At 43.0% G+C, this 71,813-nt stretch overlaps 5 protein-coding genes across 5 annotated transcripts; 3 read left to right on the top strand and 2 right to left on the bottom strand.

The window, feature by feature from the left end:
* Positions 1-23,973: 23,973 nt before the first annotated feature.
* On the bottom strand, positions 23,974-47,676 carry LOC306743378 (phosphatidylinositol 4,5-bisphosphate 3-kinase catalytic subunit gamma isoform; the record flags this gene model as incomplete). The annotated part of the gene is made up of 18 exons (XM_079225882.1): positions 23,974-24,403; positions 26,390-26,547; positions 26,750-26,861; positions 27,243-27,373; positions 27,832-27,922; positions 28,048-28,191; positions 28,669-28,763; positions 29,995-30,214; positions 31,024-31,089; positions 31,903-32,530; positions 33,071-34,278; positions 34,705-34,863; positions 36,087-36,170; positions 40,668-40,852; positions 40,980-41,102; positions 41,373-41,475; positions 41,947-42,124; positions 47,618-47,676. The coding sequence occupies 18 exons, from the start codon at positions 47,674-47,676 to the stop codon at positions 24,146-24,148; spliced, it is 4,002 nt and encodes a 1,333-aa protein (XP_079082008.1). The 3' UTR covers positions 23,974-24,145.
* Positions 47,677-49,169: 1,493 nt separating this feature from the next.
* LOC306743478 (troponin C, skeletal muscle) lies at positions 49,170-55,247 on the top strand. Its single transcript, XM_079225991.1, has 6 exons — positions 49,170-49,224; positions 50,924-50,978; positions 51,224-51,367; positions 51,707-51,821; positions 53,548-53,684; positions 54,797-55,247. The coding sequence occupies exons 1-6, from the start codon at positions 49,222-49,224 to the stop codon at positions 54,826-54,828; spliced, it is 486 nt and encodes a 161-aa protein (XP_079082117.1). The 5' UTR covers positions 49,170-49,221; the 3' UTR covers positions 54,829-55,247.
* A 1,488-nt stretch (positions 55,248-56,735) lies between these two features.
* tnnc2.2 (troponin C2, fast skeletal type, tandem duplicate 2) lies at positions 56,736-59,691 on the top strand. The gene is made up of 6 exons (XM_079225993.1): positions 56,736-56,850; positions 57,613-57,664; positions 57,775-57,918; positions 58,348-58,462; positions 58,620-58,756; positions 59,198-59,691. The coding sequence occupies exons 1-6, from the start codon at positions 56,848-56,850 to the stop codon at positions 59,227-59,229; spliced, it is 483 nt and encodes a 160-aa protein (XP_079082119.1). The 5' UTR covers positions 56,736-56,847; the 3' UTR covers positions 59,230-59,691.
* Positions 59,692-60,249: 558 nt separating this feature from the next.
* On the bottom strand, positions 60,250-60,919 carry taf13 (TATA-box binding protein associated factor 13). Its single transcript, XM_079226873.1, has 2 exons — positions 60,859-60,919; positions 60,250-60,788 (listed from the first exon to the last, which is right to left on the bottom strand). Exon 2 carries the CDS (start codon positions 60,785-60,787, stop codon positions 60,410-60,412), a length of 378 nt encoding a protein of 125 aa, XP_079082999.1. The 5' UTR covers position 60,788; positions 60,859-60,919; the 3' UTR covers positions 60,250-60,409.
* A 1,232-nt stretch (positions 60,920-62,151) lies between these two features.
* LOC306744174 (solute carrier family 35 member C2-like) lies at positions 62,152-68,618 on the top strand (the record flags this gene model as incomplete). The annotated part of the gene is made up of 9 exons (XM_079226760.1): positions 62,152-62,262; positions 62,500-62,650; positions 62,988-63,051; positions 63,185-63,257; positions 64,289-64,457; positions 64,712-64,795; positions 66,045-66,220; positions 66,586-66,715; positions 67,027-68,618. 9 exons carry the CDS (start codon positions 62,152-62,154, stop codon positions 67,167-67,169), a joined length of 1,101 nt encoding a protein of 366 aa, XP_079082886.1. The 3' UTR covers positions 67,170-68,618.
* Between the last annotated feature and the right edge of the window lie 3,195 nt (positions 68,619-71,813).

The raw sequence follows: 71,813 nt of genomic DNA, 5'->3' as shown, positions 1-71,813 counted from the left end.
CGATGATTGTCATCAAATATCTCAGGGTCGCAATGGACAAATAAATCATATTAAAACATTGATTTGGGAAAAAAGACTGAATTGTAATAACTTAATAATAAATCAATTAAACAAAAGATCCTATATATATATATGTATATATATATATATATATATATATATATATATATATATATATATATATATATATATATATATGTGTGTGTGTGTGTATGTATGTACTGGTGATGAAAACAATCATGAGTTAGTCTGAGTGAAATTAGCCTGACGATTCCCCAGACAGGAAGAGAGGAGCAGAGGAGACAGACATGAAAAAGAGGCGTCGCGGTAATCAGGCTGTCTTGTCAGTGAGCGGCAAACAAGGAGCTGATTTGTATCAAGGGACGTGATTATGAGCGTCTCAGCTGGCAGAGACCCTGACAGGGCTCAGATATCAAAGACACACCGATAGAGCGCGAGGAGGCCGATGGCAGCGAGAAGTCTCTGGAGAGGCCTCCTGATGTACAGAAGATCCAAGCACTGAGGCACACACTCCGACGGGATCTCTGCCTTTGGGCCACCTCAGCCCGAATCACCAGCGAGATAAAAGTGAAAGGCGAGACCAGATGAAAGATGCCCTTTTAACCCTTTTAGATCGCATCCCCAGTCTTATTGTGCAGTCGCACAATAAGACTGAGGATGCGATCTAAAAGCTATACTATGAGGAACTTTTCATTTTGTGTGGATTTTGGCGGCCCTTGTGGACAATAGCCGTCCTAAAAGTCCTAAAACCCAGAAATGAGAGATTTATTTTTGCCATTCACCTGCTGCCACACAGCTTTTTCATTCAAAAGCAATGATGTTTGCAAACTCAACAGAATGCTGAAAAAAAAAAATATATATATATATAAAACATATATTTGACAGTTGTATGAAATGGGGTGCAAAACGTCCCGAGTGGAAGACATACACCATTCCTCGAAACCAGACTCAGCACTAGTTACAATACTAATTAGTGAACAAAAAGTAGTTCACAAAGAATTAGCTCTGCAAAGTGGTGACAGCTACAAAAGAGTGCAGGTACACAGCAAGGTTGGTCAAAATCAAAGTAAATCAATAAAGAAGAAGCACAGCCAGCAGCCAACGTCCCTCTCTCCCACACGGCCACTTCTACCAGCCTGAGCGACTCGTGGATCCTCTTAACCTTTCAGGTTAGAGTTGATCTCAGCAGTAGGGCGAGAGGCCAAGTCCTTGAGCTGATTAAAGCAAGACTAAGAGCCATGGGAACATGCACCTCCAAACACACACGTCGAAATAAAGACCCTGACGAGTGAAAAGAAATGAATGGCAATATGACATTCTTGAATTCAGGGGGAAATAATAATAAAAAAAAGTAAAGCTGTCCACATTTCTAGAAATGCTCCTCACCTAATAATGCCCAGCAGGAAAACATGCTTTTCAAGGTCACGCCTATAGATATGTATTGCTGCTGATGACGGGAACAAGTGTTGAAGAAACAACACACTATACTGTCTTCACCTACAGGCTACAGCACACACAACACACACATTGAATGTCATTCAAACCCTTTTGGATGGTGAATCTGAGCTCTGCACTCCATTAATCTGTGCTGTTGGTTAATCTGGGAGGAATGTGTGCAACAGTGTCAGAAATCTGCCTCCCAGCCATGAGCGACCCGCTGGTGTCAGTGACAGAGCGGCTCCACACAAACACACACATTCATCAGGCGTCCCATCTTCGACTCTTAACCTCGGTTGTACACAGACGCAACTTTTTGGTAGATCTGCATTTTATTTTCTATAGTCTCTTCTTTGATTTGGTCAAAAAGAATTTGAGTTAAAAAAAATAAAACGAGAGTAGAAATATTTCTCATTTCCAAAGCTAAAACAATCAAATTAGGATGTGTCACAATGTCTCCTATTTCACTGCAATATATATATATATATATATATATATATATATATATATATATATATATATATATATATATATATATATATATATATATACTGTACTATACACACACCAATTTAGGTATATTCTATTTATTTATACATTATACACTCATACTTTTTAATTGTTTTATATAGTATACACTCTTTATTTATTTATTTTACCTACTGTATTTGCTCACCCTCAACACTACACTAGCCAGTGGCCCACTAACGCCTCATAAACGTGTTAGCAAGCTAACACCCTCCAACATAAATGAGCCTAGAATAAAAAAACACCACAAAGTCTCCCAAAACTTACTTTTCTAATTCCTGATAACAATATCACAGTCGTACCACGTGGATACAGGGAAATGGTTCAATATTGCACGTGCTTCAGACAAACATTCACTGCCTCTGTCGGAATATCGTGGTAATATACAGTATGTATATATATATATATATATATATATATATATATATATATATATATATATATATATATATATGCCACGAGTGGTGGTCCTGTGAGACGTGCTAGCAAAGACGGAAGAATAAGGTGGAGCACTCACCTGCTCTGTAGTTTTCTGCGACTCCTCTCTGTCTCTGTCCCACACGCGCACAAACTCTCTCTCTCTCTCTCTCTCTCTCTCTCGCGCACACACACTCGCACACACACACGCACGCACGCACGCACGCACACACTCCCGCACACACTCCCCGACCGGCTTCCCCGCCTGAATGCGCTCGGTCTCCGGTCCTGCGCGGCAGGCTACAGTAACAGGGCTCAACCCGGCGCGAGGAGGTGGAGCCCGAACACCGGACTGGACTACCGGGACCGGGAGCAGGTAGAGAGAGTCCCGTCCACGCTGCCGGACGCACCCTGAGCCCACTGCTCGAGTTAAAGATTACCCACTGATTCATAAACGCGCTTTAACTTGGTGAACGTAAACTTGACCGGCAAGCAAGCAAAAACATAAAGTGTTATATATATAAACACTTTTTTACTTTTTATTTTTCTTTTTTGACAGGATGGAATACATTTCAATTTGATGAATAGATCAAATTCACTTTTCACCTGGCAGCAGGATGGAGGATTGAAAAGTTAAAAGATCCAGGCTGCACCAACATGCCTGAATAGAAAGCAGCCTTTTCCCAGCAGACATCTGGGGTTGCATTATTGGAATAAGTGCAGGTGATTAATTCTTAGCTCTTTTAACTCTCTTCTATTAATAATTTCTGCTCAATTGTCCCAGTTAGTAGTTCTGGCACGAACAATACCAAGACCCCTAAACCTGAAGCAGTGAAAAGGAATCAGCCATCATTCATTTCGTTAGCTACACCTGTGCTTTTAAATCACAGATGGTGCACAGTCTTTTTACCTGTAACCTTAAATCATTTTTCTAGAAGTTGTACCATGTGCCTCATGTGTTCTTTCACACTGGCATCCCCAGATACATTTTGGATTGTATACCTTGCTTATGGTCATTTATTTAAAAATGGTTCACATAGAATGTGCGTGCATGTGAGAGTGCCCCACAGGTTGTCTCTGCACTGCTCTCATAGGGCAGTTTAGCTGTGTCAGCACCTTTGCCGCTCTTTGCACTGTTAGCGCTGTCAGCACTGTTTTCTGCAAGCTGCCGGTTTCACCCTCACTATGTGAAGAGCCATTTGGAAAAAGTATCTGTATGGGAACTTAGACCTTTTGGGACAGACGCAGTAAGATTTTACATCTTCCTTTACTGTCATGATGAGATGTGATCGATTGTTGTTGTTTTACTTCTATTGACTGTGATCCCTTCCCATATTTAAGTAGCAGCACTGAATGTGTATAACAAAATCGTGCAGCTCCCTGTTTAAGATTCACGGTGGGAAGATAGTGAAAGAACTCATCGCTGACAAGATTTGTCCCATGGGAATTATCGAGAGATGATGACAATCTCCATCGTCAAACTCATTATGTGGTGCCAGCCAAGTGAACCGATCATATCACATATCCCCAACCAGCAGCCGCCCTAATACAAAGACAGTCTCCTTTACAAGAGGTCGATGTGTGTGTTTGCGTGTGTGTGTGTGTGTGTGTGTGTGTGTGTGTGTGCCTGTGTGTGTCAAGATCTGACGGGCTCTTTGACCATATGACCAATATAGTAAGCTTTTAATGATATGAGAAAATGTTGTCTGGAGCCATAAAAAAGAAGATGGAGAGGGATACACTGGGGGGATGTGAACACATCACACATGGGACCGGGTTGAGATCAACGGAAAAGTCACTGAAGAGTGCGAGGGAGAGAGAGAGAGAGAGAGACAGAGGAGCAGCTGTGAAGCACGCTGTCAGGAGCCGTTGCAGGTTGTGCAAGGTGAAGCCCAGGAATGACTGGAATCCATAATTATCAGCAATTCTGCACGGCCGTATTCTCCTGTAATACAAACATGAAAGTAAACACAAGTACAGAACCTGCACATTTTTGGGTGAATGTACTTGTTGCTTGCGGTTGTACGAGGCCGTATACGCAAGCACCATTTTTCCATGAAAAACTGAGAACAGCAGAGACAAAGTTTTAGGAGGGTTCTGGTTGGAAGCAGAAGCTGTAATTTGTTCAGTTATACTCTTTGGACAGGGAAACACCTGGAGGAGGTGTTTTACCTGATTGCTACGTACGCTCAGAAAGCGAAAATGAACAGGTGAAAAACCAGTCACCCCCTTCTTTTCATTCTACACGTGCTTTGTGTAATGCACGCATGGGTGTGCGCGTGTTCTCGTTTAAAGGTCAGGCCAGTTGTAGATGTGCACCTTCGCCTGCACTAGTCTGAGAGGAAGGAAGCATTGTATTGTGGAAACTCTAAACCTTTTTTTGGAGTGCAGTGTTGTGGTGTTAAATGTTCCGGTTCACTGGCCTTGTTTACTTCAGTTCATTTGTGTTTGACTGGCAGCCAGCTGGCTGGAATCTGTAGCCTGGAGCTGATGTTTATGCATCAAATTCACCCGGGGTGAGTAATTCACATCATCTTTTAATCCTGCACACTGTAAACACTGTGAATACCAACAGTGGATCAACAAGAAAGTAGCTCAGGTTATCAAAAGTGCCCCTTAAAGGTGAAGTGTGTAGGATGTAGTGCCATCTAGTGGTACATCCAGCTGAGTACCCCTCCGCTCACTCCTCCCTTTCCAAGACTGCCGTAACGTGAGCCATTCCCCTCGCTCAGAGGCCATCCATACCATAATTACACCTCTTCAGGGGCAACGGTGGACATGAAGGTCTCATTCTAAGCTGATGGAAACAACGGTATGTGATGCCAAAGTGCTGCTGGGAGACATATTAGGATACACTGAGCTCCTCTCTCCTCTTCTGCTCTTCTCTCTCTACTTCAGGATGAATTCAAGTCTCTTCAATGCACATTACTCACTCTACTTCTTCCCGCAGCCTCTGTGTTTTCTCGCCTCAAGTTTCCATGGATTGTGGCTGTCTGGATCATCTGGATCGTGGTCCATGCCTACTACTCATTGTATGATTAATTTCTGTCATATTCATGTAATGTGCTGTAACTCTGTTAGGTTGTTCATTCTGCTCACATGACATCTATTGCTTCTGTACATGCGGGGAGAGGGATCTTCCTCTGTTGCTCTCCTGAAGGCTTCTTTCTTTTTTCCCTGTGAAATGTTTTTTTCTATTTTTTGGGGAGTTTTTCCTGATCCGATGTGAGGTCCTGGGACGGGGATGTCGTATGTGTACAGATTGTAAAGCCCTCCGAGGTAAATTAGTAATTAGTGATTTTGGGCTGTACAAAATAAACTGAATTGAATTGAAAGTGTTCACAGTAATACAAAGTGACACAAAAAGAAATAATTCAGTGTTTACTTTGGATTCCTGTTGTAGAGGCTGCTTTCTGTTGAAAGTTGATTTGAGGTCCGCGTTACACCACAGATGTCACTGCAGCCTGCAGAGCACAAGTCATGAGCTAAGGTGACCAGATTTGAGTTTGTGAAAAAGAGGACACTTCCTCGCGGGGGGCATGCCGCATATGAATATATGTGAACAAACATACAAATGTCACAAATGAAATGACACAAATGACTATATGAACATCTGTTTATTGAACTTTAACAAAATTGCAAAGTGCAAATGTAAAACAAATCTTTTTTGTGGCATTTAGTCCAGTGCTTCTTTAATGTGTCTTGTCCATATATTGAAGCAATAATGAAAACAAATAAAACATTCTAAATAATAAATACTTTATATAGCCACATATTAAAATAAGAAAATTAAGACACTTTTCAGTCCTCCTCATATATTAAAGCAATAATGATAACAAATACAATATTCTAAATAATAAATTCTTAATATGGCCACATATTAAAATAAGAAAATTAAGACACTTTTCATGTGGTTGGGCATATTTCTCTGAAGACTGAATCTTTCCCAAGAGTCGGCGATTACCTATCAAATAGGTATGAAAGTCCTTGCAGGTCATGTGTTTGAAGTTGTACCTGCTCTGCATGTCATGCACTCAGCTTCCGAAGCGTCACGGCCGAGGTGAAAACATGGGTATTTTCTTTTTTGTTCGTCCGTGAACTTACATTTACGTTTCGGCATGGCTGCAGATGTCATGTGCTGACTATAAATGGGACTTATGGACTGGAAAACACAATGGGACAATAGCCTTTTCTAGTCTAAGTAAAAAGTTGATAACAATATCACAGAAAATGAATATTTTACACATGTTTTTCTAATGAAATGTCTAGGCGTTTTTCCATTTTGAGACTGAAAATATTCATGATATATATATACTATATACCTATTAAAAAGGCTTATAGTCTTGCAAACTTACAGAGGTACTATTCATATTTACTACCAGTATTGCTGACACAGAGAAAATTAAGTATAAATGCATTTTCATGCTAATTCAATGACAGACTGAAGCTCTATCAGCAGCTGTCTCTTCTCATCAAATTGAAGGCTGTTGGAATTATTTGTCTCCCCTCTTCCTGGTATTTGTTTTTTAGGCAATTTCATTGGCTGTACGAAACGCCTGTCATCCGATCCGTACGACGTGACAGGCTTGATCAACGTAAGAAAATAGAGGCTGAGCCTGTTCTTCAACGTAGCTTCTGGTTGGGTAATGTAGCCTGTTAGTCGGGACATGAAGCTCCTATTGGTTCAAGGGGGTTTCATTGGAAACGTTAGATTTCGGCGGTCATTTTGATATCGGATTTGTAGCTGTGCTCTCATGCAAACTTGCTTTTTTTCTAAAAACAAAACGTTATTCTTCCAGCTGATATGAAATGATGCAACAGCAGTTTGTGGATTTTTATGGATGTAATCACGTGTTTTGGACTAAATCTTTTATGGGATTTTTTTTTGGGGATCTTTACGACGCAACAACGCCGTTTTTGTTGGAATGTTATGGATTTATAGATCAATATGAGGCGTCATCTGTGAGTTGCCTGGATTTTGCTATCGTTTGTTTGTTTGTTGTTGTCTGACAAAAGTCTTGTTTGTAGCTACTGTGGTGGTCTGATCTTGAAACGGGTTACACAGCTGGAATCACAAGAATCATAGGTTTCCAGAAATATGTGTCACTCGTACTGAACTCGTACCGAACTATAAATAGGGGGTACAGTGTGTAATGGAAATTTAGCTTGTCAATCTCCTTCAGTGGAAAACAGATGCGATGTGAAACACTTAAATGTCTTTAAGTATTTATTAAACAGAAACTTGGAAATAATTCAATTGAATGGGCAGAGCTCTTCCCCACAAATAGTTCAGAGGTCTGACCCAGAAAAATAGTTCTACATGAGTTTTATACATCAACAATTATTCTTTGAAATGGTTGCCCTCTATCCTTTCCCCTCCCCCACACTGCCCTCCGTGTGCAGACAGGAGACAGGCCTCGTCACCCAGCTGGCGCCTGCCGCGCTGAGAAAGAAAAGTGATAGCCCAAAGGAAGAAACAAGAAAACAGAAGAATCCCAAACAATAGAAAGATACCGCTGCTATCATTCCAAGGATGGCCCGGTTCAGTCTGGGCGAACTGACCTCACTAAATGATCCACACGTTTTAAGAATAATGCCTTCTAAATCAAATTTCCACCACACAGTGTACACTAGAATGTCCAGTAAAGGACGCCCGCGGGACGGCAGAATGCTAAGTACCATATGTGTACTACTGAGCATTAACATGCGTTTCATGGAGCGGAAGACATGATAACTAGTTGCCTATAAAACAAACCAAAGTGAAATAGTAAGGAGACTATTTTTAAAATGTAGGGAGTGGAAAGTACAGATATTTGCGTGAAAATGTAAGGAGTAGAAGTAAAAAGTCGTCTGAAAAATAAATACTCCAGTAAAGTATAGATACCCAAAATTTCTACTTAAGTAAAGTAACTCCAACTCCAAAAGTATATTTCAATGCAAAAATTGATGCATCATAATGACTCATGCCATGTCTTTAGGTCTTATCAACTAATTAAAGTTAAAGGCTAACTTGAGTCAAGGTAAAGGTAGGAGACAGACGGGGAGACTGACAGGAGACAGGCAGGGAGACAGACAGGAAGACAGACAGGGAGACAGACAGGAGATAGACAGGGAGACAGACAGGGAGATAGACAGGAGATAGACAGGGAGACAGGCAGGGAGACAGACAGGGAGACAGACAGAAAGACAGGCAGGGAGACAGACAGGAAGACAGACATGAAGACAGACAGGGAGACAGGCAGGGAGACAGACAGGGAGATAGACAGGAGATAGACAGGGAGATAGACAGGAGACAGACAGGGAGACAGACAGACAGGGAGACAGACAGGGAGACAGACAGGAAGACAGGCAGGGAGACAGACAGGAAGACAGACAGGGAGACAGGCAGGGAGACAGGCAGGGAGACAGACAGGGAGACAGACAGGGTGGAAAGGGAACAGCAAGCAAAGCAATCCATGTTGTTCCTGGTTCATGGTAGTGACGCTGTCCGTCGACCCTGACCCCTGACCCCTGACCCCTGCTCCCTTCTCTCCCTATACATTTCTCCCCAGACACGTTTCCTCTGCACCAATGCTTTGCATGCATGTACAGTACAGTATGTGTTTTACTTGCATCCCCATGACAGTGGTTGTGGGACCACAAGGTTCGCAGTTACGAGATGAGAAAATGTTAGAGACGGCACATTACATCTCAGAGGTTTTTATTTAATGCAGAACAACCGTTGAGGATATGAATATGCATAACACATGGCGGCGCGTACGGATGCAGCGGCCCCTCTCTGTCCCAATGATGTGGTGTTTACATGTCTGTCTTCGTCACTGCATTTGTCCGTCTGTCCGTCCGATTGTCCGTTTGTCCGTTTGTTTGTCCCTAGGCGTACATACAGCCGGGGGCCTCTTTTTGACATCGGCAACACCTTTTCCAGGAAGATAAACCTGGCACACGCTAAGGAGCTACACGACCTCGGCCTACTACGGCGGCCCGCTTCGACAGCGACCCCCACTACTGCAGCACACCCGCAGAGGAAGCGCCGCAGAGGAAGCGCCGCAGGCGGTGCGAAAGGAGGCAGAAGCGGGGGAAACGTGGGGGTATCCGGGCCAGGCTAGTGGCGAATCCACACAAGCCGGCTATACCGTCCATCTTACTAGCCAATGTACGCTCCTTGGACAACAAACTGGACTACATTCACCTTCTGAGAGCGACCCAGCAGTCTGTGAGAGAGTGCTGTGTGTTTGTGTTCACAGAAACATGGCTCAACAACAGCATACCGGACTCCGCCATCCAGCTCGACTTGCTAACATGCTACCGAGCAGACAGAGCCCTCATTGAAGGAGGTAAGACCCGGTAAGGTCTGTGTTTACATCAGGAATGCCTGGTGCCAGGACGTTGTGGTGGTTTGCAGACACTGTTCACCCCTTACGGAGTTTATGATCATTAAGTGCCGGCCTTTCTACCTACCGAGGGAGTTTTCTGCCATCCTGCTTGTTGCAGTTCACATTCCTCCCAGCTGCAATAACAACGATAGAGACAAGGCACTGAGTGAACTGTATAACACCATCAGTGACCAGCAGACAGCCCATCCAGAGGGACTCCTCATCGTGGCTGGAGATTTCAACCATGCAAATCTCAAAACATCAATACATTGACTCTGCAACAAGGGGAAACAACAAACTGGACCTGGTCTACACAACACTGAGAGGAGCATACAAGGCCTTACCCCTCCCTCATCTCGGCGCTTCAGACCACATCACTGTTATGCTAACACCAGCATATAGGCCCAAGGTCAAAGTTACCAGACCGGTCCAGAAGCAGGTACGGGTGTGGCCAGAGGGTGCCTCCTCAGCACTCCAGGACTGCTTTAACACCACAGACTGGGACATGTTTAAACAGGCAGCCACCTACAACCACCGAATCAGCATCCAGGAGTATTCAGACACTGTTACAGCCTACATCAGCAAATGCATTGATGATGTCACGGTCACCAAGACCATTACAGTACGGGCCAACCAGAAACCATGCCTGACAGGGGAAGTACATAGGTTACTGAGAGCCCGAAACGCTGCTTTCAGAGCAGGTGATGAGTCTGGTCTGAGATCAGCAAGAGCCAACCTGTCCCGTGGCGTCAGACTAGCAAATAGGCAGTACAGCAGCAGGATAACCATGCATTTCACCGACAGCAGAGACACAAGGAGCCTGTGGCAGGGCATACAGACCATCACGGACTATAAGCCTCGACCACAGACCTGTGACAACGACATCACTCTGCTGAACAGTCTGAACAACTTCTTTGGACGGTTTGAAGCTGACAACAGCACCCCTGCACAGAAGACACACCCCCTCCAGATGACCAGGTGTTGTCCCTGTCTCCAGCCAGCGTGAGGAGATCCCTCTCCAGGATCAATGCTCGGAAAGCTGCAGGACCTGACAACATTCCTGGCCGTGTGCTTAGGGACTGTGTAGAGGAGCTCACAGACGTCCGCACAGACATCTTTAACATCTCCCTGAACCAAGCTGTTGTCTCCACCTGCTTCAAGAATACCACCATCATCCCTGTTCCAAAGAAGGCGTCTCCATCCTGCTCCAATGCTGTTCTTAGATTTTAGTTCAGCTTTTAACACAATCATCCCACAGCAGCTGATACAGAAACTGGACTGTCTAGGCCTGAACATTTCGCTCTGCAACTGGTTGCTGGACTTCCTGACCGGAAGACCGTCCGGGCAGTCCGGGTTGGCAGCAACGCATCCAGCACCATCACACTGAACACAGGGATGCGTGCTCCCAAGGATGCGTGCTCAGCCCCCTACTCTTCACCCTGCTGACCCACGACTGCACACCAACACACAACAGCAACCTCTTCATCAAGTTTGCGGACGACACTACTGTGGTGGGGCTCATCAACCACAACGATGAGTCAAACTACAGGGACGAAGTGAGCCAACTGGCCGCGTGGTGCAGAGGCAACAATCTCTCTCTAAATATGGAGAAGACGAAGGAGATTGTTGTCGACTTCCGGGGAGCCTCCACCCAGCACCCTCCACCAGTGGTGGATTGGCCATAGGGAGTACCGGGAGTTTTCCCGGTGGGCCGGTCAGTAATGGGCCGGCAGTGGCTGACCTTTATTAGAGTACGGCTCCATAGCCCACGGTGGATCCCCCCCGCGCGCCGCGTGAGCCTCCCCGGCACCCCACCCCCAGCAAGCAGCTGCAGGGGGCGCCAACCTGCCAACTCCCCACACAGTGATATGATAGATATTGGAAAACCGCTTCACGGCCCAGATGATTTTTTTTTAATTTTTTTTTTTTAAGTGGTCGTGCTGCCCCCCACGTGTCATGAAAAAGTGCCGCCCCGGGCGGCGGCCCGGGTCGCCCGTGCCCAAAACCGCCCCTGATGGTGGCACAGTGCCATGAAGTGGAGCTTCTAATGAGCACCAAGACACGTCTGTATGAACGGACTCCCTCTACTGGTGAACTGCAGTATTACAACTGTTAAAGCATTGAGAACGCGCTCTTGCAACCGACATGTATATATTTTCCACACGTAACATCAACATTAGTTAGCGTCAACAAGCACGTATCATTATACTTTCTGCCTTCAAAGTAAAAGCACTTCCTGTTCCCATGCTCTTCACAATAACAGTAAATAATGTAATAAAACAAGTTACAACATACAGGAGCGGGAGGAGGAGACTGGTGGTGGTGATAGCAGGTGAGTGTGCTAGCTAACATGTTGATGTTGTGGATAAACACTCATTCACTAAATGTTCAGAAACGTTGTCTATGAACTTTACTTGACATAATAGATAGCGTGTGGTGTAAATCTAGTTCTAAAATGTTGGAAAATTATATACTATCCTGATTAATTAACCACTATTTTATGGTGCTGTGGTTTGAGCATGCAAATCTGCTTTTTCACAATTGTTATAATTACAAATCAGGTCACCAGAGTTAAAGTGTTTAAAGTGTCAATGTAGTTTCGCCGCCATCATTTTAAGTAACCTGCAAAATTAAGGTTGGTGAATCTTTGGGATTTACACAATGGTTGTTGGTTTCATGTTTAATTTGATCTAAATTCTATATAAATAAACATGTACATGGAGGTCTCACACACATGGAAACTCCACCGTGTGAGTGGCCGTTTATTAACAGTCATATACACATGAGTTCATGTCTCCCTCTTCCCTCCTTGCAGTTGTCCTCCTCTGCTCATACACCAAGGCCATCTTCTTTTTGTAGTCCATCTTCTGAACATTGTAGTTTCACCCCTGCAGACCCACGTCACTAACATCCTCCTGCCGTCGCATCATAATTATGTAGTAAAAGTAGAGTCTCGGATTCTCTAAACACCGCGGTTGTCTTTTCCTAACTCGTGAATTCTCCTTCACATCTTTTCTTGACCCTGTGACGCTTTCAACAGAGGGCAAGGACAGTTGTTTAAGACGTTAAGAGGTCATTTTTGACTCTTCGACCGCACCCAGATAGACCAGGACAGTTCAGTTTACTCAAGTTCAGGCAGGGTCAACACCAGGAGATCAGTCATAAAGGGAAACAATGCAAAAGGCGCTGGGGTCAGAACAGCCATACAAGAGCTTGTAATCAGAAATAACGCTGGAGCGCTCGGCAGTAGCACACAAGACAATCTGGCAGGGAACAAGTGCAAGTGGAGGACTTAAATAGCGAGGGACTGATGACATTACATTACATTACATTTAATTTAGCCGACGCTTTTATCCAAAGCGACTTACAATAAGAGCAATTCAACCATGAGTACAAACTCAGAACAACAAGAATCAAGAAAGTACAATTTCTTCAAGAAAGTTAAACTACAAAGTGCTATCAGTAAGTGAAGAGGGGATGTGCTGCAGGTGAGATGGGCGTGGAGAACCAGGTGAGGGGAATGAGAGCTGCTCTGGTCAGACTGGGAGGATCTGAAATGACAGGAGAGTTAGCAAACAGGAAGGATGAAAACAAGCTAAGATGTGATAGCACCAAATAACAGCAGCAGACTACAGTTCAAACAAACGTGTTACTGAAGGTGCCAATACATATATGAATACGCACTTTATGAAAAATATAGAAAAAAACATTGCTATTTTTAAATAAATTAAGTAGTGAAGTGAAGGTACACACATGTTACAAAATCCAAAGGTTAACCTTTAAAAGGTGCCAACATTTAAAATGTGGGTCGGCAGTGGCTCATATCATTTGCTGCTTAATCTAAGAGCACGGGTCTCAAACTCAATTTGGCTTGGGGCCACCGCTGGTATTGTGATCTATAGGGCCACACAGAAAGCGCAATATTTTTGAAAGTTTACTTATTTATTTACTTTTACATTAATAACATATTTTCGTCAGTATAGGCATCACTACGCCTGGACCTGTACTTTCATTTATTAAAATGAATAGTCAAGAAAAGCCGCTCTGAATTTAGCTTTTAGATCGCTGTTGCTCTGCAAGTCAATAAGTTCCATTTGCAACAGACTCGGGACGCTCTGAGTCTCCACATCCGCTGAGAAGGGGTCTGCAAACAGCGGCCTCACGTAACCTGCTCGCTGCTTATCCAAAACTGCCCGGTCATTTGACCTTTGCCATTATTTTGAGCCAAACTAAATAGAACATTTTAATAGAATTTTGTTTTTTATTTCAATTGTATATTAAGGGATAGTTTGAATTTATATGAAGAATATTTTTAATTTTTTTTTTAAAGCGAAAAAAAATAAAAATGCCAATTTGTCCAAATGAAGTCCAAGGTTTTGTTAACACTTGAAACTTTAAATAATAAAAGTTAAAGTATGGAGAGTCACTGTGGGCTCATAGTTGAGTGTGCACTGCACCAGGTTGTATCCATGAAGATGGAATGCATCCCGGATTCCCTGATGACCTCATCACCAGGGTTAGGGGGCGGGGTTATGGTTAGGGGCGGGGTTAGGGTGGGGCTAGGGAGCGGGGTTAGGGGGTGCCCTCATCAAAGGCAAATCTGACCTGTGGCATCAAAGACTAATCTGACCTTCCAGAACTCTATAAATAGAGGACACATTCCACCATTCGGATTTAAATCTCCATTACTACAGTCGGACTGTACTTTTAGTGAATATATAATGGAGATAACAAACAACGAGAGAAACCAGGCTGCTGGTCCTCAGGAGCATTCAGAAGAGCATTGTCTGAAAACTGCTCTGATTCTTGCCAATGACAAGATACAAAGTCTGATGAAGAAGATCAGCGACATGGAGGAATTTCAGAGACCGTCTGAGACTGAAAAGCTTTATTTCTGTCATATTTCTGAAGATGATTCAGAAGTAAAGGTTCTGGAAAGCATTCAAAATGTAATTCAAAGAAGATTAAAGCATATTCACAGTCAACAAGAGAGGGAGTCAGAACTCCAAAGGAAACTCTCTGAATCAAAGAAAACAATCCTCGATCTCTGCCAGGAGAAAGAGGATTTAAAGAAGGAGATAGAAGAACTTCAAGATAAGCACCAGAGCGAGGTGAAAGAATTAAAGAAGGAGATAGAAGTACTTCAGGATAAGCACCAGAGCGAGGAGAAAGAGTTCAATGAGGAGATGGTGAATCTCAACGTCATTGAGGACCTCCTTTCCAAGCTTGATGACACAAACGATCAGATAAGGATCCAACATGAGCACTGGGAAAAGAAGTATGCTACTCTGGAAATAACGCACCAAGAGGACCTAAAGAAGACCATTCTGTCCATGAGAAAAGTGACCAGGACAAGCCAGAGAATTCTGGAAAACAAATTTAAGGCCGAGCTGAGCCGAAATAATAGCTTGCTGGCCCAAAGCGATCAAACGCTCCTGGAGGACATCTGTCTGAAGTTTAAAAAAAGGTGTCTGGGCCCCTTCGGCAGGAGAATGCAAGCAAGAGAAGTTGAATTGGAAAAAATGAAAACAAAAATGCGGGACACGCAGAGGCAGGCGGAGACGGTGCCAACACACAGCACCTTAGGCCAGAGGCCTCGACCCCCCAACTTCCTTTTGAATAGAATGAGGCATCTTCGCGATTAGGACTCCGTTACGTCGGGGAGAGTGATTCTCCTCGGTTGCTCTCACGAAGGTTTCTCCCCTTTTTTACCTGTGAAAGGTTTTTTTTCTATTTTTGGGGAGTTTTTCCTTTTCTCGCCTCACGTTTTCATGGATCGTGGCTGTCTGGATCGAATGTGCTGTAACTTTTTTTACGTTGTTCATTCTGTTCACATGACGTCTATAGCTTCTGTCCATCCGGGAGAGTGATTCTCCTCGGTTGTTCTCACAAAGGTTTCTCCCCTTTTTTACCTGTGAAAGGTTTTTTTTCTATTTTTGGGGAGTTTTTCCTTTTCTCGCCTCGAGTTTTCATGGATCGTGGCTGTCTATATCGAATGTGCTGTAACTTTTTTTACGTTGTTCATTCTGTTCACATGACATCTATAGCTTCTGTCCATCCGGGAGAGTGATTCTCCTCGGTTGCTCTCACAAAGGTTTCTCCCATTTTTTCCTGTGAAAGGTTTTAATTTGATCCGATGTGAGGTCCCGGGACAGGGATGTCTTGTGTGTACAGATTGTACAAACTGAATTGAATTGAATAAGCACACAGAGCTACACAGTGGTAAGTGATTTACCCTGTTGTAGCAATATTCACTTTAGGCTTTTGGAAACTTAGTGATTATCTCCAATTAGTCCTAATAGTGTTGGGTATTCTCCTGGTGATCAGGTTATCCCAAACAAATTAATAAAACAAAAACAAACAATTGAATTCTGTGTTCCCGCCTCTCTTATTAAATATAGACTGTATTAACACAAATGTATGACATGATGGTGACTTTAAAGAAGAAATGCTGGTAGCGGTTTGAGTTATGATTTTAATAAACTGAAGCTGATAAAAAAAAAGGGTATTGTTATAAAATACGTTTTTGAGGTTAGAGAAAGTAATACACATGTGACCTTCAATACTGAGGGGTTTATGAATATGTTTTACATTAGCATTATTTACTGGTAATTTAAATATTAACAGAGTTGTAAACTATTAAACATGTTTTTTTAAGTAACACCAGACTTCTTCTCTCGTTGTGTGAATGCATGTCTCTCTGAATAACTGCAGGTAGTTGAAGCTTTAATGATGTGAAAAGTCACAGACGTATGAGATTAATATACACAGAAATAATAAATACATCCCGTCTCAATCGGCTAAAGTCTGATTTTGAGTTTACTATACTATTTATTATCTCTATTCATAATGAACAATTAACATGTATTCATAAGCCAAGTTATGAGATTTGCATTTACTTCCGGTCTTGACAGAAAATAAAGGACATAAAACATAAAAAGAAACTTACAAAATAAAGGCTTGCAGAAAATTGTCTGCCTATTAACCGAAACGTTTGAGAGTCATTTACACATATATCTTGCATAATAAACCTGAATGTCAAGGGAGCTTGGAGTCCAGTCGCTGCTCCTTCGTGTCGAAAGGAGTCAGCTGAGGTGGTTCAGCATCTCGTCAGGATGCCTCCTGGACGCCTCCATTAGAGGTTTTCCAGGCACGTCCAACTGGTAGGAGACCCCGGGGAAGACCGAGGACACGCTGGAGGGATTATATCTCCCGGCTGGCCTTGGAACGCCTCGGGATCCCCCAGAATGAGCTGGAAAGTGTTGCAGGTGAGAGAGAAGCCTGGGTCGGCCTGCTGGACCTGCTGCCACCGCGACCCGACCCCGGATAAGCGGCTGATAATGGATGGATGGATGAATGGATAAAGCCATGGTGAGATGAATTAGTGCTATGTTAGAGGTCAAACTCTGCTTTGAACCTGCAAGTTCAGATTCTGTGGGAAACAAAGCTTGTGTTAGTTTTATCAATTTAACCTCAATTCAAGAGTTATTCAATATTATTCCTTCGGGTGTATGTTTCAATAGAAGGAAAACAAGTTGTGTTCTAACACAAATTTCATTCACTCCTTGTTGGTTCAGAGACAACTTTAACTATTGCAATGGCAAGCACACAGAATAAGACAAGAACAGAAGAAAGAAAACATCAAGGTCCAGCTGGAAAACAAGGAGGACTTTCTTGGATCATCCCCAAGAAAAGAACAGAGATATGCAGAAGAACATTTGTAGCCTTAAAGCCCAGCTGCATGAAGCTAGACGGGGACAATCTCCATCCCAGCTTGAAAAGAAAAGCGGAGTTTAGGAACTTCTGTCAAGCTAACGTGGATGAACAGATACATACACACACACAATATACTGTAGATTACAGTGTTGAATGCATAAATATGCCATTGTTTACATGGGGTTACCAGGGGTTGTATTCGAGAGCACATTAAACTCTTGTTGTGCGACTGTAAGAGTGGTTTATTGTTGTCCACTACATGCGCACGGTTGCCTGCGAGTCTGTGCGTGTGTGTCTGTGTGTGTGTGTGTGTGTGTCAGAGACAAAGGGGCATTAGGCACTACATCATACTACTATTGTAAAGAAATTCAGAAACATATTATTTAGAACATGTTTCTTTTTATTTACAAACTTCAAAAAGCAAAAAAAAAAAGGATCTAAAAGTAATCCAAGGTCATCCACATGATCCACAACAGGCTTCAACAACAGCCGAACCTCGAAGACAGCAGCTTTAACTCCTCGGCTAAAATGGAGTTCAGACAGTTGGCATGGCTCAAAGCGATTTGTATGAATAAATATGTAAATTCAAGTAGAAAGCTGTGAAATAAAAGAGCACGTCACACGCAGAGCTGACAGCCGGACAATTAAACTCTGAGGAAACTCGCTCGTTGGACATCGACACGCATGGACATTTTCTGGCGATACGATAACGAACCACGGAACATTAAGACAGAAGAACACTTGATATCATTATTTTCTTTCTCTTTAGACGATGAGCGGTTGGACTGCTTCACTTTCTGACTCTTTACTAGTGAATGAGCTTCGTTTACATGCACTCAAATGTCTCTTGTCTTTACATACTTAAGGTTTGCATCCCAATTGCAAACAAACTTGTGAACAGGCAGGATATTCCAACGAAGGAATCTGAGCTCATACGGATGAAAAGGGTTTTTAAGCTCACAGCTCAGTATTGCGTTATTGTCAATTTATACCTGATGTCCTTTTTTAGTATTTTTTAGGTTCCTCTTAATCAAGAGCTGATCAGACTTATCACAAATGGGATATGATAATGAATCAACCCTTCTCACAGATGCTACTCTGGCTCTTAATATGCACAGAAACGCACTTATTGGTTGGTCCACATGCAAGTTCACATGTGCTGGTCCACAAAAATCACAAGAAACCAAAGTCATTTCCATCTGTAGTAACAACAATGGTAATATGACAATAACACTATTACAAACAAGCAAAAGCAACAAAAGGGAAAGAAAAAAAAAATGTACAAAAAATATAAATAAATACATTTGGTAAATTCAAATATTGAAAAAAAAAGATGAGAACAACAAATTTGACATAAGCAAACAAAAAAAATGACATGGAAGCTAAAGAACAGGAAATGATCAGTCTTTACTTTAATTTATTTTTCAGCTGGTGTTTCTTTTTTTTTTAAAGCTCTTTCCGGGGCCATTCTGGAGGAGAAGACTTCCCACACGAGACCAGCGCAGACCAGAGTGGATTTGCTGGTTTTATGGTTAATCAAAAGGGAACTGGGTCCCGTGAAGCTTTCCCAGCTCTCAGCCGGTCCACAGGTATCCAGGTCTGTGTCTCTTGTGCAGTGCAGTGCAGCGTACGGCGTCGCCTGCAAGGTCACGGAGAGACGGGCATGTACTCCGACTGAGGACGCTGTAGACGGAGCGTGTTGCTGCGGTGGAGTTTGAATCTGCTCTACATTATTTGGTGTCTTAAGACGTGACCCTCTTCGAACGCTACACCGTCTCTCTCTCCAAAAACACACAAAAAACTGTTTGGTTTCACAATGACCTCTGTTCCCAAAAGGAGATGAGACAGAGAGAGGGAGATCCAAACCGCAGAGCAGAGGTGGAACATGTGACCAAACTGAGCTATATATATATATATATATATATATATATATTGTTGTTCCTTTTGTAACCCTTAAGAACACGACACACGGACACAGTAACGACACAAGCGTAACCAAAACTGGGAATTGCAAGATTTGTTGTAAATGTAAAGACGCATAAGAGGCCCAGTGGCCCTATGATAGGCCCAGTAGTCCCGCCCACGCATTTTCCAGACCCCTCGTCCAATCACCTTTAATGATGAGCTAATGACACATCATTAGCAATCTGTGAGAGAGAAGAGAAAGCAAACATGGAGAATAAACGAAAAGGCGGTTCAGAAAAACTGAGGGAAAAGAAAAAAAAGCTCTCGCAACTGATGCTGCTAAGAGCAGAAATATAATAAACATGTCTGCTGCTGCGGGGCCGGCGGCGGTGGCGTAGCCTCCGGCTCCGGGGCTTTGGCTGCGCCGGGCGCGGCGGGTCCCTCTCAGGTGTCGTCGGACGGTGAAAGTGAGGCTCCCGCTGCCATGGTGGCACAGTGACATGAAGGGGAGCTTCTAATGAGGACAAGACACGTCTGTATGAACGGACTCCCTCTACTGGTGAACTGCAGTATCACAACTGTTAAAGCATTGAGAACGCGCTCTTGCACCCGACATGTATATATTTTACCCGTAACGTCAAGATTAGTTAGCGTCAACAAGCACGTATCATTGTACTTTCTGCCTTCAAAGTAAAAGCACTTTCTGTTTCCATCAATGTACTTTCTGCATTCAAAGTAAAAGCACTTCCTGTTTCCATGCTCTTCACAATAAGAGTAAATAATGTAATAAAACAAGTGACAACATACAGGAGGGGGAGGAGGAGACTGGTGGTGGTGATAGCAGGTGAGTGTGCTAGCTAACATGTTGATGTTGTGGATAAACACTCATTCACTAAATGTTCAGAAACGTTGTCTATGAACTTTACTTGACATAATAGATAGCGTGTGGTGTAAATCTAGTTCTAAAATGTTGGAAAATGATATACTATCCTGATTAATTAACCACTATTGTATGGTGCTGTGGTTTGAGCATGCAGATCTGCTTTTTCACAATTGTTATAATTACAAATCAGGTCACCAGAGTTAAAGTGTTTTAAGTGTCAATATACTTTCTTTAAGCTCCAATTTGTTAAAATGTGCTTTACCTATTTTTTTTTCGGTCAGTGTTTATGGTTTATTGTCCATGCTTTTCTTTTTTTTTAACACTTATTTATGGACATTTTCAGATTAAATTACATCAAATAAGAGACAAGGAGACAATGACCCATTTCAGTATAGTAGTGTTATTAAGGGCTTGTGTGATTATATGCACAGTATCTGCGCGCGGATTGTGGTGGGTCAGTCTGGACTAAAAAGTCCAGGGCCGAATTTTTGTCCCAGTCCAGGCCTGCCCTCCACTGACCATCAATGGTGCTGCTGTGGAGAGAGTGAGCAGCACCAAGTTCCTGGGTGTGCACCTCAGTGAGAACCTCTCCTGGAGCAGCAACATCACAGCACTGGCCAGGGAAGCTCAGCAGCGCCTCTACTTCCTCCGCAGACTGAGAAGAGCCAGAGCCTCCCAGCACTCCCCCCCCCTCTTTCTCTGTCCCCTGCCCCCACAATCTCTGGTCAATGACCCCCCCCCATGCACAAAACCAAATGGCACCAGTCACTTTTACAGACTCTTACATGTTTTTTTTTGTCTTGCATTTTGTGTTTCATGTTTAAATGCTGTTTGCACCGGGGATAAGAGGGAAACATAATTTCAATTTTCTGTATGTCTTGCACATATGGTATTTTTGATAAATAAAGTTGACTTGACTTAACATAAATTGAGTCGGACTCTTTCTAGTCACCTTCCACATGAAAAATATATATATTGTTTTATGTCTACATTTGTCACATCTCATTACAGCAGCCGTGGATGAATCTCATATCTGGGAACTCATGACATTAGAAATTACATCTAATTATATGAGACACATGGATGTCCATGTCTCATTGTACACATCTCATATGCAGCCTACTGTTATCATGGTCTCTGCTGTGCCTCTCCTTCCTCCTAGTGTCCGGACGGTTGATCCCTTTATTGAGTTTCTCATTGGTCCCCTGTTTGTCCTGTGTGTGTGTGTGTGTGTGTGTGTGCGTGTGTGTTTGGTGCGTCTGCCTGGGCGTGGCTCGTCATTCTGTCCTGCTGCTAATTGACCTGCACACCTGCAACTCATCCACTCATCCGCACCAACAGTTGATCTGTCACATCGTCAGTCCTCACATGTTGGACTAATGCTGCGGCCAAACTAGGTTCCCAGCAATTGTTGGCTTGTAACTTTATTTAATCTGACCACCTCAGCCTCGGGTTCACTGCCCCTCTCGGGATCCCCTGTGGCCTGAAGGACCCAGCCTGCCTCCCTGTTCCCCCAGCCTGCTCAACACCTCGCCGGCCTGCCACTCAGCCCACACGGCCCGTTCAGCCCGGATTCTGATTCTGATTCGACGCCAAACCCAGAGCAACATAATTTTGGCCTCTGGTTCTTTTCAATAAACAACTGTGAACTCCTGCTCTGTCTGTATCCTTCTCTTGGGTCCAGTGCAACACGAGCATGACAACTCCAGAATTTAGTGGTTTAACAAAGACTTGTGCTGCAGTCGAATAGTCCAAAAGATTACCTCCTAACGTCTGACCCTAACCTTTTCCTTGACCTCTGTAAAAAACGTCACAGGGTCAAAGAAAGATGGGAAGGAGAATTCATGAGGAGTTAGGAAAAGACAACTGTGTGTTTAATAAATCCAACTCCACTTTCACTAAGCCACGCAGTTATGACGCGACGGCAGGCGCAATTTTGTGACGTCGGTCTGCAGCGGTGAAACTACAATGTTCAGGAAATGGACTACAAAAAAGCGCATTTTAGATTCTTCATCCGTGTGTTCTTACAGTGTTGTTTCATGCAGATGACATGAACAACCCGGTTCATAGTATTACTTTATTAACGAGGTTTTAAATGAAAGAAGGAATATGAAAGTGAAGGTATTTTTCACAGAGAGTACAAAGCTACTAAACTCTTTGTTCAGTTTCAAACATGCTGAATTAAATAACAATGTCTCATATTCCTTTATGTTGTTATGGTTTAAATGCAGATTATATCCTGATTATAAGAATATGCAGACAACAGTTTATGAAACACCACACAACTACTAGAAGTATTGACTTGATATGTTTTATTGTAATATGACAAAATAGTTGATTCAAAAGATGATACTCAAAAAGACTGAAGAGCTCGTCCAGTTTAACTCTTTCATCAAAGCTTCTGTAACTGAAGTCAAATAAAAGGAGCTGAGGTTGCAGTACAACACCAAAGAGAGAAAATCAAATACAGCAGTTTGATCACTTTACAGCAGTTTGATCACTTTACAGCAGTTTGATCACTTTACAGCAATGTAATGTTCTTAGTTTGCCAGCCAGTTTAACAGATTATTGAAAGGTTTTCCAAGTTATGGCAACAGTTATTTACATGATCTGTGTTTGTCTTCATGATCGTCTGTTCTTGTGAACGGCTGAATGATTCGTCACTTTAAATGTTGCTGCCGCAAGGAACTGTGGGTCGGCATTATCTCCTTTCCTTTCGTAAAGGCAGGTCCAGTGTTTGCTATGCTAAAGGAGCTAAGTTAGGAAGCATTGAAGCTCCTTTCCTTTTCATTTAGAGTAGCAGCCAAGGAGTGTACTTTTTTGGACGTCACCCTATAGTTTCCGCATTTTTATTCTAAATAATGCAACACACGCTCCTTGGCTGCCTTATAAATATGAATGGTGTGTAATTTTAATTTTTTTAATACAATCTGGGATTTTTAGAATGTAGTATTCAACCTTGTATATATTGCAAGGCAGTCAACGTAATGTCCTCCTTTTTGTAAATGAGCTCTTCCTCTAATCAGTGCCTACGCAGGAAAAATATATTTCCCTTGTGGATATAGTTGCCTGGGAACCAGATGGATCTCCGAGCTCTTTTGTGATTGGTCTGGCGATGTTAGTGCTACTCTGTCTGTCTGTCCAGACTAACACCTAAAATCCCATTTAAAAAGAGGTCTGTTCATGTATTTGAATGTTTTCCCGCCTATTATGCTCCCCAAGAGATTTACTGCTTCTCTTAGAAAGGAGTGGAAGCCAGCAGCTCTCCTCGGCTTGCTGTATTTGCTGTGTTTCTTAATGGATGAGAGGACTCATCCATTTTAGTGTTGCACTCTAATGCTGCGTTCACACCAAAAGCGTTGCAAATTTTTCGCACGAGTATATTGCATGCAAAGTCAATGCACAGGCGCGAATGATTGCGAACAACGCAAAATGCATGAGTGACGCGAATAACGCGAATGGTGCATTGCGAAAAATTCGCCCGTCGAACACCGCCGTCTTGCCGTTGCTGAATGAAACTGCTGCTGAAGTAGCGCTGGTAGCGGCCGTCATTCACGGCTGTTCCTGGAGGAGTCGGACCTGTGTGCGGCTACGAATAATATTATGAACCCAGACACGAGGGCGTTTGATTTTCCGACGTTTGTGGGACTTCCACAACAAGTATAAAGAAGAACTAGTGCTATTTCAATGGTGGATGGCGGAAATAGTAACTGTATTTATTTAGAAAAGCCACAGAGTATAGAAATTATGCATCAAAATAAACAAAATAAAACAAACACAAAAACACAAAACAATATTACATGTAGACATTAATATATCGCCACCTGGGGCAGCACGATTTCAACATTTCTAATCATAAGAACATCTACTTGATGCCGGCCACCATGTGGATCCACCAGTTGGTCTGCACAGTCCAGCCCCCATTCTCACACGCCAAGATTTGCTGGAGGAAATGCTCCTTGGCCTCCGCCTCACCCTGTTCCTCCTGGAGCGCCTCCCGCAGGTAGTGCATGTCCTCTGCAGCTCTCAGCTCCGGGATGCCCGTCAGCAGCATGAGGGAGAAAAGGTTGATCAGCAGACGAGAGTGCGAGCGCAAGGAGAGGTACGCCTGGGTGCAAGTGTCCTAATATGGGTAGGTGAGAAAGACAAGGAATGGAGGACGAGGAGAAAGCAAGAGGAAATGAGGACAAAAGATATTGGGATATAGAAAACAACATCTGAGAAATATCGACAGTACATTTACGCGCACACAGTGGATTCACTTAGTCCATGCACTTATGCAACACACATACTCTTCCATCCCATAGAAGTTATGATTTGCAGGAAGATGTGATCCAAAAAATAACTAGGTTTGGTCACACAATGCTCATTTGTATCTATGTCAATCAGTGCCCAGATGCCCAGACAATGTGATGCAGTGCCCTCTAGTGTTCCCTTCAGTTAATAAAACAAAATGCCCCATTGCAAGCAGCCGGTGGAATGGCTGCCCCTCAGACGGTGAGGTGATAGAAACAAGCTGCTGCCCCGGCCTAATACAGGGTGAATGTGGGCCATAGCAGGTACAAATGGCAGGTCACCTTCTACCATGGCAGATAGGTTTTCCTAATAAATAAATAAAAATTCACTATAAAGAAAAATTCCTTATTTATATATATATATATATATATATATTCCATATTTCTACTGCCTGGTACCTTTGAGTGTTCTCGGGTAAAAAAAAGTCAAGACAAAAAAGTGAATTGTCAAAATGTTCAGTGACGGGTGAGCGGCCAGTCACTGAACATTCAGACCTTGATTAGAAATATGTTCTGGTGCACCTGTAGCCACACCTGACAGTGATGTCACAGGGTCCTGGGTACACCTGTACACCCCTGCAGCAAGAACTGCACAAGTTAACTACTGAAGGTCAGCAAAAACATGATTTTTAAGTTCCTTTTGAATGAAAACACATTGGTAGTACTCTATAATGACCTCACACTAATTAGCATTAGTAAAGCATGAGTACACACTTAATTCATCATTTATAAAGCATTGTTCCAACATGAGAATACTCATTAGTATGCAATTCATAAACACAGTTATACATGTTTTATTCTTGATTTGCTTGGGTTTTCATACTTTATAAATTATGGATTCCCCATTTGTAAATTAAGCAATATATATTGCAAACCAATTAAGTAATATATATTGCAAACTAGTTATGCACTAATGGTTAACATGGGCTTTATAAACGTGTTTTAATACTGCAATTCATGATTAATTCAGGTAGCTACTAGTCGTTAGTTAAGTATTAGTTAAGTATTACTACCTGAATTAAACGTGCCATTTATAAATGCTTTGTAAGGCATAGATAGTCTAGTAACTACCTGAATTAATCATGAATTGCAGGATTAAAAGCACATGTTAACCATTAGTGCATCATCTATAAGTCCTTAATAATTGGTTTGCAGTATATATGTTACTTAATTGGTTTGCAATATATATTACTTAATTTACAAATGGGGAATCCATCATTTATAAAGTATGAAAACATAATCATGAAACGCATAATAGTCAAGCTTAATAATCAAGAATAAAACATGTACAACTGTGTTTATGAATTGCATACTAATGAGTTACTAATGAGTGTCCATGTTGGAACAATGCTTTATAAATGATGAATTAAGTGTTTACTCATGCTTTACTAATGATAAATAGTGTGCAGTTATTATGAAGTGCTACCGACACATTTTGTACTTATTTCGAAAGTTTGCCTGAAAGAAATACACTGGTAATATTCTGTCAATAAAACCCATGATAAGACCAAACCAACAAAGATCTGACAAACAAATATGTGTACAACTATACAGCTTCATTTTGTATAAAGCTGTGAATGTACGCCTGGCTGTACGCCTGTCTGTAAGAACAAATAGGCTTGATGCTGCGAGCCACAGAGAGGGTATGAAAGCTGGGAGGCATTGACAGACACACTAACGCTTTTTGCATGTCTGTTTGAGTCTTTTCGTAGGATTTATTGACGATAGGATAAGTGCAGCCTTATCATGAAATAAAAGCATCAGTATAATTACACACAAACAAATGACACGCGCACACAACCGGGGCTTCTCACCCTGAACCGCTGAAAGTAGAGGCTGTTGCGCCCTTTGATCCGGCCCATGACATGCAGGAAGTCAGGTGTGAGGACGAATGGTACACGCTCCCTGCTCAGGCCAAGGAAGTGCTTCCTGTTCCCCAGGATGTGACCGAAGTCGATGTGAAACAGGTTCCCTGAGAGGCCCGGGAGATAACGAAAGCATTTAAATCAGTCTGGCCATCAACTCACGTGGGTTTCACAAGTCATCTTTTCCATCATTCAGTCGCTCTCGCCGTGAGATTTACTTTATCTGGATCGTTTACTGGTTCATGGGTCTACTCGGCGGAGTGCAGTTGACAGCTTGCAGGAATGTGAACCCAAACATGTGGCGCGTACCTTGGTCTGTGATCATGATGTTGTCATTGTGTCGGTCTCCTATCCCCAGCACATACGTGGCAACACAGTAACCAGCACAGGACTGCACGAATCTCTCCACGGTCTTGTAGTGCTGTCGTCAGATGAGATCACAGCAGTGCGCAGGAACACAATTAGTAACGTGGCAGAGCAGCCGATAACGACATTATATATGAAATATGTTTGAAATAAAAGGACTGAAAGTCCACCAGTCTACACTCTTGATTCAGGCAAGCTGTAAAAAGGTGTCATTGGAAGGTAAATGTTAAAGTATAGACATCTAGAGACAAGATGTGTAAAAAAAAAAAAAAGTTTCTCGATATGAGCACAGACCAAAATAAAAATGACTATTGTTCAGCGCTTGAAAGTGGGCAGCTGCACAGGCCGACGTCATTTAGGCAGACCCTCTTAAATAGTGAGGCTGTTCCACGTCTAATCAATGCCCTGCCTTTTGAATTTCATCCAGATCACTTACTATTTCCTGGAGTGGACATTTGGACTTGAGCCACTCGAACAGAGCATCGTTTTTGAAGGCCGCTGACGTTCCTCCCTGGCTCCACTGGATGGCGGCGATGGTCACTGCATTCCTCACGATCTCGATCATACCTGTCGAGGAGAAACTTGATTTAACTTTTTTGCTGTCGTTGTTTTGTTCATGTCACTTTCAATAGGACGTCCTGGTTGTAGCCTGGGGCCTGGAATTTATACATATTATACATTGGGTTTTTGTTAAGATGCCTGATAAAAGACATGCATAAAACGTGTCAATTCCATGTTTAATTCCAGCCTTTGGACCTTCGAACAACATTTATTGGAGACCTTCACGTTGGTGAAGTAAACGGTAATGCTGTATTTACGGTTCTGTAATTTCTCAGACCGCCTGAAGAAAACTATATAATATAGCAAAAACAACAGGGAAAATGGAGACAATGTTCCAGGTTATTCTCAGTAGGGTTTAATTGAGTCTAATGACGTTATAAACAGTTGCTGATTTGCAGAAGAAACTTTCAGACAGCAGAGCTAAACAGTGAACTGGATAAATCGATAATAAATGTGAAAGTGACCTATGTTGTGTCCTGTGGCGATGCAGCCATATGGAACGAGGTTAAGGTCCATAGATTTCTCCTGCCAGATGGAATCCATCACCACCAGCGTCTGAACAGGAAGACGCACATATAGGTTTAACCTAAAGTTAAGGATATATTCAGCGACATAAAACACCAACAGTCTCTATTTTCCAGTGAGATGAATAATTAAGGACACAATGAAGTCTCTTAGACCTGAATGATCAGCATGTCCTGTCTGAGGTCGTCCCCCTCTTTGAATATGATTCCCACGGGTGTAGCAGAGGTGGGCGACGGCATGGGAGAGAACTCCAGCCACAGCGGCTTCTTCTTGGAAGCCATCACTTTGCATTTGTCCAGCTGGAGGAGAGAGGTACAAAGAGAACGGATTTGTTCATGGTGAGCTTGACAGTTTATAGGGAATGGGTTTTACGGAAGGTCAGCTGTGGACTAAAGCCTTAAAACTGTTAAAGTTGTATTACTTTGTAAGTGTCAGCCCTCTAACACCCACCTATCCATCTGAGGACATGAGCCTGCACACAAACTCTGCATCATTCACTGTCTGATTGGGAATATTTTAGTCATAATTAGACTGGGAAATTGAATATTATGAACTGTCAACTGTTTGTTGACATCTTTGTATGATTGTAATGAGGCAACCACACGCTCCAACAATGGAAAAATTGAACCGAGCGTTCATTTTACATTCTGATGACTGGCGGTCAGATCGGCTGGATGAGGATGAACCAGTCACACCAGACTAAACCTGGCAGACCATCAGAAAACATAAAAGACAGTTTTTATTCAACACACGCGAGCAGCATTAGCGAGGCTTACCAGGATCCATCCAGCTTTGATCCGGGGGTCAAAGGGCACCAGGAATTCATTCGGTAGATTACTGTTTCTAAGAAGCTCTTGAAGCTTGAGGGGAGCTGAAGAAACACAAAGACATACTTATACAAATTGGTTGGGTTTCTTAGTGTGGGCTACTGTACATTAATAATGGAGCTACACACAATCTCACTACGCTGTCTGTCCATGTGGCAGTGTGTGTGTGTGTGTGTGTGTGTGTGTGTGTGTGTGTGTGTGTGTGTGTGTGTGTGTGCTGATAGTTCCGTTAGCTGTTAGCTGTTTTACAAACACACCCGTCTAAAACAATAAAAGTGATCCGCAGATCAGCGGCCAACAAGTACACAGCAATGTGACTGGTTCTTGTGAATTTGTTCTTCTTGATGTGGACTACATGCCTGTTAATGACGCAGCATCCCGTCATGCGCGTATTTATGTAACAATATCAGACGGCACAGAAGGCCTAGGTAAAAATGCCACTGCGCTGCGGGGTGAGTGAGGAATAAGCAGGAAGTCAATGGCACTGTGTTAAACAGGCAATAAAAGGTGTTTGCAATAAGTGAGTCAACACGACCACAAAAGGTTCTTGAGCATGCAGCCATAACTGAACACCCAAAATATATGATGCAGTTTGCTGCAGCAGAATGCGAGATGAGCCTGAAGGACACTCACTCACTCCCAAACTTAACTAAGGACGCACACGAGATGCATGATTCTCCTGGCAGAGATAATGAATCTAGCCTGGGAAGCGAAGTGTCCCTCAAGAGGAAAGGAGGGTCTGAGAAAACGTACACCACAATCCTATGTAATAAAACGAGACCCAACAGGTAGGTTAATCAAAGGGCAACATCAAAGAGGCTTAAGGCGTGTAAGGTCCTGCACAATAGCATAACAACAACAGATGCATGTGTAATCTCTACCTAAAGGTACTAAACATGTGAAGCTCTTCACGTTTCAACGAGGAGACAAAGAACCACAAAAACCACATGAAAAGGATCCTTAAGACAGAAGAGGTGTTTGAAGACCCGCGAGTGAGTTGGGCCCAGTTTTAACATTTTAAATACACCTGCCATTTCTCTTTCTCTGTCAAAAGATGTCGGTCCATGTACACAAAACCAATAGATTGCATGTTGTGATTATTTCACGACCTGCCATGATACTGGGCTGGAACAATAGAAAAAAGAAGGAGCTGCAGCCCCTCGCCCAGTAGTGGAAGACAACTGGTGGATGGACTAGACTTTCCTCCAGTATTCCGTAAACGTACATCTATGGCTTACTATTCCATTAAAATGTCCTTTGTTAGATGCGTCTCACCTGTAGGAGGAAGGTTGTCAGGGTAGAGTTTTTTAATCGTTATAGCAACCCCATGCAGGGCCTCCACGGCCTGGACCTGCTGGGTGAAGTTGTTGAGCATGGCCTGACCGCAGCCCAGCAGGTAGGCCTCCAGAATCACAGCCATGCGCTGGCGGAAGTACAGACACCCTGCCACCTCGCTGCGGACATACCAGAAGAAGAAGTGTCCGATCCGCTTGCTCTGCGGTGAGGGAAGGACACAGACACAGATGTAGCTGCAGTGCGACAGGGCAGTAAAAAAAATATTGACTGTTCCTCTGCTGAGACCCAAAAAAATCAAACCCTTACATGACGAGTGTAAAGGCCTTTCTATTTTGACTGGATGAAGTTGCAACTCTAAAAATACCCGTGCATTCGGTGTTCATCTATTGTGTGTCCCTAAAGTAGGAGTGCAGAAAAAAAGCTCTGAAGTGGCGCTCACTCAATACAACTTTTTTGTGTGTGTGTGTGTGTGTGTGTGTGTCCTGCGGTCTACCTAAACACTGGCCATTAACCAACTTGTCACCGCCCCCTGCTCTGCATACACCTGTCTAAAGATCTACTCATCGACTCCTCAGCGCTGGCTTTCCTCCCAGTCCTCGTCAGATTATTGTCTCAGCTACCGAGGCAATTAATGCTTCGGGCCTCAGCCGTTTTTGTGTTTTCCTCGTGTTGCCATGGACACAAACATGAACTGCTCTTGTCCCCTGTGCCTCAGGACCATCTGCTCGTCTGCCTGCACCTTCACCACCTTATGATTGAAACCTCTCGCACACCTGATTTTACAACTATGGGTTTTAAAATTAGATATTTTTGGGAGAATATATATATATATTTTTTTAAATGACCGATAAATAAATGTTTTCCCCAATTTGTACATGGTGCTCAATCTGTAATCTACCCAGCTGTGTGAAACTGAACTAAGAGGATGCACTGCTAACATTCTTCTTTATTAATCCAAATATAATATGTGTTGTGTTGCTCCAAATACAAGGATGGTGCATGACTCACCCGCAGAGCTCTTTGGATGAGGTACCGAGCGAGGAAACTGTCATGGTAAGGTTCCACTTTGAGGGTCTGTATGGGTAAACAGGATAGAGAGAAAAAAAAACACAATTGGATAAGAAGGTTTTTCTTTTAATGATGATTCACATGCAATGTGTTACCTTTTTTTATTCCAGTCTTAAATCAGAATATCAAACAGGTGACACATGCACCTGCACAGTAGAATGCAGTGCAACACAACCCCTCCTTCGTCCCATTGTCTGAATGTGGATCAGTGTGCACAAGTATCCATAAGTGCAGAGCACACATATGCCAGCTTAATATTTTGCTTCTCCCAGATACACAGTATTCCTATCATGGAATGGAAAGGGGCCACTTTAAACACTTAAAAATCAGCGGATGTAAGAACTAACTTAGCAATAATTAGCAAGCTAAAATCTGTTGTCCATTCAGCCGTCGATGGTCGCTATAGCTGGAAAACGAGAAGCCTGCTTTTTCCTACCTCGGTCCGAAATTAACGACGCATTGTTTTGACAAAGAATTTTAATTGTAAACTGCATGTGTGCTGTGCAGAAATTCAACATGTCTGGCAACTGTAACGAAGGGAGGCTGGGGCTTAGAAAACGGTCAATTATCCAAATCCAGTTGAAACGCAGTGAATCTGGGTCCATTTGTTTAGTTCAGGGATGAGAGGTTTTGATATGAATCTATACTAATGTAGGTGTGGTGCTTTTGCATTGGATTGCATAAAATTGCTAGGGGCTTCCAATAGAAAAGTCTGTTCAAATATTTTGTTATTCTCACAGTTCCTTCAAACATACGCTTGACTTTTTTTTCTTCAGATCAACAACACACACTCTTGCCGTATCTCAAACAAACACATACCTGCACCAGCTGCAGCAAATACATCAGTACATCGTCATTGGACAGGCTCTCCAATCTCTGGACTGCTAGTCTCCGGACCGTCCGGTCAGCAAAGTCCATGCTGAGCAGCTCCAGGGCCACCGTCACATCCAGCTCTCCAGGATCCCAGTTTCCCAGTAGCCAGTGGACATCCTCGACCACTCTGCGGTTCATCCATTCAACGCTGCGCAGGTATTGGGGAAGATTAGAGGCGTAGCGGACGCTCTCCTCCCGGAACCTTTTGAGGCAGCTGCTGGCGTTGGTGACGATAGATGGGGATCTGAGAGTGACAGTGTCGGGCCGATGTGTCACATGCAGAGAGGAAGAATCTGTGCTGGTCGAGGTCGAGGAGGCTGCATTAGAAGAGGCGGCAGATTTGGTTGAAGTGAGGATGGAGGAAGGACTGCCGGAGCATTCAGAGGTGCTGAAGCTGTTTGGCAGGACCACAGGGAAGCTGTAGCGGTCCAGAAGGAAGCTGATAGCCATGGAGTCTGCTATGTCTGGGTTAGTGGCAGAAGACAGCTTGTCTGCCTGGTAGGTGATGGCCTTTTCCTCCACGTCAGGGTAGGACCACATGTGCATAGTGTAGGGGCCTTGGCTGAGCACGGACCTGCATGGATTTGAAAATATCTGATATTAATTTAAAAACAGACAAACACTTCGAAAAAGTTGCGATCGGAAATGCACTCAGCCTCCCAAAATAGGATTCAGTTTGCTGCAGCAGAATGTGAGATGAGTGGTGGACGGACACAGAGGAGCACACTCCACTCAATCACGGCCTCACGGACCCCCACGCGAGCGCTTGCTTGACTCCCCTGGCGGAGATGATTATTTCTGCATCATTGCCATCACAGTGATTATAGGGATGTTCCTAAAATATTAGCTTGATTTGAATCAATATTAATGTAAATAAAAATATTAAGGACGCCTTCCGTTTCCTATGAATTTCTGCCTCGATGTATATAAAATCATATATTACATTTTAAAAGCATAATTTCCATAAAATCTGTAAAAAGAAAAGAAAAAAATACAGTAGGAAACCGACCAAGTTGCTTTTTAATCCGCTACAGTGCAGATACCTTTTATGTTAGCGTGTTATCCCTTTCTGACAATTAACGCTGAAAGTTGTAATTGATGTTAAAAACCTGACCTGTGGTCAATGAGGAGAAGATTGACAAAGTAGAGCACCTTTCCCTTCCCTTTCTGCAGGTCCGGTGCTTTGACTGATGCCGTCTTTGAGTCCTTGGCTACTGAAGGTTTTGGGTCTTTGGTTGCTGGGGGTGCGTCACCACCACTAGCATTAATAGTGAAAGCCAGCTTGGCTCCACGTGGCAGATCCCTGAGGAGAACATCAAAGTCCAGCCACTCGTTCCACAGCACTTCATCTGCGAAGGCCTTGGGATGGGAGGACACCGAAGACAGAACCTTGTTGCCGTAGAGTATGGAGGCTTTTACATAAACACACTGAGGGCATTTGCTTGGAAGGTTTGGGATGTCGAAGCCAAGCAATTTCACTCGGAGCCTCCTGTTGCAGTCCCACAAGGATATCATGAAGATGTCATCCAAATCCTTCCCTTCGAGGCGGAGATCGTCGTGGGAGCTGAACTGGCCACTGGAATCGTCAACCAGAGGCCAGTCCACGAACTTGACAGTCTCGTCGGCGAGCTGCGACACGGGGACCACAGACAGGTGGAGGTCTTGGTTGGTTTTCAAGCACTGTCGAACCCAGAGGAAATTGCTCAGGGGGTGATCTCCAGATAAAAACTCCTCCCTCCCGGAGACTTTCAACACCAAACTGTCCGAAGTGTCATAGTCAAGCCCCTGGTCGGCCGCCACACTTCTAAAAAATGTGAGAAGAACACTTGGTGTCGCACTAAAGTCCACCTGTATGCTGAAGCTGATCTTGCTCATGTAATGGAAGGTGACGGGGAGCTTTCTGTTCAGCTGGTCCCGGAGGTCATTTGGAATGGGGGCACACGTTATCCAAGGCTCTGTGGCATACAGCTCGTCGTCCCGATCCCTCACCTCTTGTCTCCTCGGCGTTGCCAGTTTCCTGCGTGTGAACGTGAGCTCGCCGAGTCTGTCCGACGGTTCCCTGTCCAGGTCGTGTCCGATCAGGTACGCCAGGTGCCACTGCTGTTTCTTCTTGTCCTCCAAATCGACTGCCATCAGCGGTTTTACCACTATGTGCGCCGACAGACGGCCGGTGTCGTCACATGACCATGGGATGTCCAACGTCCTGATGACCTGACAGTCATCGTAGGCCTCGTACCAGTCATCCCCCTTGGCATATAGCAGAGTGTATTTCTCCGGGTCCAATACTGCAAGTGGGTCTGGGTGACCGTTTTGTTCCTGTGCCTGAAGGCATAGAGACAAAAGTTTTTGGAAAATTGTTGATGGTTGCAGTCTGAATATATATTTCTGAACCAAACGTCTGCAGCTCTGTGAGGTTATGTCACAAACTAGACAGCATATAGCGCAGTGGTGGTTTAAGCTGAACGCTATTGTCAGCATGCTAACATGCTTATAATAACAATGCTGACATATCGATGTGTAGCACATACAGAATATGATGCACTGCTGTAGATTAAACTGGCCAACAGTTAGTTAACCAAATCTACAGCAGTTAACACACACATTGACCCGGTCAGCTCTTCATTCCTAACCCTCAGTCACCAACACTAGCACAACCTTAATTAAAGGTCAATATGTGTGCATACATTGCAAAGTGCATAAAACAGTCAGAAAGAGGACAACATAATCGTTTAATAGGGCTTTGCCTACCTGCATGCAGATGCGTAGCCGCAGCTGGTAGACGCTGCACTGGGCAGGGAGGATGACCGACACTGACTCACACGCCATATTGACACTGTACTCCTCATCGCCGGACGCTTGCCCTTGCTTGAACTCACAGATGAATTTCAGGTTGTTTTCAGAGCCGCCCTGAGTTGGCAACCCAGATAGAGAGTCCACAGCATGTGGAGCAAATTGAGAGATCATTGAGAGATCCATCGATACTGAGGAGAGAAAATCCCAAAATGAAATCCTTTTTTTTAGGAACTCTGAATTTGACTGATTATCGGATCCATCTCTGTGGTTCACGGGTTGTTAATAAGGCATTGCAGATGCAGCGCGCTAACAAAGAAAGCTCCAAAGGTTTCTTACAAACACAGGTGCTGCTTTTAAGATCCTCAGGTGGAGTCCGTGTGAGTCTGCTACCTGTTTGACTGTGAGGCTGTGTGTTTCTTTTTGCTGATTGCTCAGGGACTTCCTCATTCTTTTATAGCACAGCTCTCAAATAACAACCACAAAAACAACAAAGCACTTACTGACATTGTATTGGTTGATTTCCTTGTTCCCTTTTTGCACTTAGACTTACATTGTAGTTATCCTTTCTGACATTTTCACAGTTAACAGGCCGGGGGACCTTTTTTTATTTACAGTGTTCCACTTTAAAACAAATGAAACAATAAACAATGAAAAGTGTTCCTCTTTGTTTGCAGTCAACATTTGTTATGTACTCAGAAATACAGTGACAAAAGAGTTTGCAATCAAAGGTCAAAAGGGAGCAGTGCTGGTGTCTGAAGGAATGCACCAAACCTGTTTGGGTGGTTTGACTTGCTGTTCTGAGAAGGAACTGTAAAATGGAGAATGGATGCACCTTCAATTCAAACTGAGGATTTTCAAGCAGTGCTTATGACAACCAGTCACTTTACTGTTACCTCAACAGCTGCCAACATATGGATTATGTATTAAAGAAAAAAAAACGGCTGACCTTATTTTATGAAAACATTTAATGAAAAAGAAGTTGCTGAAATCTGTATAGAGTGAATCGGTGGAGTGATGTTTGTATTTGAAATGAAAAACCTAATTGTTTCCAGTATAAATCACTGGTAAGCAATGCATACTACCAATGGTTCCAAGGCACAAGTGAAATGGAAGGGATGCAGTGGGCACCCTTGACTTATCCACCCTTGGAGTAGTTGTGCAAACAAAAATGAAGTACACACACCATTTCTCAAGGTCGGCCCATCCCCCTCTTTAGATGCTTTTATGATACAGGCATCCTGTGTCCTGAAGATTATACTATTAATATTTAGCCAGTCAGTTGTTGCCAGAATGTTGGCTAGAATTATTTTATTTTTCTCCAGGGGATGAAGCGCTACGTTCTTGTACTGCGCTGAAGTTGTGGGCAGGTGGTCAAAGTGGATGATGGCATACAAACCACGGGAGTCCCGTCTGTGGTTGGGCTGAGGTATAAAAAGCACTTTGGTTAAGGTTCGGGAAAGATCATGGCGTTGGTTAAATGTTGAAAAGTAAAAACATTGTGTCTCGTGGGTCAAGTACACTCAGTAGGTCGAGAATCATTCAAGATCACTTGCAACGGGACAATACTACATTCACATTAATCTTTGCTATTTTTCGTACAAGTGTGATCAAAGGGAAGTGCAGTGTTGCTGGAGGCTCTAGAAGTATAACCTAGAAGAGGAAGTACTGCACTTCTCCTTTGAATTCTTCAGCTGTGATGTCACAGAAAAGAGAGGCACAGGACCTTCACTCCTGTGTTTCTGTACCTCTGGGTTCTAGTGGCGTGGTACATCGGGAAAGCCGAGCATGAACTGGGTTGTGTTTGAACCATTGAGCTGTTGCACTGTGGGATATACAGTGAATATATTCATAAAGGACAACAATGCCAGCGTGAATCAAGGGCTGCCTGTAACTCACATGGGTTATTTGTGAGATGTATGTAAATGGCTGATCAGGATGACTCTGAAGTGTTTGTTTAAATGGCCCGTTCAGAGACTAAGGCAACCCTTTTCATGGCAGCTTACATTGTGACCATCACAATGAAATGAATAAAAACTCACTAGAAAACCTCCTCTGTAGTCCCACCTACTTTTTGACTGCCATTCATCTTTCTCCCTCCACCTGTTCATATGTGAAACAAAGAAATTAAAACTGCTGATGTTCAGCTCCCAATTCAGGTAAAAAAAATAACAAGAATTGTCCTTATTCTTGTTCTATAATTTCATAAATACAACAAACTATAGTTTTTAAATATAAAATATGACTATATATAACATTTTATAAGCTGTGATATTAAATAGCTTTTGCGGCTCCAGACACATTTTATTTGGTGGAAAATAGGGAAAAATGAATATAAAGGTTGACCCTTGAGTTAGGAGAATTTCTCCCTTCTGTTGGAACTGTTGCTTCAGTGGAGTTACTCCAAATAAACACTGCTCCCAAAAGAATAGCTCATTCTTCTGCCTCTAACTCACATAGACAAAGATATGATTGACAGATGATTGTTTATCGAAGCACGTCACAGAGAGACAATGTCGCACTCTAGTGGCGAGGTAATGGAAGTTCACCTATAGGTGTAACAAAGTAAAGAGAAGCTTCACAGTGAGCTCGATCGATGAAGGTTGTCGAAAGATCCAGGTTGTTCTTTAGATGGGAACGGGAAGTTTGGTAATGTATATTGATTTTCTGTGATTTAGAAAATGTTGTCCTGCTTCGGTGTCATGATAATTTTGATGCTGGGATTCCCGTCAGGACCCAGCTCCTATGGAGGGAGAGGTGATGGTTCCCTAGCATGGTCACTGGTCTGTCTGTCTCCTGCACCTAACAGGTAGCAACAGGTGGGGAACGCCCTACTTGGAAGCACCCGGGCCGATGCTCTCCAAGGATAAAAGCAGCCAGGCAACAGCACTTTATTACTTGTAACCGTTCCCGTTTGTTTTGGGGTGCATTTCCACCCATCTTAGTGAGCAAATAAAGCTGTTGAACTGGATTTACACTGTTGTGGAAGGAAAAAGTGCTCTGTGTTCGTAACATTCTTCAAGTTCCTGAAATGGTGTTGCCTCAGTGCATGATGTTGGATCTGTGCTATAATGCTCTCTGGGAAACTAGTTTAAAGAAAAGCTCATTTTAGCTCTGAAAGTTTACAAAAATCATACTGTCCTGGCTCATTACTGATTATTACATGTATAGGATATTTTTCATTAGGATATTTTTTCTAATCTAACAAACTATATTTTGATAATGAGTATTTCTAATTCAGATACAGATTCTGAAGATGCTTTTGTGAAATGTAGGTGTTATATTTGTTATGACAAATACATTCAACTCATGTCTGACATCGATCATGTCAACAATTTGAAACACTTAACTGTACTGTGAAGCAATAACTGTACTCTGCAAAACACACATTAGAAGGGTTGTTCAGGACAAAAGTACAGTGTGCAACCATTACAGCATGTTTGTTTCCAGGGGTTTCACTTCCATATCACACTCATTTCATTTGAATCATAAAGAGGGAGATTGTCCTCCTCATTATACATGTTATACTCTCTAAGGCATGTCCAGAGTATCCATTGACTCTGATAAAGCCCAGCAAAAAACACATCAGTACCACAGTGATAGTAGATGGACAGTGAATGGTGGGCTCATCTGTACATAACTAATAGCTGCTGTTAGTTTACATTAATATGACTTGTCAACCCTGTTTCTTGACTTCCTCCGCATGTGACTTATATCAGTGGAATGAAGTGCATTGAACATCCATGTATGTATAACAGTCTGACATCCATGATGAATGTGTGCAGGTCCATTTACTGTCCCTTGCATTTAGTTGATTAATGTGGATATTTGACAGGCATTCGTGTTAATAAACTGGCCCATGTACAACCTGCCCTTCATGTGTCGGCTCAGACCTCTCCGTCTGATCTGTGTGTCGCTGTACGTCTAACTGTGAAAAAGGAGTTAGCTTGTCTTCATTGTTGCGTCAGTCTGTACACATGATGTTTTACTGTTGACCCCTGACCTCTAACCTGTTGCCTTGGTTTCCACAGAAACAGAGATAGTCTTTGTAGGATGCTTCTTGTCTCGTGAGAATCTGCCCGGTACAATTAGAAACCCCACAATGCCAAGCTGTGTCTGTGGCTCTTTCTTTTGTTCATCAAAACAGTGATGTGCAACATTTTACAGACGAGACTATATGTGCACGACTTCCTCTTATGTGCACACTGCACTCGTCACTCTTCACTGCCACTCAGATCAACTGAGCTACTGCACACCGACACACATGTTGTGAGCAGAGAAATGGTGTTTCCCATGTGTGGAATTCATTTGTAGTTTATAGGCACTACACAGATCTCACAATACATTTACAAGCATATGTATTATCATTCTTATTAGTGGTAATGGTGGCTTACTGCACACAATATCATGAGAGAAAACAAACTGATAGTGAGGCCATCTTGTGCATAAGTGCAGAACCTTTTTACATTTGGGCATTTGGGCATTTGGACGTTACTCATTTCATAAATCTCCATGTATTGTGCATTCAGTAACTGACCACATTTCAAAGTGACCTGAGCCAGCCCTCTTTATTAACACGTACATGTTACCTGGAATGAACCCCAGCACGGTGCGCAGCCTCCGGAGTGACCAGCAGGGGGCGACAGCGGACTGTCTGTAACACTTACAGACTACTGACTGAGTATCACGTTCACCAGAACTTTCATCTCATAATTTCATTTTGCAATGACTCTCAAATGTTTCACTGATTTATTCAGGCCGACAGTATGTACCTGACAATACTCTTTGAGCCGGACCTGTTTGTTGCAAAGTAAAAGCACAAATGTACCGTGTACTTATTTTCTATGTATTTCTTTATTTTGTTATGCCTTTCCAGTGTTGGTAAGTTCTATATGTTTATTTTGAAATAAGCTACAGCAGTGTTATGAACATGATAATAATGATATTAATTAATTAAGTTGTTTCCCATGTATTATCGTCACATCTTGTTCCCTTGCACCTACATGTATGTATCATTACCTTCTGTTCTGGTACACAATCAGTAAAGATTACAAATGTTCATTTGAATGTTCATTTGAATACAATTGGGAAGAATTATACTGCACATTTTATTCATATCAACATGTAATATTACAAATATCAATAATTAGCAGTAATAACAGGAATGCCTTTGAGTCAAATGGAAATAAAAAAGATATTCAATTATACTTTGCACAATATTTATTGTATATAAAGTGTCATACATTTAATTATGTCAGAAATACTATGATATTGTTTCTCATATAAAAACAAATCTAGAAGAACATTGGACATGTAATTGTGCTACTCAGTAAATAAACGGTATAAATACTGTTCATACAGTTTACATGAACATACTGTATTCTATGTGACAAATGAAATACTAAAGCTTTCAGAATGATTATTTCTCATTCAGCCTGAACCATCAGTCTCCTTCTTGATTTCTGAGCAGATCATACAGCTGCTGACAGCTTCCTGTGTGTGGGAGGAGCTTCCTGTGTGTGGGAGGAGCTTCCTGTATGTGGGAGGAGCTTCCTGTGCGCGGGAGGAGCTTCCTGTGTGTGGGAGGAGCTTCCTGTGTGTGGGAGGAGCTTCCTGTGTATGGGAGGAGCTTACGGTATGTAGGAGGAGCTTCCTGTGTGTGGGAGGAGCTTACTGTATGTGGGAGGAGCTTCCTGTGTATGGGAGGAGCTTCCTGTGTGCGGGAGGAGCTTCCTGTGTATGGGAGGAGCTTACGGTATGTAGGAGGAGCTTCCTGTGTGTGGGAGGAGCTTACTGTATGTGGGAGGGGCTTCCTGTGTGTGGGAGGAGCTTCCTGTGTGTGGGAGGAGCTTCCTGAACCCTCCAGCACAGAAGAAGCAGATGGAGACAAACTACGTCCTCTGTGCTGGTGGGGACGGGACGCTCCTCGTCCTCTCGGCTGGTGGCGTCGGGGTGGAGGGGCAGGGAGGACCGTAGTCACTGGTCTCTGACTCTCTGGGGTCTGAGAGGGGTTCAGGTCTGCTGTGGGTCTGGGTCGTCCTGGGATGACGGGTTAGTTGACCTCCACCCTCAGCTGCCCCAAGAGTGAGACCTGAGGAGTCCTGCCCTGTGAGACACAAACACAAGAGATGAATACTTTGGAACTCAACCGTTACATTGTTGTGTTGAATCTGGTCTCCAATGATGGAATCGTATCACTGATCCTTCTGTAGTCCTGGAGAGGGATTACTTACTCAGCCCACTGAAAGAAAGGCGACCCCCGCTCTCCATCTGGTCCTGTGGTCCTCCATCCTTCTCATCTGCTCCGTCGTCAAGGAGACCCTGGATGTTGCTTCCTGTATCACGGCCATCGATACCTGAGTAAAAGAGACTTGGAAACTTTTCTTCATGTTAGTAATTTTTGCAACACATCTGTCTGGTTCAGCCACTTCAGCTACTATAAAAATAAACAGAGAGAGTAAAATGAACAATCTTTGAATAACTGTTAAGTGACACTTTCAGGGGACTCGTGTTATTGCTGGTATCAAGTGTTGTTCTGGGGAAGACATCTACACTTTATAAAGAAAAATACACAACAGAAAAACAACCTTTCACAGTTTCACAGACTTAGTGCTGAGAATACGAACACGACTCCAACTGCAGTCGTACAGAGACCGGATAGCCCGTTGCAACGGGTCCATACTCCTGCAGCACCCCACACAAAACCCCCAGAGGCACCCGGTCGAAAGCCTTCTCCAAGTCCATAAAACACATGAGCAAAAGCAAAAGCTTCCCCCGGAAGGCTGAGTAGTGTGATACCCCGATAGTTCGAGAACTATGGAGTCGGCAGGCGGCGCCCTTTTCCGGACCCTCCCACCGACTCCAAGAAGGCCGGATTCTCTGAACTGCTGTTCGGTGTTTGAGCACAAACAACAGTCAGAGCCTTACTGCCCGCAACCCGCAGGCGCAGGGAGGCGACCCTCTCGTTCTCCGGGGAAAACTCCAACATGGCGACGCTCAGCCGGGGGCTCGTGGTGTTTCCCTGTTTCAGAGGAGGTAGCTAAGGTCCGTGGGCCGCTATCCATCAGGGCTTATTGAACCAAGTCTTGTGAAACGTCATAAGTCGCAGCCCAAGTACTGTTCCAATTCCAGTCGTCATCTAGCCAACCACGATCCAAATGCATCAAGTAAGCTGCTGTTCCAAATGCAGAATGACCGTACTGCCTCTCCCTCGTCGTCCTCTCCCTCGTCTTCCTGAATGAACACCCCCTGTTCCCAAACACCAAACACAAAATGACCGTTCACAAATGCAAGCTCCAACTCACCTTCAATACCTTGGTCGTCTAAGGCGATCCTGACGGGCCTCTTGCAGGACGCTCCATGATGTAGTTCACACCAGCTGAGAGGGAAAGGTTCAAACGTAAGGATTTCCCATAACATTCAATATTTCTGGATGACATTGAGCAATAATCAAAGTTTAAAATAGAAAGAAACGACAGCATATCCATAACAACGACAGACAAAACACAAGAGGCTGTGCCTGTAAACATTTAACATCAAACATGCAGTTCTTCCTCTGTTACTTTAATCAGATGAGGGAATCTTAATCAATTAATGCAATTCATGATAAATATTGTTGTTATTACATTTTATTGGAAGATATTCCAATGCCAATCATTATTATTATTAGTATTGTCGTTATTGATATTGTCAGCAGTATTACTATTTGAATATGTCCCAAACAACAATAGGCTTAATAATTAACAAGCTTTAATCTTAAATTGCACATTAAGAGTGCTTCACTTTTTTCTGGTCATTGAACCGACAGTTGAGTCTCGTGAGCTCTCGGCAAAGACATTTATTCTGCACCAAACAATTGTCAGGACTTCAGTGTGTGTGAACACAACGTTCAATGGTTTGCAATAAACGGCGTGAACGTGTTTAATTTACATTGAGCACGTGCGTCATGACGCACAGTGAGACATGGCGATATTAATCCAACATGACCACAGAAACCTCTTTGGTTTATAACTCATTATTGTCTCGGTTTAGCAGGTGCATATCACAGCATGCAGTTTCATAATGACGTAACAGATCGCTCTCTCGTCCCCGAAAACAAATATCTCAACAACGAGTAAAGTGCGTTTCTATGTTAAATGTTAAATACATAATTTATTTAATATGATAAAGTAAAAGGAGCAGATGTGTGTACAATAAGTCACGTTTCCACTCAGAGTCACCTGCAGGTCACGTGACGCAGGATTCGATCGAACGCCCTTGAACGTACATATTTTAGAATTCTAAAAAAATTGCTCAGGCGCCATTTTGTTTCTGATATTTCAATGTTAAATTTCGACGTTTTGATACCTTAAACCCAACATAACAGGGATTTTGATCCTCTATAATAATTGTTAACACACTCCACACATCTCCCGCAATTTGTAAGACATTCTGTAGCTAAAATATCATTTTACAGGCCTGACAACATTCTTGGACCTTTTAACTTTAAAACTCAATTTTGTTTTACTGATTTTTAAACTGAGAAAACTTTCATGGATTTAATCCTTATTTTATTGATAATAAAAAAGCTAAATGAAATCTAAAAGTGGTCTGACCTGCACGGCTCTGCTCATGTCAAAGTCCAAAGTGTAAAGGGACGAATCAGAACCAGCGCAGCCCTAAAGTAGCCTCGGACCGGTTTCCATGGCAATCACTGACGTGCATGCGTCCTTGCGTGCGATTGAGCAATACATAAAGAGAGACATATATTCATTATTTTTCTCATATATCTCATATATATATTTTTATTTGATTAATACTTTATTTTATTTTTCAGTGATCTGTTGCTGTTCAGTACAGCTGTGAGTTGTAAACCTTACACAACCCGTCTATATGTATTGTGATACAATAATAATAATAATAATAGTAATAATAATAACTTTACTTATATAGCACCTTTTAAAAACAAAGTTTAAAAAGTGCTCTACAGAGAAGCAAAGCATATCATAACTTAAATACCTGTTTGTCTGATGGGTCAGAGAAGAAGTAGCTGCACCCGCTTGGCCTGAGCACTGCATGAGCACTAAGAGGAGGAGGAGGGGCCCGGTGGGGGCTCGTGTGCGCGGAGCATGTCGGGGCGAAATTCTCACAAGAACTCAAATAAATGCCCCGTCAGATATCAAAACACATTTGGGGGGAAATGATGACAGAGAGTCATTTTTATTCTTAAATACTGATTAATGAAGAAAACAATTGGGCTCCAGCAGAAGGGGCACCACTGGGGGTCTATCTGTGCACGTGCCTGGTACTCGGCATTACGGTAAGAAGTCAGCTCTTACGCTCTTATCGTGATGCCTGTACATACGGGGACCTAAACAAAGCGTGCGGGTTGGCTGGACTGCAGTACATTCTCGGGTCATCTTTACAGAGGATACTGTTGTACTAGTTTACTCTTCATCAAAGTCTGGTAACACCTGCTCTGTGTCCTCGGAGGGACGATGAAGAAACTCAACACGATGAACACGTGCTGATCTCACTATTGGTGGTGTTTGGTGAGAGCTTTAAAGGGTTAGAATACACTAGATTATAACATGTTAGACATCTGTTTGGATCTTGGCTCGACATCATCCAGTGGCTTTATTTCAGCTACTTTAACAATTGTGGCAAATTGAAACACAATCACTGAAATTATAATTATACATCTCTTATCTCTTATGTTCCATTGCTGACAGCTGACATCAACTGTGTGATCAAAGGCACAGAGTTACAAATTCTAATAAAAAAAGCAGAAGATGCCTCTCCCATCTAGATTTGGATTCTGATATACAGTGAACCTTTGATACAGACTGGGCTTTTGTGACAGGCTGCTTCACTGTGTGAGGAAAGAACCCGCAGCTCCTTCCTTCCTGTCTGTGACACTTAACAATCCACACTGCTCCAGTAGAAACAGACTATTCACTCGTGCAACATAAATGAAACTGTTCAATATCAATATTTACTTGATGCAATAATGTTGATTCAACTGTTCGGTTATATTTTGCTTTATAGGTCTTGTTTTTTTTTACTGATGCTTCTTGTTATTGAGAATCACACTTCTATATTTACTGTTCATTTTATTGTGTGTGTGTTACTTTAAATGCAAGGAATTATCTTCTTTCCTTTGGTAAAGAAAGGTCCAGTGTTTCCTCAGCTAAAGGGGCAAAGAAAAGAAGCTTTAAAGCACTTCACATGGTGGCCACTTCAATACTTCCGGCTCATTTCACTCAGTTAGGAACGTTCCAACGCTAAAAGGACTATTCGGCCGTAGCATGGAGTTGTTTTTTTCTTCTGACTCATGAAAACAAGTCATCACCAAGTGACCAAAAGGGTCAGACCGACCCCCAGTGTCAAAGACTGGCAACTGCAGTGCAGAGTTTATTCTGGGGGCCAGGCTACACCCAAGACAGCAGGAACTATGTCTGATCCAGGCCGCTGCTTATTCATGTTTTAAATACCACTACAAGTCCATAAATAAAACCCAATTTAAATGATTTAAAATAATTAACTTCATGCCTGTCCCACAGATGCCACACAATAAAGAGGCTGTGGAAAGGGCATAGGCACCAACAAGTACCTCTGGACCACTATCAACAGCGTTGCTGACTTTCAACGACAACACAAACCACCGGGAAACCTAAACGTAGCCCCTCCCATCTTAAGCAGCCATATAGCGAGCCTTCTCTTTGTCTGGTTTGGTATGAGGGGCTCTCAGAGACCAACAAGGCCAAACTGCAGAGGGGGGAGCTTTGTGGGGAGCAGTGCTCAACCCTCCAGTCAACAACCCGGTGTAACTCCGAAACGCGTCAAATACCGACGGTTGGTCAGTGCCCCTCGTCTGGTACTGGGTACAACCACTGGGTATTTTGCATTATAACTCAGAACAACAAGAATCAAGAAAGTACAATTTCTTCAAGAAAGTTAAACTACAAAGTGCTATAAGTAAGTGCCATTTAACTGCGACTAAAGTACTACTAAGGTTCTACTTTCTTTATTCAAGGAATACTGCTGGACATGAAACGCTTTTAAAAGAACCCAGAACCACCCTCTTCAACAGTTAACATGGCCTGACTTAAAATGACATGGTTGTTGGCATAAAGAGGAGCTGGAAGAGACAGAAGAAGGGCAGTGAGAGGCATGAGAGGTGAGAAGGAGGAATCAGGATGGAGGGAGAGAGGGAGAGAGAGAGAGGGCCGGAGGGGAGGAGTGATGGCATACCCCCCGCCTTTTATAGGGTGTGTTTGTCTACATGGTTCAGCTGCTCCCCCAGGGAATGTCCAGGAATAGAAGGAGAAGAAGGTGGAAAGAGGAGGAGAAGAAGGAAAGAGAATAAAGAAAAAAAATAAAGAGAGAACAAGGGATTTCCTCCTGGTCTTTCATTCCCTCTCTGCAAACTGAAGTCGCCTCATGCTTCAAAACGTTTTTCTCTCATCTAAACGGTGAAAAGTCTTGAGGCAGGCGAAGCATCAGCTGGTGCTGTCAGTCAATAGGCGGTGACATAAGTTGGACACTGTGGCCCGAAGGGGGAAGGCAGGGGTGATGACAGAGAGAGAGGGGTGAGAGGAGGTTAAGATGGAAAGAGGAGATGGTGAGGATTAAAACGTAAAGAATAGTGGAAGGGTGATTCAAAAAGAAGAAAGGAGTGTTGTGTAGAGGGCAGGTATAAAAAGGTGTAGAGTGTGATGATATAATGGGACAAGAGAGAAAGAAGAAGGGGAGGGAAAAGGAAGTGAAGAGGATGCGTGTTATTAGAATCTAAATGCTGATAGCAGGTGATCCCCACTGCTGCTTTCATTTGTATTCTCTTCATGACTGATGCTAGAGGCATTTGATCATTTATAAAAATAAAAAAGAAGTTACCAGTTATTTTGAGATTTTACAATGCATCTTAAGAAAAACAATATTTCAGAATGCAGTCTTACTTGACTTCCCCTCTCCATCATTTTATTACAAACATTTTCAGCAGCTTGTCAGATTTTACATATGGACTACAGGGGTATTACAGAAATTCTGCATTCATCTTCAATCAATACTAAGTAGATAGTATTGATTGGTACAGCAGCCTAATCATTTCATCTCTTGTCTTATTTAAATACTTTGTTTACAAATATTAATTTGTTATGATTGTGCTTGTTGTTGCATATCATTTTTTATCCATTTAAGATTTTGTAGGTCGGGAGCTCTGAAGAGCAACTAACCAGCTCTGGAGATGAACAAGCTAGCTAGCTAACTAACTAGCCAGCTCTGGAGATGAACAAGCTAGCTAGCTAACTAGCTAACTAACTAGCCAGCACTGGAGATGAACAAGCTAGCTAGCTAGCTAGCTAACTAACTAGCCAGCACTGGAGATGAACAAGCTAGCTAGCTAACTAGCTAACTAACTAGCCAGCACTGGAGATGAATAAGCTAGCTAGCTAACTAACTAGCCGGATCTGGAGATGAACAAGCTAGCTAGCTAGCTAGCTAACTAACTAGCCATCTCTGGAGATGAACAAGCTAGCTAGCTACCTAACTAGCCAGTGGTCAAGTCCGACGCTCCTGTCTGCTTTCCCCCCCGCCAAAGTAGTCTGCCAGCGGCGTGGGGTCGGCCTATATGGTCTCGTTGTTTAATGTTTCTCCAATAAGAGAAACTCGTATTTCCTTTGGCCATTTTTAAAAACAAGCAAACAAAACTTGCCAGCAAGCATTGGCTAGCTTGTTCTGCTGTTGTTTACTAACTACTAAGGTTTACTGAAAATTATGTATAATTTCTGTCAGCTATTGCATATTGCTAACTGGCCTTCTTAAAATTATCTTATATATCGGCCTTTCCACTCTTGCAGTGTGAGCAGAACGCAGCATTTTTGCTGCCGGGTACTTTGCAAAGCAAGGGGTAGGCCTCCTGGAGCTCTTGCCAAAAGGCAGACTCTTCGGCATGACGGCTATACCACAGCTGCTCTTGTTTCCAAGCCAATGAGACAGTTCGCTGCAGGCATAAATAGATTTCCAGTGAAAGAATTGAGAAACTGCAGAGCCTTACTGCTTAAAATTCCAGTGTGGACCGAGAACAGCAGAGACTCCAGGATTGACACGTCTGTCAGCTGACCTGGTGGTCTGAAGCGGAAAAAGAATGATTGCGAGTGTGCATTTGATGTTAGAGTGCATCTAACCCACGAATAAAACTCCTCATTCTTTGTTCTATTTATAGTGTTTGTCTTGTGACCCACGCAAAGGAAGTCTGTCAGTTCCCCATTTTAGTTCTAACTAAAGTATCTCCCCCAGCCATGAACTTTGGCTCAGACATTCACGTTCCTCTCTAGAAGAATAGTAATAACCTAAGTGACCTCAGCTCTTCATCTAGTGCCGTCATCGAGTCAACATTGCATTTTTTGTATCTGCAAAACCTGTTGCATTTTATGCCGGATGCCCTTCCTGACCCAGCCATTGATACACCGTGCCGCCAAACCAAAATTCAACTTTGAGTCATTTTAATTGAAATCCTCAACTGAAATAAGATACAAAATGTACTTAAGTTAAGGGAATTTAACCAAACTAAGTGGTTTTGTTGCCTAAGCATAACCAGTAGTCTTAGAGTGCATGTTGAATGTTGTTAATCGGAACTGACAAACAATGCTCACAATAGAAAACAGAAATATTGATTCTCATGGAGTGAATGATGTGTTATTTATTCATGTGTTGTTCATTATTGTTTTTTTTAAAGACTTCTTGCAAAAAGAAGTACCCTCCGGCCATAATGCTGTTTCGGGGGCTGTCGCATGAAAACGTTTGGGAACCCCTGGTCCAGTCGTACACGAGAGGGTTTGGTTTGTTTACTTGTCGATGGGGAGAAAACTAATCAGTAAAAGAGGGGTACAGCTGAGTGGGATCACAAGTACATTTGCGCGCCTCTTAAGTTACAGATGTCATAAGTGCAAGGACAAGTCCACAGCAGTGGGGACAGGGAGACAGGCAGATAGATGTGTTAGCGGACACTGCAAAGGGGGCAGAGAATCTGTGCATACTGGGAGGTGTTAATCTGTGCATGTGTGTGTGTGTGTGTGTGTGTGCACGCCTGTTCTCGCGCAGCATATGAAATCAAGTGTCCGTCTGCAGTGAGATGCTCCGTTGATCCTCTGCCAAAATAGCCTCCAGCTGCCTGATGCCTGCACTGTTATCTTCTCTTTTTTTTCTCTAAATAAATGTCACTAAGCTTGTCTGTTATCTAAGTATGGGGGATTGGGGAGAGTGCCACACAAGGGGATGTCCGTCAGGAGATGGAGAAGAGGGCACAAACTAAAGTTGGATTTGATTGGCTGAGGAGGGGGGGCCCTTGCCCAATCCTGATCATTTTCAGGAAAAGTGTGGCGGGACGAGGGGGTACTTATGGAGGGAGGTAAAGCCGACTGAACTGTATTGCAGGGAGACTTTCCCCGACGTCTGCCGTTTTTTACTTGTGTCTGTTGTTCAGCACAGCTGGCTGCCATGGTAAGAAAACGATGGGGGGAAACAAGATGGAAAGTTAGTTTTGAGGATTTGCCTTTGTTGTCAACTGGTGAGGATAAAAGCCAGATGGCAGAAGATGGATATTATTATCTGAAGCTACGCGGTCACCCAGCAAGTCCTCATCTGCAGCACCCGGGTGATCAGCTGGATTTCTGTGTTTTATCTCTTGGTTTTGGCCGTTTTATGAGACTGACTACGGATGGACAGATTCTCCTGACTCGTAACGTGCTGTTGGGATCTTCCATTTACATGTTCAACTTCTTTTGCCTCCTCTTTGCCTTTTGTTTACAGACAGATGTGATTTTGCTTGATCTTTAGATCTGAGTTACTAAAGATAGGAAGCACGCAGCTGAGTAAAGTGAGAAGACCTGCGGCCTTCTCCGAGTGTCCTAATTTAGGACATTCACCTTGAGAAAATCCCTCTCTAATCCTCTCCAAAATAGCTTTATCGTGAACTAATGACTGGGTTTGTGTGACCTTTGATATTTTGCGGTTATTGAAGAGGCTCTATCAAGCGGACTGGCGGAGAGGGAACATAATTTACTCCTGTCCTCCTGGACGACCATGGGCAACATTTAACGACATGTAATGTTTAATGTGAGGTTGTAATTTAAGTTATGTGACAAATAAGTCAACGTTGCCTTCTGGTTTCACTCGGGACTCGGACACTGGCCTCTTGGGTGAAAGTCTGGTGATTTTAGACCCCTTCTGCTTACTGTGTACGCAGCAGTGTACTAATACTTTTAGCCGACAGATAAATGTCACTACATTACGTTGCAGATTCCGATTTGACTCCCAAAATATGCCAATTAAAGTCAAAATAATTCTGCACAAAATGAAAGTTCTTTATTGTAAGTATCACAAATTAAAGTATCACAAATTACACATTTGCCTCAGAGGGCTTTACATTCTGTACAAATACGACATTCTCTGTCCCGGGACCTCACATCGATTCAGGAAAAAACTCCCCCAAAAACCCTTTAGTGGGGAGAAAAGGGAAGAAACCTCAGAGAGAGGAGGATCCTTTCAAGATGAACAGAAGTGCAATCGAGGTCATGTGCACGGACATCTAAAAGCAAGATGCTAGCACCGTCGAGAAAGAGTCCTATTGGATGTATGACCTACAGTGCAATGTAAAGTTGTGATATCATCAGGCATCATGTCCGGATATAAGAACAAACTGGAAAATATGGTAAGCGTGGGAGAACAACTCCCAGTGGGAATGTAGTTGGATCAGACGATAACAGCAGAGAATAAAACCAGTTTTAGTGTAAAACCTCTGTAGTCTGCAACGTCTCCCACGTCCTTCCGGTCAAACAAAAGCCCTAAATGTGGGAAGGGAGTGGCCTTTCCCTTTGAGAACCGTGATTCAACAAGTGCAGGCAGCTGGCAGAGGATTGAACATGACTTCTTACCTGACACGGGGCTATTTCCAGTCATTGGCTGTCACTTTGGCAATGATAGCACCTGAAGCAGCAGAATCCAAATGTGGGTTATTGTGTGAGTGCTGAGTGCTGATGAAGACGCTGTTATCCTCTTTGGCTCTGCCATAATTATGTTTTAACAATGTCACGTCATTGTGTGGCTGCCTGTGAATACAACTGATAAGGCATAATACCTATTCCCTCTCTAATCCCCTCTCCTTTCAACCTTCCACCTTTTTCCATCCGCCTCTCTTAAGCCCACTGACGCCCAAAGCGATGCCCGCTCCTTCCTGACGGAGGAGATGATTGCAGGTCAGTCCTTCAGTATTTATTCATCACTTCAATAAGTTAGCGGATTGCACGCCACTGAAGCTGGTTCCAAGAGGAGTGGCAAATCAATGAATGAGCAGCTAGGAAAATGGTTTTATGAAAGTTTTTCAGTTTCTTTTTCTTTTTTTTACAACCTGCCTGCCTAACATTCAAAACACACGATCCAGAAAGTTTTGTTTTGCCAGTTTCGATTTGTCCCAATTTGTATCCATTTCCTTCTCGTCCAGAGTTCAAGGCCGCCTTCGACATGTTCGACACAGACGGTGGCGGTGACATCAGCACCAAGGAGTTGGGCCAGGTGATGAGGATGCTGGGCCAGAACCCGTCGAGGGAGGAGCTGGATGCCATCATTGAGGAGGTGGATGAGGACGGTGAGCTCATTGTGTGATCAACAAGTAAAAAAGGCATTCATTTTTCCCTGCTTCTTTTTTTCAGTCCAGAAGAGGCATAATTACTTATTTCTCCACTCACTGTGGCATGTATTATATACAACAAGACAGCCATGAGAAAAAGATGAGTTTTGTATGACTCTTGAATGTTCAAGAGGAACTCCAGAATCGGGGGACTTGTGAGAGAACAGTACAAATCAAAGCAGCAGAGGCTGAGATATCCTCACTTGTAGTCCCCAGAATGAGTCAAAAACATTGGATATCATTACCATAATGCACTTCAAAAGCATTTTGATTAGGTTAGATTCTCTCTCCCCTCAGGCAGCGGTACCATCGACTTCGAGGAGTTCTTGGTCATGATGGTCCAACAGCTCAAGGAGGACCAGGCTGGAAAGAGTGAAGAAGAGCTTTCAGAATGCTTCCGTATTTTTGACAAGTACGACTCGCAATACTGACAAACACAAACTAACCACGTGCTACCGAAGTCAGGGTTTTTCACTTGTGCTGTGAAGAAAAGGCCCTAAATTAGAATATTTAAGAAATAGGCAACATGCTTATGGCCTGCAGAACACATTTTATTCATAAATGATACTATTGACAAAGCATCAGATAACTTCACATCAGATAGATAGATAGATAGATAGATAGATAGATAGATAGATACATAGATACATAGATAGATAGATAGATACATAGATAGATAGATAGATAGATAGATAGATAGATAGATAGATAGATAGATAGATAGATAGATAGATAGATAGATAGATACATACATAGATACATAGATAGATACATAGATAGATACATAGATAGATACTTTAGTAATCCCCAAGGGGAAATATCTTGAGCTATGTTTTTAAAGATATTTTGGACATTTTGAAGCATTACCTTTTTAGTACATTCTGACCACTGTTGGATAATTGTTACAATTATCCTTGAATCTGCAATAACCTTTTTTTTCATTTTGAACATAGCACTGACAAATCATCATCCTTTAAGTTATTCTGGCAAAATTGTTAGCAAACAGCTGTTTATTCATAAATGTCCGATGGACAATACTCACTGTGTTCGGAGTTGAAACTATAAAAAGCTCCGTAAAGCCGAGGGGAATTGTCGTTCTCGGTCAATTCATCAACGCAGCCAAAGCCCTTCACATTGTCATTTTGTACATTGTTGCATCTAAACAATATTCAAGGCGCTTTAAAGCTGCACTCACTTATATTTTTACCGACTCCGCGTTCTCCTCGGATCATCACATTATTTTGGGTTTTCTGTTTTTCCAGCCGCAGAAAGCAGCTATTTTTTTGCGAAAAAAGATAAACCCACACAAATGACAGAAAGATAACAAGCTGGTGGTGGAAAGAGAGCTACATATATGACGCACCAGATTCAGAACCAAAAGGCAGTGCCACACCACAGACATTGAATCTTGGGCCGGCACATCAAAACAACCCAGAGCAGGAAGAAGGTTATGCTGTTGTAGTATTTAGGCTAGTTGGACAGGAATACTGATATACTTATTTTTCCTTTCTTTCTTATAATACAGTTAATATTACTAATTATGTGATGAGGCATAGACTAATACCGGCACAGTTAACATTTTGAGTTCCACAACAATCCTGTTTTAATGTGTTATGTATACATATGTTAGGCGATTCATTGATTTTCAAATAGACAAGCTCTCCTTTTTCTATAAAAACACAATTATATAGCTATAATTTGAAGAGTACATTGATTGTAAGGGGACTGACATTCACCAACTGACCACACACACAACTCAAAATGAATCTATGCTCTGTTTGTGCTGGATGTGTAAATAAGCAACTATTTGTATACCATGTTCACTATATGACACTAAATATGTGAACCAGGACTGATTATAAAAGACTCTACTGGATTTAACGGATCCTTATGTTATGCCTTTATTTAAAAAAAGTTATATCCGGCTCAACTTTTGTTATCGTGAAGCCGCAGTAATGTAGCTTGATAGAAGTATCGATGAAAACTAATAAATACGATCTGTTTTTAATGAATACATTGCGTGTGTGTGTGTGTGTGTGTGTGTGTGTGCGCGTGTGCGCGTGTGTGTGTGTTGGCGTGGTGATGTAGGAGAGATTGCTTTCCGTACGTCTTCATTTGATTTCGCTTCTCATCCTCAGGAACGGAGATGGTTTCGTCGACCGGGAGGAGTTTGGAGAAATCCTCCATCTCACCGGAGAGCCGGTGGTAGAGGAGGATATTGACGAGATATTCGGCGAAGGAGACACAAACAAAGACGGAAAGATTGATTTTGATGGTAAGATTAGGCTATTTATCGAGCCAGAAGAGTTTCTTCCCTTTGCAGTAATATCAGAGGGAAAGACCCAATTTTTCAACATTTTCAGAATCAAAAGTGTTTATTTGAAATTCTGTGAAAGGTACATATCAATAAACAGACATATAATACAAATGTAAGAATATAAAAAAATAATAAAAACAAGAAACATACTGCAATCATAGATACAAACAAACAAACAGATAACAGTACTTTAAGTATATAGCTGTGTGTATTTTTATAAGAGAAGAAAAGATGTGCAAGGGTGTTTGAAATTGTAAAACTGTTCTTCTCTTATGTTATATTGTTATACTATGACAGTGATTCTTATTCGCTCTCGTTTTCAGAGTAACACGAGAAGGTCGATACAGCTCTCAAATGTTTCCGTCTGTTTACAATCTTTATGTTGTTCTCAGATAAACAGCCGCTTCACAATCAACAGTCAGATTGAAGTGGCATGAAGATCTCTCTGTTTAAACACATAACCTTGAAAAAGTCACAAAAATAAGTAACATACAAAACATAACAGTGAAAAAAAAGATAAATGATGGATATACAAATGTGTATGTCCGCGTTGGTGTCAATCTCATCTTCACATCTCACTCTTTTTAAGAACGCAAAGACACATATTTCCCAGAATGCAAGGCGTAGTATTCCTTCATATTATAAAAGTCCCTGTTTATAAGGTTGCCTATATAAGGGGGCAGGGGGGATATATATTAGAGAGAGAGAGAGAGAGAGAGAGAGAGAGAGAGAGAGAGAGAGAGAGAGAGATTATTACTATTAGTCCTTACTTTAAACGATCACAGTTGAAACGAGCAGACATGAGAAGTGACAGGAACATAGAAACACATACATCACAGTCACATGATCTCCATGATTTCACTTCAACCAAAGCTCACAGAGGTTTTGTCGCTCACACACACACACACACACACACACACACACACACACACACACACACACACACACACACACACACACACACTTTGCAGCCCACAGTTCATCTGTTCAGTGGTTCAGGTCGTGTGATGGATCGGTGTGTTGGTGGTTGGTTGGCTGGTTGACCTTTGACCTTCTTCTTGTCTCCCCAGAGTTTCTGAAGATGATGGAGAACGTCCAGTAGCGAGGACCAGCTCTACATTCCTTGGTCACCCGTCCTCAGAGAGAATACAAAGCACGCTGTCCTGTCGGATGAGGGATCTGCTCAGAGCAAACTTTAAATGCTATAAAACCTTGTGCAATTATGAATATTATGTTGTTTCTGAGACGTCCTAACCCCCCAACCCCTTCCTCCTCCTCCTTCTCATATGAAACCCAGGGGCTCGGTGAGGAATCCTATAAATATCCGTTCAAACCTTTTAAGACGAAGACTCGCCTCCGTTGAGCCAGCTGTCCCTTTTTGCAGCTGCCGCTTCTCCAGAAATGCTACACCACTTAGTTTAAACACCCCCTCCCTCGCCCTCCCCCTCCTCCTCCTCATCCTGAATACCTGCACCACCCTGTTCTGAGCTTTCTAAATAAATCCACTTTCTCCTTCTTCAACTCTGCAAGTTATTCTGCCGTGCATGTCTTCCTGCTTTTGTTAATCTTGTCTGCCTGGCCTTCGGACTCTCAGACACACAACCACACACAAAGGGATCACACACACCGACACAGGAGCACACGCGCTTTCTACACCACCAGCACGACACACCTTTCCGCACACACATTCTCGGTCTATTCTCTTTCTAGTCCTGAACTTCAAACTAGCCTCCACACGGCGCTCTGAGCGGCCTCTATTGACGTGGACGGTGCCGTGCACCATCATAACCTGTCACACCTGAGGACAGTTTCCGTTATCTAGTTCAAATTGATCTCTCCCAACTCGTTTTCCATCACAACTCTCTGTCATCGATCTTCTCGTATCGGTCTCCCAGCATAGAAATGAATGGCTCAGAGAGGTGAAGGCTGAGCAGCTGGCCAGCATTAGAGGCTCGAGGCGGTCACACCGATTCTCCCTTTGGAACATGCAGGTCTCCCTCCGGGTATATAGCCTGCAGGCCCCCCACCACTTCTCAAAAAGCCATCATCCCTCCCCTCCTCAGCATCCTATCCACCTCTGCTGTGTCCCGCCTCAGGCCCCTCCCTCCAGGAAGCGCCCACCGTATAAGGAGCATCAGGTCGAGTGTGTCGGGCAGTGTGAGCGGGCGCTTGTCCCTGTCCTCTCTCAGCCTAAAAATCGGCCTGCTATTCACGGTAAAAGGGGGTGGAGACAGAGAGAGACAGAGAGAGAGAGAGAGAGAGAGAGAGAGAGAGAGCGAGAGAGAGAGAGAGAGAGAGATGGGAGATGGGGGGTCCGGCTCCACAGCATTTCTCACCCGGTTTTGGGTTTCACGCCCAGATTGAAACGCTATCATCACAAAACCCATAATAAACTTTCAAATATTAGGCTCCCCCACCCACAGTCCAAATATTAGGCTCCCCCACCACACCAATATGTACAAGGCCTAAGATCTGTAGTTGCATTGTTATTTCTTTTTAAATGTTATTTTAGGAGATATATAGGAGATATAGAGGCCATATATTGGGCGTAACCTAATTAATTAATTGGCGTTTTGTGAATGTATTCTGCTTTTTAAGTGTGGACTCTTTCAGAGAATGTCACACTTCTTCCTCACATCCCACCTCCTGGTCATACACAAACAAAACCAGGCAGTGAAATATTATTTTTGCTTTTTCCCCAAAAGCTGCAGCTCCATTATTTCCTGTCGTTTCTTGCACCTTAACCTGAAACACACACACACACACACACACACACACACACACACACACACACACACACACACACACACACACACACACAAAAACCCTCAGAATTTACCTAATTTACTTTCTCAACCCTGCAACTCAAAGAAACGAGGTGCTTCTCCCCTCCAAAGTGTGATTGGCTTGCCATGGCCCCAGAACCCTAAAAGTTCAGGATACTAAATCTGGAGGCCTGTGAGAGGCAGGGGGCGGGACCTGACCGTCCCGTTTAAAGTGTGTGTGAATCTTCACTTGACGTCTAGTCTCTCTGTTGGGGTGCACACGGATTGACCACTCCTCTTGGGCTTTTTCATCTTTTCCTTGGATATCTAGGGAGGGGAAAAACTAATCCACAAACATGGTAAGACCAAGAAATCATACAAAAAAAAGTTTTGTATCTCAACCAGCCGTTCGTTATCAAGCAAATAATGAAGAGAATGAGGATTTATGGATTGGGTAATAAAGACATTGAAGTATTTTTTATTTTTTTAATCGGCTGAGTTGTTGAAGCATGTTTCCTTCTGTTGAAGAGGTCAAGATGTGAATCTGTCAGCTTCCCTTTAAATTGCTTTTCTTTTCTTTCACCAAATACTACATTTTTAGAGTTGATATATTTATACTTAGTTTTAGTTTTTTTTTCATAATAAAGGCACAAAAAAAGATTTGAGTTAGCCGTCTATTGCAAATATTACTGCTGGTGACAGAAAGTCGAGACGGGGAGCTGGGTGGGTGTCAGCTGGGAAGGCGCGGATTGTGCTGAGGCGACAGATTCCCGAGGATTAGGTGTCTGGGGCCATATACAGAGATCTTAATGTGTTGAGCCTGAAAATAGCCGGACTCATTTTCACTGAGCTCGAGACGCGCACCACGACGTCCCGTCTTGTGAAAGCATGTCGTCATCACCAACACAGTAAATACTCATCCTGTCATCTGTAGCTTTACTCTTCCTTTAAGCTTTGGTGATGTTTTAAACGCTTACAATGCTATTAGTAATATTCCTTAAACAAATAGAAAGTTGAACATGGCACGGGCCATGGGCCTCGCGGCTGTGTTGTAATGTGTGGTTTTAACTGGAATGATCAATTAAGCCTGTGTAGTAAGAGAGTGGTGTGTTTTCTTCCAGACTGACGCGCAACAAGAGGCCCGCTCCTACTTGAGCGAGGAAATGCTGGCTGGTGAGTACACAGGCAACAGTAACGCGTTACTTTGGCAATCTCGTTACCGTTCTCGTTGCTTCAAATATTTTGAGTGAGGAGCCCCGGTCTTACTTATTTTCCTCTTCCAGAGTTCAAGGCCGCCTTCGACATGTTCGACACCGACGGTGGCGGTGACATCAGCACCAAGGAGTTGGGCCAGGTGATGAGGATGCTGGGCCAGAACCCGACGAGAGAGGAGTTGGATGAGATCATCGAGGAGGTGGATGAGGACGGTGAGCGACGGATGACGCGGCGTGACGTCAACACAGCGGGCCACTTTGTGCGCAATCAGAACTTGTATTATTCCACATAGCGCGCATGCGTAAAGAGAGAACATTGACCCCCATCAGCAGACAATTCGTCTTGATTATGCTTTCATTTATACACATCATTATATTATAATGATCGGGAATAACCTATCTCCTGTGTTCACTTTTACTGTCCGTGCGTAAAACTGTGCGCAAAAGACTATAGCGCACATGCGCAAAGAGATAATATTGACCCCATCAGCAGACAATTTGTATCGGTTTTCCATGTGTTCCCTATTATCCGGAGTTCGTGCGTAAAACTGTGCACAAAGACTATAGCGCACATGTATGTGCGCGAGACACATTTGGGCCTTTGTTAATCGGTTCCATGACTCCCCTGTATTCCCCCCTCAGGTAGCGGCACCATCGACTTCGAGGAGTTCTTGGTCATGATGGTGAGGCTGCTAAAGGAGGACCAGGCCGGCAAGAGCGAGGAAGAGTTGGCGGAGTGCTTCCGTATTTTCGACAAGTACGTCACGTCACGCCGTCCACTGCGTATAGAGCGTAGTTTTACGCAGTAATGCTGTACTTCTTTTCTTCTGATATCGGATATTTATGTTTCTAGTGTTATTATTTGCTCAAGTTTGCGATATTTGTACATTGTACGTTTGTGTAATTTTGCACAGGAACGGAGACGGCTACATCGACAGAGAGGAGTTCGCCACGATCATCCGCAGCACCGGAGAGCCCGTCACAGAGGACGAGATTGATGAGCTCATGAAGGACGGAGACAAGAACACAGACGGCATGCTGGACTTTGACGGTACGTGCATGGTGCACGATGGTGATGATGATGAAGATGATGATGATGGTGGATGTGTTATGGTGATACGTTTCCAGTTATTTCCAGTGTCTGTGGCACAAAGAATGTCGAGCAATTTAAGAATTAATTTGAAAGGTTGATATATCATTTATACCCTGATTTATAGAAAGGTTATACGTTTTGCTTTGTTTGACTGTTGAGTTTTTTTTGTGATTTATTAAATGATAAAACGAGATATCTAAAACTCCCACTGTAAAAGCATTTGACTCCATTATGTCAACAAAATGAAACCTTCATTTTTAACCTGCCGTGACACAATGTTCAGATTTCTGCTGTGAAAATTACTGAAAATCAGCATAATATTTGGAACGATAATTTGCAGTTTGTAACCGGAACTTCCCGTCTCAATGACACCGTCCCATCTCTCTTCTCTTTTCCCAGAATTCCTCAAGATGATGGAGAATGTGCAGTAAAACCAGAAAGACTCATGGACATTCCTCCTCCTTCTCCCTGTGAACCCCATCCCTCCCAAATACACTCCCTCCTGTCCACCTGGTTCACTGCCTCTCCTCTCCACCCTTATACATCCTCAACAGACAGCTAGGGCACCCGGCAGGTGTCGCTGGGGGGGGGGGTGCTTCACTCACTCACTCTCTTGTGAATGCAGACAGCCCGTGGATACTGAGCTGACGCCGTACCTGTCATCAGCGAGCCCCCCTGGTAAAGATCTGGTCTAGAAGTAGATCTCGAATAGAACGACAGCCTGTCACCTGCTGCTTAGACCAAGTCAGTCAACCACTTCACTGTACTAAGACGTAACTCGCTTGAACAGAATAAATTAATTAACTCATGCTCACTTGTAGTTGGTCTGTCATATTTATGGTCTGTGTAAAAACATGTTTTGAGGAATATCAATAAAATCAGTTTGTTTCTTCTTTTTGTCCATCTTGTTTGAACAAAATTAGTCTGCCCCCCCCCCACACACACACTATATATATATATATATATATATATATATATATATATATATATGGCCTTGAGTTCCTGTCTAGCTCCCTCACTGGTTTAGTAATGTCACCATGCAGTTTAATATGTGTTCACGCATGCAAGATTCTCAGCATGAACAATTCTCAAATGTCATGTTATTTTCAGTAGCAACTGGACAGATTATTATTTTGTATCTATAAAATATCAGAAAACAGTCAAATCTTTTCATCACACTTTCCCATTGTCAAAGAGGACGTCTCTGCCTGTGGTTTTGTCCAGCTAACACTCCGTATTAAGGTTGCAATCAAGAAAGAAGCAAACATTTGCATTGAATGAAAAGCTGGAACTAATATATATATATATATCATATCTACCATGTAACTGCACATGTAATGTTTAAAGAGCGGTGGTTCGATCATGCATCTTCTGACAGTCCATATCTAGGGAGCTTTTCTTCCGGGTAACGTTATCCTACTCTGGTAGTAGAAATGAACATGACAGGCTGGGCGTGTTAAACCAATATGTGACTTTCTTTATTGAGACAGTCCGAGACACCATAACGAATCAAACCCCTCAAGAACACATGTCAGCAAATTAACTATATAGTTTAACAATTAAAAAAGAAATTAGAAGTAGTAATCAGAAAAGAGGGGGGCATTGGGGGTGTTATGAGCCATAATTCGCTTCGTCGAAAGCTTTGCGGGCTCTCTTCAGCTCTTCGTTCATGGTCAGCAGGTCTTTGACTCTGGCGAACTTCCTGGGGTCCTTGCGGATGAGGAAGACGATGTCCTCCACCTGGACGCGGCCCTGGCGCCCGATGGACATGGCTTTGTGGGTCATCTCCGTGACGAACTCGATCACCAGGTCCTCCAGGATGTCCACGGACTCCGTGTACGGGTTCTGGTCGTCCCCGAAGCCGTACATCATGCACCGCAGCTCCTTGGAGAAGAGCCGCTTTCTCTTCCCGTGGCCGCTGACGTCCACGCCGCCGGACCCGTCATCCAACTCGTCGTCGTATCCGGTCTCGTCCTCCTCCTCCGCCATTCTGCTGAAAAGAGGAAAAATAAACACGTGGACGGGTTGGTTTTACTTGTCACGTTAGACGGAGTACTGACCTAGCCGCTCAGCGCAGACACACAACAAGCTGTGGTCTTTGTTGACTTCCGCCTCGACTTCCTCGACTGCGGAAGTACTTTGGCGAGAACAATAGTTAGCTGTAGGAAATACTGCCCCCTTGTGGTTATTTCCCTTCAACTCTGTTGAACCCGAGTCATTTCTGCACAAAGTACGTTACTCAGCCATATTAGCCAACACAACTGATGGTAAGTGCATCTCATAGCGATGTTGTGTTGCTAATTGCACGCGCGAGAATGTTTGGAGACACAGAAAGGGCAAACTCAGTTTAAAAAGATGACATTTAACACACGCGCGTCTCTATTTGCTCACTGTCTCGCTAACGTCAACGTGCATTGCAAATAGCGTGTCCACTTGATTAAACCACATCTTCATAGCTTTGTGGCGCTTCGGGCGTCTCGTGTTCGGGCAAATTTGCTCCATGGACCGCAGGAAGCGGGCAATTACAACTAAAACGGAAAAGTCCGCACTTATTGAATCCCGCTGCTTCTGTGCGGGTTTATGTAAGAGCCGAATTCAAGAATGGTTCACAAAGATTCCAGCAAAGTCTGAAGTTAAAACGCACGTGGCTTGTAGATGGAGAATACACGCGGCCACGACGAGTGGAGAGTTTGGCCTCTGGACTTCTGCGTGTGGGTAGAGACGTGTCACGTGACATCACAGCTACAATAAGAAGCACTGTCACCAGTTGCAGAGCGCGAGCGTATACTTTCAACCTCCACGAGATAACTGCTTATTTATTAATTGTAGAGTAAACTAGCGTTAACTAACGTTTATCAACAATGCAATATCGTTTTACATAACACGCAAGCTAATGGTGGTAAACGTGGCTGACGTTAGAGTAAACAACGGGACCTGTCAAACTCAGCCAAACAACCATAAGGTGAGTGACACTGACTCATCACCGCGCGGTTACTGCTGTCTAATTAATAATGCCAGTTAAGTCAGTACCTGTTTGATACTAGTTAGTTGGCTATCGCTGGTTAATATTAGCTAGGTTAGCTATCTTGCTGACGTGGTCTAACAGCTAACGTTAGCTGATGGAGCTAGCATGGTGTTGCAATTAAGCTCACATTGCAGCTGGCTTGTTTATAACTATTCGGCTTTATAATTACTATACACAAATGAAACCTAACCCTCTCACTCTCTCTCTCTCTCTCTCTCTCTCTCTCTCTCCCCTGAAGGAATCCACTATGGGTGTCAGGACAGGGTGCAGATCCAGTTTGGGGATGACCTCTCTATGGTAGCTGCCTTATCTGGACCGCCGCTCCTGTATGGCGTGCCCTGTCCAGTTCTTCTGCCGCGGGCTTCGCACTGTTGGATTAGTCCTCCTTTACTATGTCTTCTCTATAGGCATCACCTTCTATAACAAATGGCTGATGAAGGTAAGTGAAGGGGTTCTTAAAGCACTTATGATTTCCCAGCAGCAAGACAGTTCCTCTGCACTGGGCACGCATGGATTTCCTTGGGATGATTAATGCAAACGTGTTTCCTTTTTTATAGCGTTTGTGTCGTGGGGGAGGTATTAATGGGGCCATCTCCCAGTGTCTCAGTTGTCACTGGATCATCTCCCTCCGCTCGACCATCCTGCGTGACCCTCTCCGTCCGTTTCTCTATTTTAGGGCTTCCACTATCCTCTCTTCATGACGTTAGTTCACCTCACCGTCAACTTCTGCCTGTCGGCCCTGACGCGGCGGGTCATGCAGTGCTGCACGGGGAAACCCCGCATCATTCTGAGCTGGAAGGACTACCTCCGTAAAGTGGCTCCCACAGGTGAGAACCGATCGGTCAGCTCTTATCACCTTCACTCGCTGACTAGGCTTTCGTTGAAGAGTACTTTGAACATTATGTCACACACAAGGGGAAAGTTGAAGAGTCAAGACACTTTGGACTGGTTTCCCCAGTTTCTGTTTTGTGTTTAATCAGCAAACAACCCATGTAGCTTTCCATCTTAAAGCCTAAAATGAGTAGCTTTAACCGTTAATCAGCTAAATGTGACATTTTGAACTATTACAAAGCATCTCTTTATTCCCAACATAGTGAGACAAGAACATCATTTATTACAAGGTCTTTTAAAAGGTCAGCTAAAAGTCCTAAATTCTGTCCCCAGCCTTGGCAACAGCACTGGATATTGGGCTTTCCAACTGGAGCTTCCTCTTCATCACCATTAGCTTGTAAGTTTGTTTTTTTCAAATAGAGGATACCGCTTCAATATAAACTGACAAACTTAAGGTTATCAGTATTGTATTTACCCAGTTATTGGATTGTTCCATTCTTATGTTTGGCTCTTATTTTCTGTCATTACAGGTACACCATGACCAAGTCTTCAGCAGTGCTCTTTATCCTATTTTTCTCCCTGGTTTTTAAACTAGAGGAGCCGGTGAGTGACCCAAAACTTCAACTATGTTGTGTGGAAATAATGTGTTGACAAGACAATGCCCCAACTAAACCAACCTTTTGTGGTGACGTGAAATAATTCCGTCATTGCAACTCTGCGTGAAGGCACATTGATGAGAATGAGGGAGAAATACCACACGAACTTAACAAAGGTGTTCTTGTGGTCTCGCTCGTTACATAAAAGTGTATCGGGTCGTTCAGTCTTTTCCATCTGTGAGCAAACTTACATGTGAGGGTTTCAAGTAGTGGTATTAGCTCAGTTAGCCGTCATTAACTCAACGTCAACAGCTAGTCGCCACACGCACTGACGCACTTTGGTCTGTATAAAGACTGCTGTAGCTTCTGGCTGCCTCTTAAAGTTGATTAGGATTAAGTATAGATATCTGTGTCATTCTTATTCTAACATATAGTTGCATAACTAAAAAAGCACCAGTTGTTTGTTCAGTGAGAGACTCCTTCATCACAAGTGCCGTACTCTTTGAAGGTAAAATGTTTTATTTTAGACTATTTAAGATGAAATAATGGTTCCGTCTGCCGCCTGTAATTTTGCCAATGTTTAAAGTCATTCGACATGATCTTTAGCAGGACCTGCAAACATGTTTGGGATATTGAGCTAATTAGTTAATATATATTATATTAATGCTGGAGTAAACTAATAGAAAGCAGCAAAGCCACGGACAGTTGACGCAAGCGAAACAGATCACATTATTTGTGGTAAATTCAGTTACGTCATGAACAGAAGAGAGCTGAGGAACGCCAACATGGCAGCTGAAGGGAGTACAATACACATCATGAAATGATGTGTATTGTACGTCACAATGTTCACAAATATGGTCACATGTAATATCATCTATCTCGTCAAACCGGATGCTACAGGACATGTTTATCTTTAACTTTGTTATTTCTATCCATTAGTGTCCTTTTTTACTCTGTATTTCTCATCATTTTGTCATCCCCCATTCTTTTCACCTGCTGTGTCTCACCGTCTCTCTTTCTTCTCTCCCTTTTGACCAGAACCCATTCCTGATCCTGGTGGTCCTGCTGATCTCCAGTGGTCTGTTTATGTTTACATTCGAGTCGACCCAGTTCAACCTCGAGGGCTTCACCATGGTGCTGCTGGCGTCCTTCATAGGCGGGATCCGCTGGACCCTCACCCAGGTCCTCATGCAGAAAGCAGAGCTGGGTCAGTGTTCAGCCACTGCCATGTGGAAACTGATGAGTTTATGTGGAGCATTACATTTCATTTAGCTGTTATAGTTGCTTTGCTCAGCCACACAAACACCTCATTTCAAATATGGCAATCTTGCCCCCCTACACCTGCGGCCATCAACTGAGAAATGTTTTCAATGTTTTGCCGTGACTTTTTCAAAAGTCTAAAAGTTTATAACCACATTCCTCCTCTTCCATCTTCTTTTTCCGTGCTGCGCTCCCCACCAGGCCTTCAGAACCCAATAGACGCTTTGTACCACCTACAACCGCTCATGTTCATCGGGCTCTTTCCGCTCTTCCTGTACAATGAAGGTGAGTTTAGTCTTAATCTGTGGCTGGTGTAACGTCCATCACTCTGTTGTCTCTCACCTCTCACTGCGGTAAACTGAAACTCATCATCAAGCTCGTTCATGATGTCATAGACCCCCCTCCCCCTCTACGGACTAATGATCATTTTATCTGTAGGCTCCGTCCCAATGCCCACACTTACATTATATGGCAATAGTCAAGATCCTTCCTGTGTGATGTATTGCCAACAACTCCCAAGTATTTATCAGCGCTTACTAGGACATGCTGGACCAGTCATGCTTTCCCGTGGCTCGTGCATATACATGATTCAGTCGAGAATATTATTTTATATGGCCTCTGTTGGAGAACTTTTTATTTATTTTTTTAATTGGGAAAATATTTTTAAAATTTCCTGAGAATATTTTGGGGTGATTTGATATTTAATGTTTGTCAGTTCATGAAGTCCATTCAAAAGTGTGTGACGGCGATCCGCCAGTATAAAGGCCTCCAATCGTTACAGTACAAGATGCCACCTTTTCGTCCTATCGGCCATTATTCATAACAATACATCGTGCTTATATTCAGTGACGTCTTCTCGCAGCTCTTTGTTCAGAAACATCAGAAACATTGCATTGCTGCGTAAACGTATTACCACCCATAAGGAAACTTGAGCAGAACAGAGCCACGGCTAACGTTATGAGTAACGCCAGTGCTTTTCCTGATGTGACGTGTCCAAATGTCGCCTGTGAAAAGAACTCAGTGCAATGAGAGTGTGCGTCACGTGTGGGTTTACCCTAATACTACAACTCCTAAGTGTGGATATTAGGATAGAGCCATAGTTGCCCTAAATGTCATGATATTCTTACATTTCTTTACCCTTGCTCTCCACGCTGGATATCCAATGTAATAAGTAGCTGCAGATCAATTCTCAGCTACATGCTACATACTACTTTTCGTTCCAATAACCGTAACGTGGATAATTTGATTTTGCGGCATTTACTGGAGTGAGGCGGAGCCCGAGTAAACATCATACCCTGACTGTGTTAACGCAACTATGTCCATAGTATTAAGAAGACTGAACCATAAAGATATGTAGGTTGTGTCATCTTAGCCACACAGCCACAAGGAAATCTGATGAACACCTAAATCCAACCAGGACTCGATATCAGAATCAGAACCATTTATTGCCATTTATGTTTTCACATACAAGGAATTTGTCCTGGCGGGAGGTGCATAACCTTTAACTAACCCTAACCCTAAGTCTTGTTTCCAGGGCTCAGCCTCAGTACCTCAGAAAAGTTATTCCGGGTGACGGAGCTCTCACCCGTCCTGTATTCACTCTTCACACTGAGCATCGGGGGCCTGCTGGCCTTCGGTTTGGGTTTCTCGGAGTTCCTGCTCGTCTCCCGGACCTCGAGCCTCACACTATCCATATCGGGGATCTTTAAGGTACTCTGTAATTTTGCGTGGTAAAACTTTCTTTTTGATTCAGTCTGTCAAACGAAGCCAACAAAGCTAGAGAACATGACGCACCTTAGTTTGATATGTGATATGTTTGTGATGCTTATGGGAGGCTACACACACATTCAAGCCCCACTTTCAGGGTCACGCTTCAATCTGATTGGACAAGCTTTGAAATGTTAGCAGCTCGGCTTCTGCTCAGGACCATTTCTCATCTTTCCAACAACCTTTTGATTTTGGCTGCATGAAGAGCTCTATGTCTTCATAAAGCCTCATGTAACTTCTACTTGTTCAGACTTATCTAACAAACCCCTTCTTTCTTTCATTCCATGTATTGTCTTGTTTTCTTGTAGGAGCTGTGCACTCTGCTTTTGGCAGCAGCTCTGATGGGAGACAAAATGAACATGCTTAATTGGCTGGGATTCACCATGTGTCTGTGTGGCATTTCACTGCACGTAGGACTCAAGACATATTATTCCAAAAGTAGGTGTTCTTTCTATTGTAATTGATCATAATACTCTTGAATTCTGAGATAGTCGACCATTTTGGTGTAATCTACATCAGGAAATAAGAGAATGTCAACGCCCTCTGATCAGACATGGTGAATCAGTGTTAATGACAGATTAGTTTGTGTCAATAAAGCATTTAGTTAGTTCATGACCTTTTTCTCATTTAGCAGCTGGCTAATCGTCTAGCTAATGTTAAGTCAAGTAACGACAAGCATAAATGTTCAGTGGACGGGGGACTTAAAGAAGAAATGCTGACGATGTCTGTTCTGTAATGTTTTCCGTCAGATAAGGGGCCATCTTTAAGGCAGCTCAACAGCAAGAGCCCAGAGCTCGAGTTTCCATTACTGCGGCAGAACGGAGACGACGGACACGATTCAGCTGTTGAATACAACGACGAAGATGAGGAACAGGAAATCACTCTGCACTGAAGACACAGGCCGCTGAAGTAGAGGCTGTCTTTGTGCTGCTCACTCCTTTACAACTGTTCCATCAGATGGTTTTGAACAGTGGCGTCAAAGCTTTGGAGCGTCCAAAAAAAACCAAACAGTTGGGACACACTGCCACCAGAAGAGGGAACAGTCTCTTCAGCTGTTCTCCTTTTCTTCCACTGGTCATGTCTCCGGGGCCGGCTTGGGCCTCATAATGTAGCTGTGCATCATCTCTGGACTTGACGCAGGTTATGCTCTTTTGCCTTAAGGGAGCTTCGAAAATGTAGCTAATACAGCCAAGTGTCAGGAGAGTACTATGTATGAGGGCGAGGAGGGCGTTAAAGGGACACTCACAATGTCTTTCCCTTAAAAATGTAGCCTGCCATCCTGTAAAAACTGGATTAATAGGTAAATGTGTAATATAGTTCCTCAGATTCCTATTTTTTTTCGAATGGCTTTGCTGCTCTTCTTTATGGGCTACAATGTATCCCAGAAAGATCAATGAGGTATGTAGAGCCTCGAGTAGCAATTATTGTCATTATCAAAAAAATGCAGGTAATTTTCTTGATTGATCCAATTTTTTTGTTTGTCAAAAAAAAAGACAGAATATAAACACAAAATAATTGCAAAAATCACAATTTTCTAAACCCTAAGTTCAGGTCCTCAGGTTGCATGCGTCTAAAAACCCAAAGATAATCAGGTACTATCACATTAGACAAAGAAAGCAGCAAACCCTCACACATACATTCGAGATGGTTTTGGCCTTTTTGCTTGAAAAGAGAAAATTAATTATCAAATGAATTGCTGATTAATTGTAATGCCCAACTAATTAAGTAATTCAATTAATTAATGGCAGGTTTGGTGGCAGAAACGCATTTGAATGTGATTTTATGGTGTATTGGTATTAAGACACACACACACACAATATGATATGTTTTAATCCAGTTTACTTCCAAGGCTAGCTGGCAGTTGTTAGTACTCACAGCTGTCAAGCTAGCAGCTTGTGGAAGACTCTGGTGACTTGCAATGAGTTCACATTGCAGGCAGGTAGCGAATGAAATGATTGGACGGGGTTATTACAGTCCTATGACAGCCAAAGATACAGTACTTATTTTGTCGTCAGAGCATTTGATTAATCAATGTCGGGATGTAAAGAGAATTTTAACAATTGTTACAAAACGTGTTTGAAGAAAATTGCCCACCCCTAGCTTTAATTCAAGTAAGCAGGGTGGAGACTGTTCACAGGATCTAATTTATTATTTGAAAAGATGTGATTATCATTACTATGCATTCCTTAATGTGCCTTGTTTATGTCACAGCGGTCAAGTCCGTTAAAGAGCTATTTTCAAAAATCCATCATCATTTCTTCTGTGTTTATGTAGCTGAAGTACTTGAGGGGGAAGCCATTTGAGAAGTCAAATTTGTTGACCAATTTTTTTTCCTGAAAAATGCAGCTCGTTGCAATACATTGAGAAATAAAGTAAAAAAGAAAAGTTTTGTTTCATTTAAGAACAAATGTGGGACAATAATGCATGTCTACGACTTGTATTTGTGGAATCTATGCTATGATTAGAGAGCCATGCTTCTGATCACTGGAAGAAAGTTACACAAATCACTTCTGAATGACCAACCCTGCACCTGGGTGACCTGCCAGCCTATTCCTGTGGTCACGATCCAACACAGCTGCTAGGACAGGATTTAAACAGTCAGCCTTCATGGAAAAAAAACAAGGGTCTGAGATACTAGTGTTTCCTGCAAGCTATTGCGCTTTTTATACCAGTGGTGGGGCGCAACCTGGTCGCTTGACCATCCCACGCCCCACGAACCGTAGCAGAAGTTCTGCGCAAAGGGTCTCCATGATCCCGTGACCGCGGCCTGGGGCTTCAGACTCGGTACGCTTCTCCTCCTCTGGCCTGGTCTGCTCTGCTGTGGAGGCGTTCAGGCTTTTATAGGCTCTCCGCCGCGCCACGCCCGGGCTGGAGCAGCGGGAGGGCCTTGCTCCTCGGATTTCACCCCGGAGGAGCTCAGCTCAGACACGACCTGATGCAGTGGGTGAGCTGGCCTCAGAGGAGCGGAGCTGGTGTGTGTTGACATCCCGCCTCTGGTATGCCGTGTGGAGTCTCTCTCTAAAGGAATAACGTGCTCACCTTACCAACAGGTAAGACCTCACCTGGCTGCCCGGAGAAGGCGAGAAAAAAGTTGTTATATATATATATTCATATAGATAGATGTTTTGTTTGTTTTTGTCGTGATTCTTCTCTGAGTCCCGCGGTTCTCAGGTAAACTAGCGCGATATCTTGAAAGTTTAGTTGCCGTCTATTGTTTGAAACTCTTGTGAAAATAGCCCACCTGAGGAAGGGGACTCCGTTCATATGCTACCCCTTCGCTAAATATATACACGTATATATTTAAAAAAAGTGACGATTATATCAAAAGTTAAAACGTTTTGCGCATTGCACTACAAGCGACAATGTAACGTTCCTCGGTGATTAACTAACAACGAGGCACCGTATCATTAAATCATGCCCTCACAGCTACTTGCTTCATCACGTGTGTGTGTGTGTGCGCGCGCGTGTGTGTGCTCTACATGGTCATATTTAAGTCAGCTCGAGCCTTTTTATGTAAATGTGAAGGGACACGCTGTTATCAGCTGTAATTAATATCCACGACGTCCCCGCCAACCAGCTTTACGATATTATTGAGCTCTAACTAGACTAAGACACAGGCAAATCTTTCTTAAGTTCAATGAATGTTGCACTTTTGTGTGTGTGTGTGTGTGTGTGTGTGTGTGTGTGTGTGTGTGTGTGTGTGTGTGTGTGTGTGTATTCGTTCACCAGCAGGCCACCTGGGTACTGGCGAGGTTTACTGGAGTTCATCTTGGGGTGGTGTCATTTTTTTACTGGTGAGGTCACTCAAAGGTCACTCAGGTAGCCTGAAGGCATCCATAGAGGAATGGTGGCTTGAGAACACGTTGATTCACTGTATGGGATATTGTAACAACATCAGAGTTTAATAATGAATGTAATGCCTTTCACAATGGATATGGTAGTTATTTCAAAGACACATCCATTAATGTTAGTAATAAAAGTGCAATATAATGCCCCCCTCAATGCACAGAGGAAAAAAGACATTGCATTTCAATGCCCATCTCCTTTTCCTTTTCCTCTCACTCTGACTGACAGGCAGGGAGATAGATATGTGTGACATGCGACTCAAGTACAGTATGAACTCAGACATGGCAACATTCGGGCAGGCAGGTACATGTGAAACATGACAAAAACGTACAAAAAAGAGCTCTGTGGTTACGTCACATACTACACATGACGGCTGGAAGGCCTTCAGGCAGGCTGGAAGTTTCTCTAACTCACCTCAGTGGGGGGCCTGTCTAGTCACAAGGTGTGAAATACAAGTGGTAAGTATATAATAAAATCAAAATTGAAAGCAAATAAATAAAGCAAAAATGAATGTCTTAGATTTAACATAACAAAACACAACATCCAGCATGTGATTGATGGGTTAATGTGATATAAACATTACTCCATATTGTGATGTGACATATCCTGGGTAATATATAATAGAATTTTGTTGAGCAGACAGCGCGTTGCACATTCAGCAAATGTGTGCCACTTGTTTGAATGTGTGTGTTCCTCCTCAGCCGTCATTGCTTCTCGCTTTCACAATTTCTGAACCCTTTCCTTAACCAAGCGCTGGATCTTTTTTTATTGTTATAATCACTTGTCTGGACATCATAAGCCTGTGAACTGTAGCTGAGCTAGCAGACCGCTAATTGAGGCTTAGTATAGCTTGTATTTTGTTGACCAATGTTCTTTTTCACAAAGAACAAATACCAGAGATTGTTGCCTTTGTTTTCTAAAGGCCATCTGCCTCCACAATTTGGGGGGAAAACAATTCTTCCTACAGTTTTTTTTATTTTTTTTTAACTTTTGACAGTAACTGTAGCTGTATCTTATTGGAGTCAAGCCTTTGAAATAGAAAATGGTCATGGCCGTGGTCATTTCACCTCTTGATTAATGACTGCCCCAAATGCAAATGATACCTAATCATCAGGTCTATATATAGATGTATAGTACCAGAGTGGAAACAATGGTTCTAAACAACAGTTAATATAATCCGCAAATAATCTGCATCAAACATTCCAATGATGTGCCATATGCAGTCGGTGGATACAGAACTGGAGGCGTTTAGGGCACATTTAGTGTGGATGTTTGAGCGGTCAGGGTGAGGTGTGTTGGTTATATGGCCTCTCAAAGTGCTGCGTGTACAGCCTTGTGTGTGTCATTAGTTGTGTGAAATTTAAGGTCTCTAATGGGGACCATCCCTGAAGCACCTGTGGTCTGAGTCTGCCATAAAAGAGTTCCCATGGTAAAAGGGGACACGTTACCTTTGTTGGTTCCAGGTAAAACGAATATAATAAAAAAGTAACTGGCATGAAACCATTTTAAAACCCAGTGAACCATTTCTGAAATGTCAGACAATTTTCATGATCAATTAATCTGCTGATTGTTTTCTCTATTGATGGTTTAGTTTATAAAATATAGTGAATAATCCTGCAAGTTGACAGTCAAATTCCCTCTTTTGCCCAACGCAGCCATCCAAAACAATGATATTCAGTTTTCTGTCATA

Source organism: Taurulus bubalis (genome assembly GCF_910589615.1).
Source record: "Taurulus bubalis genome assembly, chromosome: 11".
Taxonomy (NCBI): domain Eukaryota; kingdom Metazoa; phylum Chordata; class Actinopteri; order Perciformes; family Cottidae; genus Taurulus; species Taurulus bubalis.
Note: the sequence above shows the minus strand (reverse complement) of the source record. Positions and strands in the feature narration are given on the sequence as shown.

What these genes read in the sequence shown, in the direction of transcription:
- LOC306743478 (XM_079225991.1), top strand. An exon ending in GACGGAGGAGATGATTGCAG is followed by an intron (nt 50,979 to 51,223) that starts GTCAGTCCTTCA and finishes CTTCTCGTCCAG; the next exon opens with AGTTCAAGGCCGCCTTCGAC. An exon ending in CGGAAAGATTGATTTTGATG is followed by an intron (nt 53,685 to 54,796) that starts GTAAGATTAGGC and finishes TTGTCTCCCCAG; the next exon opens with AGTTTCTGAAGATGATGGAG.
- tnnc2.2 (XM_079225993.1), top strand. An exon ending in GAGCGAGGAAATGCTGGCTG is followed by an intron (nt 57,665 to 57,774) that starts GTGAGTACACAG and finishes TTCCTCTTCCAG; the next exon opens with AGTTCAAGGCCGCCTTCGAC. An exon ending in CGAGGAGGTGGATGAGGACG is followed by an intron (nt 57,919 to 58,347) that starts GTGAGCGACGGA and finishes TTCCCCCCTCAG; the next exon opens with GTAGCGGCACCATCGACTTC.
- taf13 (XM_079226873.1), bottom strand. Translation starts at nt 60,787, where the DNA reads ATGGCGGAGGAGGAGGACGAGACCGGATACGACGACGAGTTGGATGAC.